The sequence below is a fragment of the Staurois parvus genome, unplaced genomic scaffold (genome assembly GCF_062004578.1).
Source record: "Staurois parvus isolate SC_StPar_1 unplaced genomic scaffold, SC_StPar_1.0 ptg000453l, whole genome shotgun sequence".
Taxonomy (NCBI): domain Eukaryota; kingdom Metazoa; phylum Chordata; class Amphibia; order Anura; family Ranidae; genus Staurois; species Staurois parvus.
In genome coordinates, this window is record NW_028318249.1 from 1,341,901 (window position 1) to 1,413,376 (window position 71,476).

At 46.9% G+C, this 71,476-nt stretch overlaps 2 protein-coding genes across 6 annotated transcripts; both read left to right on the forward strand.

Annotated features, from left to right (window-relative positions):
* Positions 1-2,157: 2,157 nt before the first annotated feature.
* Positions 2,158-4,917, forward strand: LOC149453064 (3-galactosyl-N-acetylglucosaminide 4-alpha-L-fucosyltransferase FUT3-like). 2 transcript variants are annotated; one of them, XM_089688730.1, is made up of 2 exons: positions 2,158-2,193; positions 3,009-4,917. In XM_089688730.1, the coding sequence occupies exons 1-2, from the start codon at positions 2,167-2,169 to the stop codon at positions 3,888-3,890; spliced, it is 909 nt and encodes a 302-aa protein (XP_089544856.1). In that variant the 5' UTR covers positions 2,158-2,166; the 3' UTR covers positions 3,891-4,917. The 2 variants fall into 2 exon arrangements, with proteins under 2 accessions (XP_089544856.1, XP_089544855.1); XM_089688729.1 differs by lacking the exon at positions 2,158-2,193 and having other exon boundaries at positions 2,766-4,917.
* Positions 4,918-16,111: 11,194 nt separating this feature from the next.
* EIF2B4 (eukaryotic translation initiation factor 2B subunit delta) lies at positions 16,112-45,866 on the forward strand. 4 transcript variants are annotated; one of them, XM_089688747.1, is made up of 14 exons: positions 16,112-16,228; positions 17,394-17,434; positions 19,680-19,815; positions 21,179-21,403; positions 23,441-23,520; positions 28,148-28,189; positions 31,913-32,004; positions 33,265-33,379; positions 34,025-34,101; positions 36,067-36,169; positions 37,222-37,349; positions 39,313-39,490; positions 41,796-41,976; positions 45,609-45,866. In XM_089688747.1, the coding sequence occupies exons 1-14, from the start codon at positions 16,207-16,209 to the stop codon at positions 45,806-45,808; spliced, it is 1,620 nt and encodes a 539-aa protein (XP_089544873.1). In that variant the 5' UTR covers positions 16,112-16,206; the 3' UTR covers positions 45,809-45,866. The 4 variants fall into 4 exon arrangements, with proteins under 4 accessions (XP_089544873.1, XP_089544874.1, XP_089544876.1 ...); XM_089688748.1 differs by having other exon boundaries at positions 28,151-28,189; XM_089688749.1 differs by lacking the exon at positions 16,112-16,228 and adding an exon at positions 16,350-16,501.
* Positions 45,867-71,476: the final 25,610 nt, after the last annotated feature.

The following is a 71,476-nucleotide window of genomic DNA, read 5'->3' on the forward strand; positions in this document are numbered from 1 at the left end:
ACAGTGTTCTGCACTAATATTAAGTCTCTCTGAAGCCTAGAAACACCCTTTTTTAAGTTAAATTCACAGCGTATCGACTCGAATCGAATATTGTCCACGAATTCGCCGAATCAGTCGAATCGAATTTTTCATTTCTTCGCTCATCTCTAATAGTCATCATTCATCAATAAGAATGGGTGCAAAATATCTTTCAAAACTTTCTTATTTTGTTTTGGGTAGGGATGGGAAAGGTTTAGAGCAGTGATGGTCAACTCACTTGATATAAAGGGTCTTTTATCACTTAATATTCAGTTATTATAATGTTACAAAAAGCTGTCAAAGACATAAGATATGCAATAAGAGATGGTCAGAGCCTAACAGCAGGCCATAATAGATGGCCAAAGACTGCTGATACGCTACAGATGGTCAGAGCCTAAAAGCATGCCATAATAATTGGTCAAAGACTGCTTACATGCAGTGGGAGATAGACAGAGATTAAGAGTATTCTATAAGAGATGGTAAAAGACTGCTTACATGCAGTGGGAGATAGAAAGAGATTAAGAGTATTCTATAAGAGATGGTCAAAGACTGCTGACATGCAGCAGGAGATGCTCAATAGGGTTGAGATGAAAAGGTGTTTAGTAGGGTTGAGGCCCAAAGGTGTTCAGTAGAGTTGAGGCCCAAAGGTGTTCAGTAGAGTTGAGGTCGAAAGGTGTTTAGTAGGGCTGAGGTCCAAAGGTGTTCAGTAGGGTTGAGATCCAAAGGTGTTGTCAGGAATGGACTCAGCACTGGTGGTGGGACTCACCTGCCGTGTGGGCTGCAGTACCAGGGCTGACCAGCGGGTGCTTTCAGCAGCCAGACGCTCACTCCTGTAGTCAGCCAACACCTGGGCTGATTACAGGAGGTGTATTTAAGGAATGACCAGGCCTGTGACCCTGCTTTGATCCTGATCTCTGCTGATCGTCTCCTGTTGAACCCCTGGCTTGCCTGACCATCCTTCTGCCTGATCCTCGGTACCGCACTGCCCGCTACCTGCTGAATGGCTTGTGACCCCGACCATTCTCTGCTTGCTCCTCCTGTACCACACTGCCCGCATGATACCGACCCGGCCTGTCTGACTACGCTTACTTCACCTGACAATCCATCTATCCCGCACGGATCACCTCTAGTAAGTCTGCCTGCCTCTTCCCATCAGACTCCGTTCCTGCACTCCCCTGCCAGTACTCTCTACCACAGCCGGACGCACTCAGGGGTCGCTACCTGGTTCCAGTCTGCACCAAGTCCATCCCCACCATCAGGGGCCCTGGTGAATAGCAGGCTGGGACTTAGACCCCGCGCCCTGAGGAAATCCGTGCTGTGGGCTCAGTCTGCCTGACCGATCCACCTCTCCAGCCCTGACTGCACTGGTACCTATTAGTTTAAGGTTTATCGCACCTGGCTGTACATATTTATGTAGTGTTGAGTTTTATTGTTTGCACTGCGTTTATGTTTGTGTTGTCTTTAATAAATTATATCGTGTTACACGCTATACCTGAAGTCTGTGTTTCCCTGTGTCGGTCCACACACCTCTGGTCATACCTGGAGCCCTGACAGGTGTTCAGTAGGGTTGAAGGTCAAAGGTGTTCAGTAGGGTTGAGATCTAACAGCGTTCAGTATTGTTGAGGTCCAACAGCGTTCAGTAGGGTTGAGGTCCAAAGAAGTACAGTTGGTTTGAGATTCAAAGGGTTTCAGTAGGGTTGAGGTCCATAGGTGTTCAATAGGGTTGAGTTCAGCACTGTGTGCAGTACACTCAAGTTCCTCCACACCAAACTGGACTTGACTCTCTTCATTCAGAAAAGGAAGGGGATGGTAAATGAAATATTTATAGGCCCCTTCCCCGCTCTCCATCCTGACACATCTCCTGCAGCAGCCAGCGGGAGAGGAGAGGAGGGAAGCCGGTAGAGATGGGGGGGATGAGGCAGGTAGTGGTCAGGAGAGCACACAGCTGGCTGGGCAGCAGGGGAAATCCCATGGGCAGCCAGGGGTGATTGGTGTGGTGGTGGGAGCCATGGGAGGGAAAGGAGGAGATGCAGCTTTCAGCTGCTTCATGGAAAGCCATCTAGAGTGATTTGTGCTTGTGACTGCACCCCCTCCTCACCGATCAACCCTGTCAGATTGCCCCTCTGCAGGAGGCACCAGGAGCCTCTCATGGAGCCCTCTGAAAGATATAGATTACAAAGATGAAAGCTCCATGTTGGAGCATGAATGAAGACTGAGGCTGCAAAAAGAAGAGAAAATGCTGCTTCTGGGGGGTAGATGTCGTCTGCTGCCATTATACAGTAAATTTATACAATCTACTGTATCTGGGAATACGATGGAATCATAAAAGACATGACCTTGCCACTGTCCATGCCCAATGTGATATGTTCGTGAAAACAACTTATCTGCATATACTGTAGTCCCTACGTGAGCATGTGGGGGTTGAATGGAACATGCAGTATACTGTAGCTTTAGGTTTCTCTTTAGGAACCTCTCTTTCTGGATGCTCCCTGTTAAAAAAAAAAGCTGTTTATGAAGATCAGTAGCTGAAATGTATTTTTTTGTTTGTTGTTAAACAAAAACTTCAGTTGTTGATGACACTCACACACAGTCCTCAAAATGCCTGTTGGATCAATGCACTATGAAGAATTTCAAGATGTTGCCATAAATATATTTTACGTGTCACCACATGTTTCTCTTGTTTTCCAGGTATGGGAATACCGTGCTCTCTTTCATCTATCAGATAAAATTATCTGCATCACTTCCATATGGATTTCCTAAAGCAATCCTCAAAATGGACTTTGGTCTTCTTCAGCATGATATTACTGGGAACCATTTCCTACATTTCATTTGCCTATTTTAACATAGAAAGACAATTTAGCAAAGTAAATGTTGAAATAAAACACAGGCCAAAGGTGGCATCAGACTCTGTGAAATCAAACCGATTGACTATGACAAAGCCACCAACAGCAGCGGAGACAGTGGCGACCTTCAATAGGTCTCTGCTGACCATCTTACTTTGGACATGGCCATTAGGATACAAGTTTCCTTTAAATAGTTGTCCAAGAAATGAAATATCTAGTTGTTTCTACACTGTGGACCGCAATGCATACCCCATAGCAAATGCTGTTGTTATTAGTCATAGAGATGTATATAAGTCAGAAGAGCTTTTACCTCCAGTGCCAAGACCATCCGACCAATACTGGATCTGGTTTAGCATGGAGTCTCCAACCAACTGCCCAAATTTAAAGCTCATGGACAACAAAATTAACCTCACAATGTCCTATCGACTTGATTCAGATATATATATTCCATATGGACGGCTAGAAAAAGTTGATGGAAGTGAAGATTTTACAATTCCCCAAAAGTCAAAGTTGGTGGCCTGGGTAGTGAGCAACTGGAATACAAGGCACAGACGAACCAAATATTACGAGGAGTTAAAGGAATATATTACAACTGATGTCTATGGAAAATATGGTTTGTCTCTTCCATGGAACCAGACTTTGCAAACCCTGACCAGGTATAAATTCTACCTTGCCTTTGAGAATTCCATACATGAGGATTACATCACGGAAAAGTTCTGGAAAAATTCACTAATGGCAGGAACTGTGCCCGTTGTCATGGGTCCTTCACGTAAAAATTATGAGCGTTTCGTTCCACCCGATGCTTTTATTCATGTTGACGACTTTTCCACTCCCCAAGAACTGGCCAAATTTCTTCTGGGTTTGGATGAAGATGAGAATAGATATCAACAATATTTTAATTGGAAGTTCAGCTATCGACCAACGCTATCCGAAACTTTTTTTCCATCAGCATACTGCAAAATATGTAGAGCATTGAAAGAAGCCCCTGCTTATAGGACAATGCCAAGTATTGCTGAATGGTTCAAGTGAACTTATTGCACCCGTATATGCAAAATCAAGTGTTGTGGCTAACAGATAACCAAATGCACTAAATTGTCAGTTTATCATGAGCTGATGTTGTATCGATATTGTGTGCAATAGGGACATGGAACCTGTACGTGACAGCCATTTTTGTTTTTCATGAGCATTAATCTTCCTCCCCTCCTCCTGAAAACTGGAATTTGTAGCTGTAAGTTGTAACAAACTTCAAAAGAGCCTCTTAATTAAAACACAAATAGACGCCAGTGTCCAGGGCTGTAAACATCTAATTAGTCTAGGCAGGTTGTCTGTTTTCCAGGAACCATGAAAACACTTTCCTCTGCCCTATCATAAAACAATAACTCAGTCAAACAGTCACACATGACCTGTAAGGCCATTAGAGCTCTAGAAATGCAGAGCGTGCCATAAAACGTCTATTCCACATGTAACAAGTCCACATGTGATTCAACAGGAACAGGGTAGGCACATTAATATTAGGTATATAGTTGAATAGGGAATATCATACCAAACAAATCAAGATCATACGTGACTATGTTAGCACATAGGAAAAGGGAGAAAGCATTCTCCTCCCTCCTGGGTGACAAAGGTACGATGTGTTTGGTATCCCTGGGTTTGAAATACAATTCTAAATATTAATCTGCCAGTTACTAGAATACCAGCTTCATGTATTGGAGATTATTAATATTACTGTAAAACTGTAGTTGGGGCTTGGTCATACATTTAGTGATCTGCCAACACCCATCCCTTAAACTGGATTATTGGTCAGTCTCTGTCCACACCCCCTTGATATCATAGAAAAGGACTGACAGGACTTGTGAAGTGGGAGCTCTCGTTTAACATCAACCAAGGAACATCCTAATGGACTTGAGAGCCAAGGCAATGTTTTTGCTCGGATAATTGGACTCTGCTAAAACCAGGACTTTGCAAGTATTCTGCCTTCTGGACTCCTTTCTTTTATTTCTGTTGCATTATTGTTCTCTTTATGTCTTTGTAACATCCCTTTCTGTAAATATTTAAATTGCACCATTTTGACCTTTTTTAGTAATAAACCCTATTTTGAAAAGTGTTGAAACTATCTCTAAAGCTTTTAATACAAACAAAAGAATCCCTGTCTCTGTATATAATAATCCTCTGAATATATCTGTCTGTGGTGACAGTGTGTTAAGACATTTATTTCTCACATTCGTTCTTGCTAACATTGTGAAGGGTTGATAGGCCCAAAGCTATCTGGTGGCAGTTTGGAGTTTCGAGGGTTAATTGCATAATTAACCTAACCCAGTGACAATCGCTCGCAGGCTGCTGGCACATAGATAGTGGTCCCGCGAGCTGGAAAATCTTTGTGCAGGGTGCAGCTGAGAGTGGCATTGTTACGCAAGTGACAGAGCAGAGTGAGATTGGCTGGTCCTTTGCCACGAGTTGGTGAGAAGGACAGGGGTTGGGCACCGCGTTGTGTCACAGATGTTTCACTTAAAGTGTGTCTAGAGTATTTTTTTGAATAGAGTGCTGTGGGATTAGCCAGGTGAGGTAGCACTGGACTTGATTGGAGGTAGGTAGTTTGTGGAGGCCCAACCCTTGGAAAGTCCTCAGGATGTTTTTGGTCAGGTCCAGCCTACAGCAGCAAATCTGTGACCAAATGCTCCACACTACCCAAAGAGAGAATTGTAGGGGAGGGAATTTGTAATCCGAGTGATGTAAGTTTTATTCAAGATAAATGAAGGTATTAGACTTATGACTGAAATACACAGCGGACAAAAACCTAAACAAATTTGATACCTACATAGTAAACACCAAAATGAAAAGAGAGGGAGAGAGAGAGAGAGAGCCATTACCTGAGTGCAGTATTTATTAAAACGCAATAAAAATGAAAAAGTATTTTTTTGCACTCATCTGTCAAGTCTCTATTGGTGGCAATATACCAGGTGGTCAGTAGGTGATCATTTGCCCTCATGCACACTGGATGTTTTGATAATGCTGGTAATGTTAGCTGTGTAAAGTCGTGAGGTTTTTCAGCTTTTTTTTTGTTTTTGCATTAGCGTTTAGCCTCATTTAGCGGCGTTTTCCTGCGTTTGCGGTTTTTAGTGTTTTTTTTTACAGCTAAAAAACTCCTCTAGAAACCCACTAGTCCTGGGGTTTTTTTCCAGCCAAGAAATATCCCAGCCATAAAACGTTGATTACAGTCTATGTGTGCATGGACACATAGGATAACATGCTGGGGGTTTACTAGCTGGAGAAAAAAATGTCAAAAGCCAAAAACAGCCGCTGTAAAAACGTCAAGTGTGCATGAGGACTTAGGTGGTCAGTATCCACTTGAAGACCAGGCTTTTTCTGACACTTTATGCTTACATGTAAAAACAGTATTTTTTTTCTAGAAAATACTTAAAACCCCAAACATTATACATACATACACATTATTATTATACAGTATTTATAAAGCGCCAATAGTTCGCTCAGCGCTGTACATTACAAAGGGGGACAGAACATGTGACAGAACAATACCAATACAATGCAAAACATGAGGGGATTGAGGGCCCTGCTCTTTCGAGCTTACAATCTAGGAGGGAGGGGATGGTGGCACAGGAGGAGATAGCTGTGGGGGATGGGGTGGTAGGATGAGTGGAGGAGTTTGAGTTTGATGGTGGCGTTGTTGAATGTGATGGAGAAGTCAATGGGGGGTGGTGTCCGGGCTGGGGGGAAGACAAGAAACTCGGTTTTGGAGAAGTTCAGTTTAAGGAAGTGGAGTGACATCCAGTCTGATATGTCGCTCAGTAGGTGTGTGATTCGAGCGGAGACCGAGGGTGCACATATATATATATATATTTTTTTTTTTTAAACAGTGGCCCTAGAAAATAAATTGTTAACTTTTTTTTAAATAATTTATTTTCTTTTTCTATACTGTCCCTTTTATCACTTTCATTGTTATCCCAGGGAATATAAATATCCTCTGTAATAGCAATAGGCAGTGACCAAGATCGGTATGATCAGATGCTTTTTTCACACCACTAAGAATTTGTTTAAAACTGCGAAACCGGAAGTGATGAAATGCTCATCAATTCCAGTTTCTTAGACCATAGAGATGATCACAGCTGTTCCAGTCCCCAATCAGCTCTATGGTCAGCACGTGGAGACGCCGACTGCACTCTCGGGTTCCCCGGTGGGACGGAAGAGACCTAGAGAGCTGTGGAAGGAAATCCCATCTTGCTGCTTGTAAAAGCAATTTGGTGGCTAATTAGCTGCTAGAATTGCTTTTAAGAGAAAGCCGACCGCAGGCTGAAGAAACAGTACTAGGATGATGCTTGCAGCTGAAGACATCATTCCGGTACATACAATCAAAGTCCAGAGATATAAGGATATGCTGGTCCACAAGTGGATATTGTAGTCAACACACTTCAATGTAAGTGATGTTCGTCCATTGTGTTTGAAGAAGACCTTGACATCTAACAGGTGGGCTGTCCATGGTGTGTCTGTAGGTGTCTGGTAAGGCCTATATGGGTACAAAATGCTCTGCCACATGTCGGGCAGACACATGTGGGCACCACTGTTGCATCATTTGCAGCTCTGGCTTTGCGGAGTGCTCGCTTCTCTTGTGCTGTGGTTGTTCTTTTCTCCTCAAATGTCTGCCACCCTTGGTGGATCAACGTGCGCCATGTCGATCGATCTTGTGCCATGGTTTCCCCAGGTGATGTTAATATCCAGGGACTTGGAGGCTTTCAAAGTGTCTTTGTATCGCTTCCTTTGTCCCCCGTGCGATCGTTTTCCTTGAGACAGCTCACCATAGAGCAGCTGTTTAGGGATACGGTGGTCTTGCATCCTTGCAACATAGCCTGCCAGAGTCTGGGCTTTCATCAGCAGGGTGTGAACTGATGGCAGGCCTGCTCTGGAGAGGACTTCTCTGTCTGGCACCTGGTCCTGCCAACAGATCCTCAGAAGTATGCGGAGGCAGGTCATGTGGAACTTGTTCAGTTGCCTAGTATGCCTTCTGTATAAAGTCCAAGTCTCACTGGCATACATCAGGGTAGTTAGCACTACTAGATAAACAATAATGAAGTGAGTGCTCTAAAAGATGTATATAGCAGCTGTAACACTCAAGGTAACCAAAGTAAACCTCCAAAGGATAAAAGTATATAAAGTGCAGCGCTAATAAATATTTTCAAATATGTAAACGGACAATTGTCATTAAATAATGTGCGTCAATGTTGTGTTAAAATCAATAGTTCATCCAAATATCATGAAGTAATAAAGTTCAAACAAATAATAGCAGAACAGATAGATAATCTTCACAGCAGTAGATTGTTAAATGACACGGCTTGTGACAGGAACGAATGGTAAAAGTGCGCACTCACCGCAAGCGCATTGGTAATGCACATGTAAATATATAACCGCCAGGGATCTCAGGGATGGGTAGATGGTGAGCTCCCTTCTACTGTATGGTCATCAAACATAGGGCAGTAAGGTAATCTGCTGGGTCCAGAGGTCCCCTTAAGGATGGACAGGTGCTCAGCTTGGGTACAGGGCTCCCTTCTCTGGATACTGGATGTAGTGGGGGTGATCTGCAGGCTTAATAGCTCTAGATAGGAGCCAAAAAACAAATGCCCATAGTGTAGTATGTCCACTTAAAACAAGAGATTGCAGAGTATGCAGCACTAACCCCTTTTTAAAGATGGCCGCAGAGCCTCCTCGTGGCTCCGGCGGCGGTGACGTCACGCTCCTTAGGAGGAGCTAACAGAGCGTGACGTCACCGCCGTCTTGGTCACAGGTCAAGTGCACTACTTTAGCCAATCACAGCACAGCGGGGTTTTTTTTTCCTTTTTTTGGGTAGCAACGGCGGCAGGCATCATGACTGACCTTGAATCTGCTTCAAGAGACTTTTTAGAACTTTTATTTTTAATAAAGGACTTGTCAGAGTGTCTCGTTTTTTTTTTTTACACTACACTTTTTTTTGTGAATGGGTAGCAGTACCATGTACCACATACTCATTCACATGGGGGGGCGGAATCTGTAGAATCTTTCAGATTCTGATTAGCCCCCCGCCCACAGACCCCCACAGCCCAGGGTTGTGGGGAAGAGGCCCCCCCATGTTGAGGGCATGTGGCTTGGTATTTTTCAGGAGGGGGAGCTCACTTGTCCCCCCCCTTTCCTGACTTGCCGGGCTGCATGCTCGGATAACAGTCTGGTATTGATTTTGAGGGGGGCCCCCACATTTTTTTTTTTCTTGGCATGTGGGTTCCCCTCAAAATCCATACCAGATTCGAAGGGCTTGGTAAGGATGGGAAGGAGGACCTCACACAGTTTTAAAAATTTTTTTTTAATTGTCGGACAATGCCGACAATTCTTTTTACATTCATCAATCAGCAGGGAACCCCCACTGACAGCTGAAACAATAATGTTTTACTACTAAAATACTATTAACTCATGCGGTAACTGAGTGGTATCTTACCACATACTTAGATGCAGTAAAGTACCGCTCAGTAAATTGTGCTCGAAGTTCGCGGTCGAACATTTGGTAGGTTTGAATGTTCGACCGTGAACCAAAAGGGTGTGTTCGGCTTATCACTAGTTTTAATTATATTATGCATTTTTACCTAATAGTTGCTTTTAACTACAATGCACAGATCCATTGTGAGCAGGTTTTGATCATTTAAATTGTATTTGGATGCTGGTAATGACCTGCCTGCTTCAGTAATATATGGCATGTTTAGAGTTCCACCCAAAAGGGGAAGTTCCGCTTTAATGCTTTATCTCCCGCTCCCCATTAAGGATTGGCACCTTTGGATGGGAGCGGGTACCGGAACTTGACAGGTACCCACTCCCACTGCGATCACCTAGGCGATTGGAGGCAGAAGTTGTCCTCCCCTCCCCCCTCCCCGTAGTCTTCTGGGAAATGTGACAGGTCCCAGAAGACTACGGGGCAATTCACAAAGCGAAGCTTCTCGCGCATGCGCAGTGGGCACCCAGCTGTGAAGCCGCAAGCTGTCACAGCCAGATGCCCGCACTAAAGATGCCGGCGTCAGGGAGAGAAGATGGCCGGTGAAACCAGCAGTGGTGAGGACACCGCTGGACTGAGAGACAGGTAAGTGGCTGTAATTTAAAAGTCAGCAGCTACAGTTTTTGTAGCTGCTGACTTTTTTTTTTCAGCTGGAACTCCGCTTTAAAGAGATGGTCCCAGTCGTCCTGCTTCCTGAAGATGCCGGGATGTGATGAAACACGTAGAGTCAGGCCTTCCAGTTTGTGATGTCATTTCCGTTTGGTCGAATGCACACAGTATCCAGGATTGAGCAGAGCTGCGGCACCTTCCTGAACTGTCTATCAAGTCTGCTGGTAGGTCCAGGTGCTGTAGGGATGCCTTTATATTGTGGGTGCATTCCTCTTTATGTCTGGGTAATTTTCTAGTAAAGTAGTAAATGATGAATTCTCCCCTGGTCTGTGTCTCCCATACTTCATTACATACGAGGATGGTCTGAGGCCGGGGATGCTCAATCCTGTTACTCTTTTGGACAAGAAGGTGCAGAGAACATTAAGAGCTGGCCCTTCCAGAGATGGCATAAGTGCTGGGGATTGTATCACAAGCTGGGCATTGTATCACATTTACACCTTATTTTAATAAGGGGTCAATTTAATCTGATAAGTGAGCACACTAAAGGGGTTATCAGAGGTGGTTAAGAGTTGATGCTCTCCAGTTATCAGAGGTGGTGAAGAGTTGAACTCTCTGATCAGAGGTGGTGAAGAGTTGACGCTCTCCGGTTATCAGAGTTGGTGAAGAGCTGACGCCCCAGCTATCAGAAGTGGTGACCAGTTGACACTCTGCAGTTATCAGAGGTGGCGAAGAGTTGAACTCTCTGATTATCAGAGGTGGTGAATAGTTGATGCTCTCTGTTTATCAGAGGTGGTGAAGAGTTTATGCTCTACGGTTATCAGAGGTGGTGAAGAGTTGAACTCTCTGATTATCAAAGATGGTGAAGAGTTGAACTCTCCGATTATCAGAGGTGGTGAAGAGTTGACACGTCCCAGCTATCAGAAGTGGTGACCAGTTGACACTCTGCAGTTATCAGAGGTGGCGAAGAGTTGATGCTCTCTGGTTATCAGAGGGGGTAAAGAGTTGACACTCTCCAGTTACCAGAGCTGGTGAAGAGTTGACATTAGTTATCAGAGGTGGTGAAGAGTTGACACTCTTCGATTATCAAAGGTGGTGAAGAGTTGACGCTCTCCGGTTATCAGAGGTGGTGAAGAGCTGATGCTCCCCAGTTATCAGAGGCAGTGAAGATCTGATGCTTGCCAGTTATCAGAGGTCGAGAAGAACTGACGCTCTTTGGTTATCAGAGGCGGTGAAGAGTTGACACTCTTCAATTGTCAAGGGTGGAGAAGAGTTGACACTCTTCAACTGTCAAAGGTGGTGAAAAGTTGACACTCTTCGGATATCAAAGGTTGGGAAGAGTTGACACTCTCCAGTTATCAGAGGTGGTGAAGAGTTAACACTCTTGGGTTATCAGAGGTGGTGAAGAGTTGATGCTCTCCAGTTATCAGAGGTTGTGAAGAGTTGACATCAGTTATCAGAGGTAGTGAAGAGTTGACAGTCTTCGGTTATCAAGGGTGGTGAAGAGATGATGCTCTTTGGTTATCAGAGGTGGTGAAAAGCTGACCCTATCCAGTTATTAGAGTTAGTGACGAGTGGACACTCTTCGGTTATCAAAGGTGGTAATGCTCTCCAGTTACCAGAGCTGGTAAAGAGCTGAATTCTCCGGTTATCAAAAGGTGGTGAAGAGATGACACTCTTTGGTTATTGTTATACAGTATCTATATATTGCCAACAGTTTGCTCAGCACTTTACATTATAAAGGGATACAATACAGCAATGGTACAGTGCAATACAAGAGGGTTAGGGGGGCCCTGCTCCTTGGAGCTTACAATCTAAGAGGGAAGGGCTGGTGGTACAAGAGGTAATAACTGTGGGGGATGAATTGGTAAGAGGAATAGAAGATTCCATTAGTAGCTGAATGCAGGATAGGCTTCCCTGAAGAGATAGGTTTTCAGAGATCGCCTAAAAGAGGGCAGAGTAGGTGATAGTCTGATAGATTGGGGTAGAGAGTTCCAGAGGATGGGAGAGGCTCTGGAGAAGTCCAGTAGACGAGCATGGGAGGAGACAAGGGAGCTAGAGAACAGGAGGTCGTGGGAGGATGGTTTGGGTGATATTTGGAGACCAGATTGGTGATATAATTTGGGGCAGAGTTACAAATGGCTTTATATGTTATTGTTAATGTTTTGAATTTTATTCGTTGGGCAATGGGAAGGCAGTGGAGGGATTGGCAGAGAGGGGTGGCGGACACTGAGTAGAGGCCAGTGGAGGGATTGGCAGAGAGGGGTGGAGGACACTGAGTGGAGGCCAGTGGAGGGATTGGCAGAGAGGGGTGGAGGACACTGAGTGGAGGCCAGTGGAGGGATTGGCAGAGAGGGGTGGAGGACACCGAGTGGAGGCCAGTGGAGGGATTGGCAGAGAGGGATGGCAGATATGGAACAGTTAGTAAGGTGGATGAGTCTGGTAGCAGCATTCATGATAGACTGAAGAGGGGATAGCCTGCGATCAGGTAGGCCAATGAGGAGGGAGTTACAATAATCAAGGCGAGAGATAACAAGGGACTGAATAAGTTGCTTAGTAGTTTAAGTGGTTAAGAATGGGCGTATCTTGGAGAAGGGTTGTGGAGGTGAAGTCTACATGATTTGGACAGCGATTGGATTTGGGGCTGAAAGGACAGATGGGAGTCTAGGATTACAAATAGTACCCTTGCATGAGGGGAGGGACTGATGGTTGCATTATTGATCTTGATGGAGAAGTCAAGGGAGGGGGCATGGGCTGGGGGGAATACTAAGAGCTCAGTTTTGGAAAGATTGAGTTTGAGGAAGTGGAGTGACATCCATGCCGATATGTCGCTTAGTAGGTTAGTAATGCGAGAGGAGACTGAAGGGGTGAGGTGAGGAGTAGAAAGATAGATTTGTGTGTCATCAGCATAAAGATGGTACTTAAAGCCATGGGAGTTTATCAAGTGACCAAGGGAAGAGGTGTAGATGGAGAAGACATGGGGTCAAAGGAGAGACCTTGAGAGACCCCTACAGAAAGAGGAAGTGGAGAGGAGGAGACAGAGTTATAGGTAATGCTGAAGGAGAGCTACGATAGGTAGGAGGAGAACCAGAGCAGAGTCTCAGAGGCCAAGAGAGCTGAATTTTTTGAGGAGGAGGGGATGGTCAACAGTATCAAAAGCCGCAGAGAGGTCAAGCAGTAAGAGTAAGGAGTAATGGCCATTGGTTTTAGCAGTTAGTAGACAATTAGTGAGTTTTAGTAGGGAAGTTTCAGTGGAGTGTAGTGAGCCAAAGCCAGACTGTAAAGGGTCAAGAAGTTTGTTGTCAGTGAGGTAGGAGCTCAAGTGATTGTAGACTAAGCGTTCTAGGAGTTTGGAGGTAAATGGCAGCAGGGAGATGGGTCTTAAGTTGTTCAGGTTGGTTATCAGAGGCGATGAAGGGTTGACACTCTCCAGTTATCAGAGGCGGTGAAGGGTTGGCGCTCTCCGGTTGTCGGAGGCGGTGAAGGGTTGGCGCTCTCCGGTTGTCGGAGGAGGTGAAGGGTTGGCGCTCTCCGGTTGTCGGAGGCGGTGAAGGGTTGGCGCTCTCTGGTTGTCGGAGGCGGTGAAGGGTTGGCGCTCTCCGGTTGTCGGAGGCGGTGAAGGGTTGGCGCTCTCCCGTTGGAAGCGGTGAAGGGTTGGCGCTCTCCAGTTGTCGGAGGCGGTGAAGGGTTGGCGCTCTCCGGTTGTCGGTGAAGGGTTGACGCTCTCCGGTTGTCGGAGGCGGTGAAGGTTGACTCTCTCCGGTTGTCGGAGGCAGTGAAGGGATGACGCTCTCCGGTTGTCGGAGGCGGTGAAGGTTGACTCTCTCCGGTTGTCGGAGGCGGTGAAGGTTGACTCTCTCCGGTTGTCGGAGGCGGTGAAGGGATGACGCTCTCCGGTTGTCGGAGGCGGTGAAGGGTTGACGCTCTCCGGTTGTCGGAGGCGGTGAAGGGATGGCGCTCTCCGGTTGTCGGAAGCGGTGAAGGGTTGACGCTCTCCGGTTGTCGGAGGCGGTGAAGGGTTGACGCTCTCCGGTTGTCGGAGGCGGTGAAGGGTTGACGCTCTCCGGTTGTCGGTGGCGGTGAAGGGTTGACGCTCTCCGGTTGTCGGAGGCGGTGAAGGGATGACGCTCTCCGGTTGTCGGAGGCGGTGAAGGGTTGACGCTCTCCGGTTGTCGGTGGCGGTGAAGGGTTGGCGCTCTCCGGTTGTCGGAGGCGGTGAAGGGATGACGCTCTCCGGTTGTCGGAGGCGGTGAAGGGATGACGCTCTCCGGTTGTCGGAGGCGGTGAAGGGTTGACGCTCTCCGGTTGTCGGAGGCGGTGAAGGGATGGCGCTCTCCGGTTGCCGGAGGCGGTGAAGGGTTGACGCTCTCCGGTTGTCGGAGGCGGTGAAGGGTTGACGCTCTCCGGTTGTCGGTGGCGGTGAAGGGTTGACGCTCTCCGGTTGTCGGAGGCGGTGAAGGGATGACGCTCTCCGGTTGTCGGAGGCGGTGAAGGGATGACGCTCTCCGGTTGTCGGAGGCGGTGAAGAGTTGACGCTCTCCGGTTGTCGGTGAAGGGATGGCGCTCTCCGGTTGTCGGTGAAGGGATGGCGCTCTCCGGTTGTCGGAGGCGGTGAAGGGTTGACGCTCTCCGGTTGTCGGAGGCGGTGAAGGGTTGACGCTCTCCGGTTGTCGGAGGCGGTGAAGGGTTGACGCTCTCCGGTTGTCGGAGGCGGTGAAGGGTTGACGCTCTCCGGTTGTCGGAGGCGGTGAAGGGTTGACGCTCTCCGGTTGTCGGAGGCGGTGAAGGGTTGACGCTCTCCGGTTGTCGGTGGTGGTGAAGGGTTGACGCTCTCCGGTTGTCGGAGGCGGTGAAGGGTCGACGCTCTCCGGTTGTCGGTGGCGGTGAAGGGTCGACGCTCTCCGGTTGTCGGTGGCGGTGAAGAGTCGACTCTCTCCGGTTGTCGGAGGCGGTGAAGGGTCGACTCTCTCCGGTTGTCGGAGGCGGCGAAGGGTCGACACTCTCCGGTTGTCGATTGGCGGCGAAGGGATGACGCTCTCCGGTTGTCGGAGGCGGTGAAGGGATGACGCTCTCCGGTTGTCGGAGGCGGTGAAGGGTTGACGCTCTCCGGTTGTCGGAGGCGGTGAAGGGATGGCGCTCTCCGGTTGTCGGAGGCGGTGAAGGGTTGACGCTCTCCGGTTGTCGGAGGCGGTGAAGGGTTGACGCTCTCCGGTTGTCGGAGGCGGTGAAGGGTTGACGCTCTCCGGTTGTCGGTGGTGGTGAAGGGTTGACGCTCTCCGGTTGTCGGAGGCGGTGAAGGTTGTGGTGAAGGGTCGACGCTCTCCGGTTGTCGGTGGCGGTGAAGGGTCGACGCTCTCCGGTTGTTGGTGGCGGTGAAGGGTCGACGCCCTCCGGTTGTTGGTGGCGGTGAAGGGTCGACGCTCTCCGGTTGTCGATTGGCGGCGAAGGCTCGACTCTCTCCGGTTGTCGGTGAAGGGTTGACGCTCCCCCTTTGTCGGAGATGGTGAAGGCTTGTTGCTCTCCGGTTGTCGGAGGCGGTGAAGGGTCGACGCTCTCCGGTTGTCGGTGGTGGTGAAGGGTTGACGCTCTCCGGTTGTCGGAGGCGGTGAAGGGTCGACGCTCTCCGGTTGTCGGAGGTGGTGAAGGGTCGACGCTCTCCGGTTGTCGGAGGCGGTGAAGGGTTGACGCTCTCCGGTTGTCGGAGGCGGTGAAGGGTCGACGCTCTCCGGTTGTCGGAGGCGGTGAAGGGTTGACGCTCTCCGGTTGTTGGAGGTGGTAAATGGTTGTCGATCTCCAGTTGTCAAAGGTGGTAAATGGTTGTTGCTCTCCAGTTATCAGTACCAGTTCAGCCTGACAGCTCAGCCCCGCCCACTCTGATACAGACCGCCACCTCCGCCCACCCTGATCTCATATCCTCTATAGCTGATTGATCGGGTCTGGAATTCTACTGAACACAATGCAATCATGTCCCCGCCTCCTTCTCTGAAGTTACATGTGTCTCTCTCTTTCTCTCTCCCAGTCTTCTCCTTTCCCAAATTGGCTTCCTGTCGCATCTTGGTGACGTGTGTCATCACTCGGCCATGTGATCCGCCACATGACGCTGGAGAGATCCTCCCCTTCGCAATGCCCCACTTCCGCCCTCTCCTCGTGGTCGCATAGTGATAGACCGGCGGGAGGAGGAGGAGTCTGAGAGGAGTAAGAGGCGGAGCGAGCAGAGAGATGGAGGGATCCGATCCCCCGGGTGAGAGATCTTTGCCGGTCTGTGTGTGCGGAGATCACCGGGTGACGTCATGTGGAGGGGGAGGGCGTGTCCTAGTCCTGTAGACTGGACGGTGCGATCTCTGTATTCTGTTATCCCTTCTTCACCATATATACACGGGGAGTCACATGGCCTACCTCTGACGTCATACTTCACAGGAGGACTGAAATATGAACTGTCTGTATGGCCCCCTGATCCACCCAACCTGCGTGTTACGATTTACAGTGGAGTCCTGGCATTACATGACATATTAGGGTGGAGTCATGTCTGCCCTGTCATTACATGTTATATTAGAGTGGAGTCATGTCTGTCCTTTCATTACATGATATATTAGAGTGGAGTCATGTCTGTCCTTTCATTACATGATATATTAGAGTGGAGTCATGTCTGTCCTGTCATTACATGTCATATTAGGGTGGAGTCATGTCTGTCCTGTCGTTACATGTCATATTAGAGTGGAGTCATGTCTGTAGTGTCATTACATGTCATATTAGAGTGGAGTCATGTCTGTAGTGTCATTACATGTCATATTAGGGGGGAGTCCTGTCTGTGCTGTCATTACATGTCATATTAGGGGGGAGTCCTGTCTGTGCTGTCATTACATGTCATATTAGAGTGGAGTCATGTCTGTGCTGTCATTACATGTCATATTAGAGTGGAGTCATGTCTGTAGTGTCATTACATGTCATATTAGAGTGGCTTCATGTCTGTAGTGTCATTACATGTCATATTAGAGTGGCTTCATGTCTGTAGTGTCATTACATGTCATATTAGGGTGGAGTCATGTCTGTAGTGTCATTACATGTCATATTAGGGTGGAGTCATGTCTGTAGTGTCATTACATGTCATATTAGGGGGGAGTCCTGTCTGTAGTGTCATTACATGTCATATTAGGGTGGAGTCATGTCTGTCCTGTCATTACATGTCATATTAGGGTGGAGTCATGTCTGTCCTGTCATTACATGTCATATTAGGGTGGAGTCCTGTCTGTAGTGTCATTACATGTCATATTAGGGTGGAGTCATGTCTGTGCTGTCATTACATGTCATATTAGAGTGGAGTCATGTCTGTGCTGTCATTACATGTCATATTAGGGTGGAGTCATGTCTGTGATGAGCTATTAATGTTCTCCTCTCTCTTCTCTCAGGTGAGGGGAAGAACAAGATGGCTGACTCTAACCTGGCCAAGGTACAGTCCTGTGTCACCCCTCCCTTCCCCCTACCCTCTGGGGCCCTCCCACATCTGTACATAATGGCAGGGAGAGGGGTCCTTACTACACAGACACAGCCAGGAGCATGGGAGGGGGGTACATCTCATGGAGGAAGGCAGGGTACACCTTGGAAGGGTAGGGTACACCTGATGGAAGAAGGAAGGTACATGTGGGGGATGGGGGTACACCTGATGGAAGAAGGAAGGACATGTGGGGGATGGGGGTACACCTGATGGAAGAAGGAAGGACATGTGGGGGATGGGGGTACACCTGATGGAAGAAGGAAGGACATGTGGGGGATGGGGGTACACCTGATGGAAGAAGGAAGGTAATGTGGGGGATGGGGGTACACCTGATGGAAGAAGGAAGGTACATGTGGGGGATGGGGGTGTACCTGATGGGGGGAGGAAGGGTACATGTGGGGGATGGGGGTACACCTGATGGGGGGAGGAAGGGTACATGTGGGGGTACACCTGATGGAAGAAGGAAGGGTACAGGTGGGGGATGGGGGTACACCTGATGGGGGAAGGAAGGGTACAGGTGGGGGTACACCTGATGGGGGAAGGAAGGGTACAGGTGGGGGTACACCTGATGGGGGAAGGAAGGGTACATATGGGGGTACACCTGATGGGGGAAGGAAGGTACATGTGGGGGATGGGGGTACACCTGATGGAAGAAGGAAGGTACATGTGGGGGATGGGGGTACACCTGATGGAAGAAGGAAGGTACATGTGGGGGATGGGGGTGCACCTGATGGGGGGAGGAAGGGTACAGGTGGGGGATGGGGGTACACCTGATGGGGGAAGGAAGGGTACAGGTGGGGGTACACCTGATGGGGGAAGGAAGGGTACAGGTGGGGGTACACCTGATGGGGGAAGGAAGGGTACAGGTGGGGGTACACCTGATGGGGGAAGGAAGGGTACATATGGGGGTACACCTGATGGGGGAAGGAAGGGTACATATGGGGGTACACCTAATGGGGGAAGGAAGGGTACATGTGGGGGATGGGGGTACACCTGATGGGGGAAGGAAGGGTACATGTGGGGGATGGGGATACACCTGATGGGGGAAGGAAGGGCACATGTGGGGGATGGGGGTACACCTGATGGGGGAAGGAAGGGTACATGTGGGGGATGGGGATACACCTGATGGGGGAAGGAAGGGTACATGTGGGGGATGGGGGTACACCTGATGGGGGAAGGAAGGGTACATGTGGGGGATGGGGGTACACCTGATGGGGGAAGGAAGGGTACATGTGGGGGATGGGGGTACACCTGATGGGGGAAGGAAGGTTACACCTTGGGGTGGAATGGTACACCTGGGGGAGGAGGGTACATCTAATGGAAGAATGAAGGGTACACCTGGGGGAGTTGGGTACACCTTGGGGTGGAATGGTACACCTGGGGGAGGGGGGTACATGTGGGGGATGGGGGTACACCTGATGGGGGAAGGAAGGTTACACCTTGGGGTGGAATGGTACACCTGGGGGAGGGGGGTACATCTAATGGAAGAAAGAAGGAAGGGTACACCTGATGGAGGGGGAATACACTTTGGAAGGGAAGGGTACACCTGATGGAGGGAGAATACACTTTGGGAGGGAAGGGTACACCTGATGGAGGGGGAATACACTTTGGGAGGGAAGGGTACACCTGATGGAGGGGAAATACACTTTGGGAGGGAAGGGTACACCTGATGGAGGGGGAATACACTTTGGGGAGGGAAGGGTACACCTGATGGAGGGGGAATACACTTTGGAAGGGAAGGGTACACCTGATGGAGGAGGAATACACTTTGGGAGGGAAGGGTGCACCTGATGGAGGGGGAATACACTTTGGGAGGGAAGGGTACACCTGATGGAGGGGGAATACACTTTGGGAGGGAAGGGTACACCTGATGGAGGGGGAATACACTTTGGGAGGGAAGGGTACACCCGATGGAGGGGGAATACACTTTGGGAGGGAAGGGTACACCCGATGGAGGGGGAATACACTTTGGGAGGGAAGGGTACACCCGATGGAGGGGGAATACACTTTGGGAGGGAAGGGTACACCCGATGGAGGGGGAATACACTTTGGGAGGGAAGGGTACACCTGATGGTGGAAGAGTACACCTTGATGGAGGAAGGAAGGGTACACACACAGAGGGGTGTCAGATATGCCATGAATGCGGGTGTCTTTAGTGGTGTTTAGTGTTGGTGACTCCAATGATGTCTCTTATGTCCAGATGAAAGGTCAGGAACTATCCAAGGAGGAGAAGCTGCGCTTGCGAAAGGAGAAGAAGCATCAGAAGAAGAACAAGGAGAGGGCGGCGGTGGCAGCGGAGGCCAGGGACGTTGTGCAGGATGCCGCTGTACAGAAAAGTATTTAACATTGATTGGTATTGAACTTGAATCACATTGTAACCCAAAGTAAAAATGAGATTTATTGATCTCCCTCCACCTCCCTTGTTTCTGCCATCTTCACTTTGCTGCCCGGGGCTTATATGTGTATTTTGGGTTTATAATAAAAAACCATCAAACAGCGCAAATCAATACTCAAAAAAAAAAAATATAATTAATAATAAAAATAATACAAAAAACTTATAATAAATATAAATAAATATCAATTGAATAGTCCCACTCCAACAAAATAATTATTGAGATGAATATGATGAATAGAGTGAAATTGAAAATCCTTATTCAAAAGACCCTTGACCCATGTTCACACCCGTTAGTGCTCAGATCGCATACCGCACTCACCAGATATTGGTGAAAAAAATGCCTTAATTATGGGTTTTGGAATCCTAGACCCATTCAATTCTGCCTCCAATCACCGGATTTAGGTGAAGCTTCCCCAATGCAGGTATAGATATATGCCTCAGACCTCCAAACAGTGGTAAAAACCAGCCTCCAACCTCCAGAATCACCAGAGATCACTCACCATAAAGAGATGATTGGTACAAAGAAAAAAATGTATATAATGTAATACTGCAAGGCTCAGACAGGATGAATGCAAATACCAAACCACTCACATCTTGAAAGAATATGATCAGCATTTATTGTTTATATGGAGCCATAATGCCACATCACCAGGGTAAAGATCTCCCAGTCAGCAATACATGACAGCATGTAAGAATCCACCCTCAAGCAAGATGGCCCCTGAGAGCGCCACACGCCGGCGTGTGCTCCACTCACCGGAAGTGATGTAGTACGTTGGACGGCGAAGCCGGAAATGTCGACTTGTTTTGCCTCTCCAGGCCCTCTTTTTACCACTATTTGGAGGTCTGAGGCATATATCTATACCTGCATTGGGGACGTTTCACCTAAACCTGGTGATTGGAGGCTGAATTGAATGGGTCTAGGATTCCAGAACCCATAATTAGGGTTTTTTTTCTTGTTTTCACCAATATCTGGTGAGTGCGGTATGCGATCTGGCACTAACTGGTATGAACACGGGTCAAGGGTCTTTTGAATAAGGACTTTTCAATTTCACTCTACTCACCATGTTCATTTCAATAATTATTTTGTTAGAGTGGGACTATTCAATTGATGTTATATTTATTATGTTTTTTTTTTTGTATTTTTATTATATTTTTTTTTGAGTATTGATGTGCACTGATTGTTTTTTATTGTTATTTATTTAGGAATTATCTCACTATTTTTGTCACTACTTTTGGCGTTGGTGATTTTTTTGTATATATTTTGGGTTTGTGTGTTTACCTGACCTGGTCGTTTGGTCTTCCAGCTGAGGTACAGCCACCCATCACAGCACCGGCCCCTCCAGTACCAACAACTGCTGCCAGCCCAATGCCTGAGGTACCACCTGCAGGAAGAAGTAAGGCTGAGATGAGGGCGGAGAGGAGAGCCAAGCAAGAGGCCGAACGGGCACAGAAACAGAGTAAGAAGACGGAGCCGGGTGTGGGGCCTGCCCCAAGCAAACCCAAGAGCCAGCCTACAGACATCCAGACAGGTGAGACACGGAGGAGTGTAGACAAATGGGAGAGAAGAAAAAGTGGGGACATGGAGGGGGGAAAGAAGGAAAAGTGGGGACAGGCAGGGAAACGGGAGGGGGAGGAAGAGTGGGGAAGCTGAGGGGAATGAAAGAGTGGGGGTAGACTGTGGTGAGAAAAAAGTGGGGTAGAGATGAGAGTTTGAGCAGATGGGGTGAGAGGAGGAAGAGTGTTGGCAGATTCTGGGAGAGGAGGAAGAGCAGGGGTATACAGGGAAGAAGAGTAAGAGTGATATCAGGCAGAAGAGAGAAGAAAGGGGGGGGAAGCAGGGGCAGACGGGGGGAGCAAGATTGTGGGCAGATGTGAGCAGAGGAGGAAGAGCATGGTTAGAGTGGGGAGAAGAGTAAGAGAAAAAGAAGACAGAGGAGAGAATGAAGAGCAAGGGCAGACGAGGGGAAGAAGAGTAACAGTGAGGGCAGACAGGAGAGAAGTAAAAGTAGAGGGAGAGGGATAAACGAGGGAGATGAGGAAGAACAGGGGCAGGCAATGTATGGGAGGAATAGTGAGGGCAGACTTGGAGAGAGAAGGAAGAGCGGAGGCACACTGGGGAGAAAAGGAAGAGCGGGCTCAGAGTGCGGCGAAAAGGAAGGGCGGGCTCAGAGTGCGGAGAAAAGGAAGGGCGGGCTCAGAGTGCGGAGAAAAGGAAGGGCGGGCTCAGAGTGCGGAGAAAAGGAAGGGCGGGCTCAGAGTGCGGAGAAAAGGAAGGGCGGGCTCAGCCTGGGGCGAAAAGGAAGGGCGGGCTCAGCCTGGGGCGAAAAGGAAGGGCGGGCTCAGCCTGGGGCGAAAAGGAAGGGCGGGCTCAGCCTGGGGCGAAAAGGAAGGGCGGGCTCAGCCTGGGGCGAAAAGGAAGGGCGGGCTCAGCCTGGGGCGAAAAGGAAGGGCGGGCTCAGCCTGGGGCGAGAAGGAAGGGCGGGCTCAGCCTGGGGCGAGAAGGAAGGGCGGGCTCAGCCTGGGGCGAGAAGGAAGGGCGGGCTCAGCCTGGGGCGAGAAGGAAGGGCGGGCTCAGCCTGGGGCGAGAAGGAAGGGCGGGCTCAGCCTGGGGCGAGAAGGAAGGGCGGGCTCAGCCTGGGGCGAGAAGGAAGAGCGGGCTCAGCCTGGGGCGAGAAGGAAGAGCGGGCGTCAGATTTGGGGCGAGAAGGAAGAGCGGGAGCAGACTTGGGGAGAGAAGGAAGAGCCGGAACAGAGCGGTGGTGAGAGCTGGGGTAGACGGGAGAGGATAAAGGGTGGGGACATCTTGGGAAGAGTATGACGAGTGGGGGCACACAGGGGGAGAAGGGGAGCAGCGGGACCAAAAGGGAAAGGATACAAAGCAGGGGCAGGCAGGGAGGAGGAGGTGAAGGGGGAGAGAATGAAGAGTGGTGGTTATTGGGGGGAGAGGAGGGGGAGCAGAGGCAGGGAGGAGGAGGTGAAGGGGGAGAGAATGAAGAGTGGTGGTTATTGGGGGGAGAGGAGGGGGAGCAGGGGCAGGCAGGGAGGAGGAGGTGAAGGGGGAGAGAATGAAGAGTGGTGGTTATTGGGGGGAGAGGAGGGGGAGCAGGGGCAGGCAGGAAGAAGGATAGAAGAGCTGGGGTAGATGGGGGGGGGGGGAGAGAATGCAGAGCAAGGAACACATGAGAAGTGAAGGAAGCTTGTGGGATGATGGGGAGGAGGAGGAAGAGCAGGGGCAAAAGGTGGGGGAGATGGAGGTGCGTGGGCCAGTGGGGAAGAGAAGGAAAACGGTGCAGTTTTGTCTGAATTAAACTTTTGACTTCCTTCTAACATGCGCCAAGACACTGCGGACCTTTGCTGCCATTTATGGGGAGTGTAAACGTCTGCCATGCCTTCCAGGAACAATGCTACGTAGACTAAGGTTTCAGTACTATTCCAGTAGTAGCCTTGTCCCTGATGGTTGTGATGGATCACTCTGCTCCATAGAAGAAGCGTGCTAGCTCCATTGTCTCCCATGTTCTGTATGGAAAGGGTCATTCAGCAGTGATCACATTTAATTTTTTCTGCAGTAAAACGCCTCCCAGATCACGTCCAGGTCGATGATCCAGCAGCCCAGAAGAAGCTGGCAAAGAAGTTGGAGAGACAGCAAGTGAGTGTGAGAAGGTGCTTTATTCCTAAAATGAGACGTGTTCATACACATAGGCAGACGCAGGGTGATGATTTCGCTGCTACAGAAGAAACATGTTCTATACAGTTATGCTCAAAAAGGTTGCAGACTCATGGAGAATTGGGAATATACAATAGATACCATTTCAAAAAAACATGAGTGATCCGGCAAAACACATTTCTTTTATTTCTTATGGGATTCATATTCTGTAACTGTAGGTCATAAGACACAATCATAAAACAGAACATGGCAACAAGTAAACAAAGGAATGTCCCCTGTTCAAAGGTCTACATCCCCTTAGTTCTTAACTTCTTGCCGACCAGCCACTGTAGAAATACGGTGGCAGGTCGGCACGGCTGGGCAAAAGCACGTTTTAAAACGTGCGTTTGCAAAACAGGTAGGAGGCGCGTGCCCGCCCTACCTGTCCCGCCGATCGCAGCTGCGGATGTCAGTCGCTGGGTCACAGCCGGTCATTTCCTACCGTGTCCCAGCGATTAGCGGCAATCACTGACGGAGAGCACGGCTGCAGTAGCTCTGCTTTCTGTCAGGCCCCTGTCAGCTCCTGACATGTTGATCGAGAGAGAAGAGTTTATCTCTCCAGATCAGCGTGTTCCCCTGCAGTACACACCCCCGCCCCCTAGTAAAACACTCCCCTCACACAGTTAACCCTTTCAGTAAATAAAAAAATTAACTCCTTCCTCCCCAGTGCCATTAGTACGGTGTCAGTGGTTTTATTTTGCACTGATCACTGTAGTGGTGTCACTGGGGATGTCAGTGACCCCAAATCAGTTCCCCCCCCAGTGTCAGAATGTCCGCCGCAGTCTCGCCATAAATCACTGATCGCCGCCATTAGTATATAAAAAATTAAAAATCCCAGTATCTTTCCCGCCATTTGTAAACGCTATAACTTTCACGTAAACCAATTAACTTACACGTATTGGGTTTTTTTTTTTTAGCAAAGACATGGAGCAGAATACATTTTGGCAGAAATTTATGACTAAATTTGATTTTTACATTTTTTTTTTACTGGACATGTTTTATAGCAAAAAGTCCAAAATATTGTTTTTTTTTTTCCTCAAAATTGTCAGACTTTTTTTTTTTTATAGCGCAAAAAATAAAAACCGCACAGGCGATCAAATACCACCGAAAGAAAGCTCAATTTGTGGGAAAAAAGGACGTAAATTTAATTTATGTACTGTATTGCATGACCGCGCAATTGTCCGTTAAAGTAGCGCAGCGCTGTATAGCAAAAAAATGGCTTAAATTGCAGTATCTATACCATAGTTTGTAGACGCTATAACTATATACACTTATTGGGATTTTTTTTTACCAAAAACATGGAGCAGAATACATTTTGGCCTAAATTTATAACCAACTTTGAGTTTACTATATATTTTTTATAGCCGAAAGTAAAAAAATATTGTTTTTCTTCAAAATTTTTGGTCTTTTTTTGTTTATAGCGTGAAAAATAAAAAGCGCACAGGTGATCAAATACCACCGAAAGAAAGCTCTATTTGTGTGAAAAAAAGGACGTAAATTTCATTTGGGTGCAGCATTGCATGACCGCGCAATTATCAGTTGAATTAGTGCAGCGGCGAGTAGCAAAAAGAGGCCTGGTCATTAAGGGGGGGGGGGGGGGGTAAATCCTCAGGAGGGCAAGTGGTTAATACTGTGTATTCCCCCCATTCGCATCAATGACGAGGTGCAGTCTTTTGTAATAGTTGTCTATGAGGCCCCGAATTCTTGCAGATGGTATAGCTGCCCATTCGTCTGCAAAATGCCTCCAGGTCTTTTGTCGTCTTGCATGAACCGCACATTTGAGATCCCTCCCATAGTGGCTCAATGATATTAAGGTCAGGAGACTGTGATGGCCACTCCAGAACCTTCACCTTTTTCTGCTGTAACCACTGAAGGGTCAGCTTGGCCTTGTGCTTAGGGTCATTGTTGTGCTGGAAAGTCTAAGCGCGTCCCATGCGCAGCTTTCGTGTAGAAGAATGCAAATTGCCAATATTTTCTGATAGCATGCTATGTTCGTCTTGCCTTCTTTTTTCGCAGGATTCCTTGTGCCTTTAGAGTTCACAGCCCCCAAAAACATCAGTGAGGCACCACCATGCTTCACAGTGGGGATGGTATTCTTGTTGCCATAGGCCTTGTTGACCCCTCGCCAAACATAGTGCTTATGGTTGTGACCATAAACCTCTATATTGGTCTCGTCACTCCAGATTTCAGTGTGTTAGAAGATGTTTGGCATGTCAAGGTGTTGTCAGGCATATTGTAACCGGGCTTTTTTGTGGCATTGGTGCAGTAAAGGCTTCTTTCTGGCAATTCAACCGTACAGCTCCATTTTGTTCAATTATCGTCATATTGTGCTCCTTCAAAACAACCAGACCAAATTTTGACAGAGCCTGTATTTCTCCCAAGGTTAACTGTGGGTTTTTCTTTGTATCCCGAACAATTCTTCTGGCATTTATGGCTGCAATCTTTCTTGGTCTACCTGACCTTGGCTTGGTATTAAGAGATACCCACATTTTCCACTTCCTAAACAGTACTGACTGGCATATTTGAGGCTTTGGTTATCTTTTTATATCCTTTTCCATCTTTATAAGTTCCATTACCTTGTGCCTTTTGACAGTTCTTTTCTGCTCCCCATGGCTCAGTATCTAGCCTCATTCCATCCACATGAGAGCTAACAAACAAATTGGCTATTTATACACTGACACTAATTAAAATTTAAAAAGACACAAATGTGGGAAATTAACCTTTACTTGCCATTTTAACCCTGTGTGTGTTACCTTGTGTGTCTGTACCAAGGCCAAACATTGCAGGGGTTGGAAACTTTTGATCATGGCCATTTGGGTGGTTTCTGTTACTTAGAAAGTAGCCAAACAACAACAATGTGATTAATAAATGGCTTTATATGATCATCATCCTTAAACAAAAGACAATTTTTCTGTCATGATCAGTCATATTTTCAATATCAATGACAACATTTCACTTTTTCTGCCCGGGGATGCAAACTTTTTAGCACAACTGTACATGTGCTGACCCTTGTTTGTCCTTGCAGCCTGTGTCACCTCCAGAACTTCAGGAACACACAAGGAATTGCCTGTGCCCACCACAGCCTTAGAACTTGGGGAAACATTGGTTGCAACGTTGAAACGCAATGTAACTAAGAATTATGAAGATAGCAACATTGGGGTCATCATAACAACCTTCATGGAGCATTTCTGAGCGGATGTATATTACATCTTACATGGCAACATAAGGAACTTAGTCATTATTTACGTTAATTTTGATTTTCTATCATTTCTAGAAGACTCATGGGAGTCCTGGGTTTGGTATTATAACAAAATATCTGAATAGTATTCTTAGCTTAGTTGAACCTTGACCTGTTGTCTTTTATCTTTTGTGGACCAAAGCTGGTCTCCACCGAACCAGCCAATTTTGATCTATGTACGGCCAGCTTAAAATGACCAGTCTACAGAGGCACAAGTTCAGTTCCTCAAAGCTGGTTGCATTCACTGGGCTTTAATGATCAACATCGACCAGGGGCGGACTGACAACTCATGGGGCCCCCAGGCAATTGGGGATCATTGGGCCCCTGTGTCCTTGCCCACACTCAAAGCACACCCAAAAAAGCCTATAAAAATTACCTGGGGCATTTCATGGGGCCCCCTACTGACCCCGGGCCCTCGGGCAGTGCTCGAATGGTCAGTGCGCCCCTGACGTCGACTAGTCCAAAGTGAGAGCCATTGGGAACTGAAGAGAAGTCGCATGGAACATAAGAGTTTTAGGTTGGCTCATTAAGACAGATATATAAAATGAAAGCTACAGAGTACAGTCTGGACTTTTCAACACAAAGGAACCCTTGAAATAACTTTGTGGTCTCAGGGAACCCCTGCTAAAAATGACTATACCTACAACTCCTGATACATTAGTGTGATGGTCAGTGGCAAGAATGCTCCTTACACTCATGGTCACTGGGAAGAATTTTCCCCCCTTCCAGATCACTGGTGTCAGTGGGAACTTATCTGAGAGGCAGAAATTTCTCATCGTTTAAGGAATATCTAGCGACCTCTGGAGAAACCCTGGTCTGGAGTTTAGCAGTGGTCAGTTTACAACAAATTGACAACTGATGTGCTGATAAAGAATAGTATGCTGTAGACCTCAGATCACCCCAAAATCAGAAATGCAGGGGTTTTACATTCATACCTACTACAGGTTGTGGTTCCACCAGTAGGGAGGAGAAGTGTCAGTGGACCTCGTCATGTGATATCTGCAGGAGTAGCTGGGCCTACACTGGTAATGGAAGGGGGCTTGGCATCTGAACACTAGTGACAGAAGACAGGCCTTGGAAACATTGGAAAGGTGGGTGGGCTGCAGGCACAGAAGGGCAGGCTAGGCTTTGTAATTGACACCTAGTGAGCTGACAATTATAGCCTGTAGGGGATATAGAGGAGCTTCCGGTGGGCCAGTCTGAGCCTACATGCATCTTCTAGGTGCCACTGAAAATGACTTTGGGGGCCTGGCCTGGCAAGCATGCTTTAGGGTGGTCTTAGTTTCTTCTTGTACAGCTGCTAACAATCATTTATTCCCCATTTTTCTCCAGAAGACAAGTGTTGGGAGAGCCACAGCCCACCGTGGGCTGGAGGTTTGTGCAACGTGGTTTGTGATTAGAGTTGCTTCTATGTCTGTTGTGTGTGACTTACAAGAAGGGCGGGTGGCTGATCTATCACCATCAAATATTAAAAAAAAACTGCGCTTGGTGCAAAAAATATTAAACAACAACCGTGGGAAAATAAATGCACAGCAGCACTCAAAAACACATAGAACCATGTAATGCATCCAAAAGCAAACATTGTTGCGTTATACTTTGAAGTTAATAAAACATACATAACACCGCTAAGTGCAAAAAAATATGTATTGATGTCCAACGTATCCAATATACCGTATTTTTCGCTCCATAAGACGCACCTAGGTTTTAGAGGCAGAAAACAGGAAAAAAAAATTCTGAACTAATGGACTGCAGACGTAGTACAGGAGATGACCAGAGACTGCGGACACAGTACAGGAGATGACCAGAGACTGCGGACATAGTACAGGGGATGACCAGAGACTGCGGACACAGTACAGGAGATGACCAGAGACTGCGGACATAGTACAGGAGATGACCAGAGACTGCGGACATAGTACAGGAGATGACCAGAGACTGCGGACATAGTACAGGAGATGACCAGAGACTGCGGACCGTACAGGGGATGACCAGAGACTGCGGACCGTACAGGGGATGACCAGAGACTGCGGACCGTACAGGGGATGACCAGAGGCTGCGGACCGTACAGGGGATGACCAGAGACTGCGTACAGTACAGGGGATGACCAGAGACTGCGGACAGTACAGGGGATGACCAGAGACTGCGGACAGTACAGGGGATGACCAGAGACTGCGGACAGTACAGGGGATGACCAGAGACTGCGGACAGTACAGGGGATGACCAGAGACTGCGGACAGTACAGGGGATGACCAGAGACTGCGGACAGTACAGGGGATGACCAGAGACTGCGGACAGTACAGGGGATGACCAGAGACTGCGGACAGTACAGGGGATGACCAGAGACTGCGGACAGTACAGAGGATGACCAGAGACTGCGGACAGTACAGGGGATGACCAGAGACTGCGGACCGTACAGGGGATGACCAGAGACTGCGGACCGTACAGGGGATGACCAGAGACTGCGGACCGTACAGGGGATGACCAGAGACTGCGGACAGTACAGGGGATGACCAGAGACTGCGGACAGTACAGGGGATGACCAGAGACTGCGGACAGTACAGGGGATGACCAGAGACTGCGGACAGTACAGGGGATGACCAGAGACTGCGGACAGTACAGGGGATGACCAGAGACTGCGGACAGTACAGGGGATGACCAGAGACTGCGGACAGTACAGGGGATGACCAGAGACTGCGGACAGTACAGGGGATGACCAGAGACTGTGGACAGTACAGGGGATGACCAGAGACTGCGGACAGTACAGGGGATGACCAGAGACTGCGGACAGTACAGGGGATGACCAGAGACTGCAGACACAGTACAGGGGATGACCAGAGACTGCGGACAGTACAGGGGATGACCAGAGATAGCGGACAGTACAGGGGATGACCAGAGACAGCGGACAGTACAGGGGATGACCAGAGACAGCGGACAGTACAGGGGATGACCAGAGACTGCGGACACAGTACAGGGGATGACCAGAGACTGCGGACACAGTACAGGGGATGACCAGAGACTGCGGACACAGTACAGGGGATGACCAGAGACTGCGGACAGTACAGGGGATGACCAGAGACTGCGGACGTAGTACAGGGGATGACCAGAGACTGCAGACACAGTACAGGGGATGACCAGACACTGCGGACATAGTACAGGAGATGACCAGAGACTGCGGACACAGTACAGGGGATGACCAGAGACTGCGGACGTAGTACAGGGGGTGACCAGAGACTGTGGACAGTACAGGAGATAACCAGAGACTGCGGACAGTACAGGAGATGACTGCTGACCTTTGGGGAGGGGGGGGAGCGGGTACCTGAATTTGACAGGTACCCGCTCTTCTGCGGAGTTGTTCTTTGATCTTACCTGTTCCTCTATCCAGCGGCGCGTTGTCTACCCGGCTTCTGTAGTGTGGGCACTCGGCGGACAGCCGGATGCTCAGTGCGCATGAGTGAGAAGCGCTGCGCTTTGTGATTGGTCCGGCGGCTTCTGGGATCTGTTATGTGTCCCAGGTACCGCCTTACCATTCACAAAGAGCACCGCTTCTTGCGCATGCGCACTTGGCACCCGGCTGTCACACACACACTACAGAAGCCGGGAAGACAGCGCGCCGCTGGATAGAGGAACAGGTAAGGTCCCACTGCAGAGCTGAGCGGCCGGCCCGGTATTCTGACACGGCGGCGGTGGAAATACCGGACCAGCCTCTCCATATTCGCTCCATAAGACGCACTGACATTTTCCCCCCTTTTTTTGGGGGGGAAAAGTGCGTCTTATGGAGCGAAAAATACGGTAATTGTGTTCCAGTGATATGAAAGCTTCTTCAATATCCCAACATATAAAATGACAACGTTTACCAGATGAACAAACCTCAAAGCTTCATAGGACAGTTCACAATTCAATGTGACTTGGGATGATTGGGAACCACACCGCACACCAGCAGAGATCAAAGGAATGCAGCTGTAGCCAGAACCTCCACTCAGCATGTCATGATTGCACCAAAGAATACAAATAATAAACTCTGTAGTATAAAACCATTTTAACAGTTTACTAGCAACTTAGAGAGGTACTCACATGAAGCAACAGAGTATAGGAGCAAAACAACCAACCAAGTCACTGCTCAATCCAGCAGCATGATGATGTCAGCACAGGCTCCACCCCAACATGTTTCGTCCCAAGGGGCTGGCTGACTTCCAAACAAGTTACAGTACTTTATATAATTTTACTGGATATCTTGGACTTGTATACACATTTTTTTGCACTAGAGGGTGTTATATATATTTTATTAATTTAAAGGTATAGCTCAGCAATTTTTGTTTTTGATGTATCACCATGAATTGTAAGCGCGGAGAGTTTTGCTTTGGAAGGGCATTTGGGGGATCTTCATAGAAAGATATATGTAGAGAATGGAGCCAAACCCACTGACAGGTACAAGCCCTGCCAACTGATGGGCCATCCCGGTACTTGGGATTCGAACTCCATAACTCCTAAACCAATAAATCCTCAGCCCCACCAGCCAGAAAAGTGGACCTTATTATAATCTGTTTGGATCCTCTGTGGGTGTAGGAATGTATATTTGCAGGTTTGATACTTGTGTGTGTCTTTTCTTTTTTTTTTTTTTTGTTGGTTGAACTAGATGGACTTCTTTCAGCCAGACTAACTATGTAACTATGCTTCTAACAATAAAAGCAGAAGTCTCAGCTGCAGATATGAGTAAGCTTGCTCAGCAGACCAGAGGTCCCCTGTGCAGTGTGGTCCTGTATAATATATGGTAGTTCCAATACTGACTCCTATAAAGAATTGAACAGACCCCAAGCAGTTTGGTAGGATATTACCCCCATCCCTCTGTACAGGTACAGACAGGCACAGGGCAAAAGAATTGACTGCTGCTTTTTGGTATTTCATACCCAATCCTATCTCATGGAACCATGGAGTATGCCTCCACCCAGAGCTCAGTTATCAGACTCTCCGGAGACTAAAGCAGCGTGCTAAGACTTTGCAGTGACTTACAGTCTTTATTATACGCTGATTGCTGTGTGTGTACGGCAGATAGAGGTTGTCCTGTTCCCCTCCATGTCTTCTGATCTATAACTCTTGTTCCAGGTTCCTCTGCGACAAGATTATGGGACAAAAGTCAGCTTGTTCTCTCATCTCCATCAGTACAGTCGGAAATTGCCTCTCACCCAGCAGCTAAGGTGAGTGTGAGTAGATGATGGGGCCCCTCCAACTGAACTAAAGACCTCCCGTTGTGTCTGTCCTACATCCGTCGACCTCCTGTTGTGTGTCCCTACATCTGCAGACCTCACGTTGTGTGTCCCTACGTTTGCAGACCTCTCGTGTGTCCCTACGTTTGCAGACCTCTCGTGTGTCCCTACGTTTGCAGACCTCTCGTGTGTCCCTACGTTTGCAGACCTCTCGTGTGTCCCTACGTTTGCAGACCTCTCGTGTGTCCCTACGTTTGCAGACCTCTCGTGTGTCCCTACGTTTGCAGACCTCTCGTGTGTCCCTACGTTTGCAGACCTCCCCTTATGTGTCCCTACGTTTGCAGACCTCCCCTTATGTGTCCCTACGTTTGCAGACCTCCCCTTATGTGTCCCTACGTTTGCAGACCTCCCCTTATGTGTCCCTACGTTTGCAGACCTCCTGTTTGTGTGTCCATACGTCCGCGGGCCTCCCGTTGTGTGTCCCTACGTCCGCGGGCCTCCCGTTGTGTGTCCCTACGTCCGCGGGCCTCCCGTTGTGTGTCCCTACGTCCGCGGGCCTCCCGTTGTGTGTCCGTACGTTTGCAGACCTCTCGTGTGTCTCTACGTTTGCAGACCTTTCGTGTGTCCCTACGTTTGCAGACCTTTCGTGTGTCCCTACGTTTGCAGACCTCTCGTTGTGTGTCCCTACGTTTGCAGACCTCTTGCTGTGTGTCCCTACGTTTGCAGACCTCCCCTTATGTGTCCCTACGTTTGCAGACCTCCCCTTATGTGTCCCTATGTTTGCAGACCTCCCCTTATGTGTCCCTACGTTTGCAGACCTCCCCTTATGTGTCCCTACGTTTGCAGACCTCCCCTTATGTGTCCCTACGTTTGCAGACCTCCCCTTATGTGTCCCTACGTTTGCAGACCTCCCGTTTGTGTGTCCGTACGTCCGCGGGCCTCCCGTTTGTGTGTCCGTACGTCCGCGGGCCTCCGTTGTGTGTCCCTACGGCCGCGGGCCTCCCGTTGTGTGTCCCTACGGCCGCGGGCCTCCCGTTGTGTGTCCCTAAGTCCGCGGGCCTCCCGTTGTGTGTCCCTACGGCCGCGGGCCTCCTGTCGTGGGTTTCGACACCCGGAGACCTCCCATCTTGTTGATTGGTCAGATGTTTCGAAAAATTGGCCACATAGTACAATGTTTCTGACATTTTCCTTTCTTCAGTGGAGTTCTATAAAGTGTTTTCATTGCTGTGATCTTGATCTCCTCTCCTCCAGCATCCCGTCCTCAGTGATACACCCGGCTGTGGTGAGGCTCGGCCTTCAGTACTCACAGGGTATTATCAGTGGCTCCAACGCCAGATGTATCGCATTACTGCACTGCTTCAAACAGGTATGGCCTCCTCAGTGTTCACCTGATACTAACCCCTCCCTATATACCTGCAAACCCCGCCCCAGATACCTGCCAGTCACCTTCCAACCCCACCCAGGTTTGAATACCCAACACTCAATCTGGGGATAGTACTTCTAGTTTTTTTTGTATACACATTGAGATATTGGTAGTGCAGAGAATGATCTAGTTATTAATTTGACCCAACCCTCACTTACCAAACCCACTTCATTCCTAGATAGAATCCTACCCATTCCCAGAGATCCATCCCCTACCTGCCACCCCATGTCTCAGATACCTTCTCCTCACCTGACAACCCTTCACAGTCCCAAATATGTACCTCAAGCTAGTCCTAGATACCTCCCCCTCAGCTGCTAATCCCTGCCAGTTCCAAATACTTGCCCCCTACTCAGACCCAGATACCCACCATCCCCTTGCCAAGCCTTACATAGTCCCATATGCCCACTTTTCATCTTCCAACTCCTTTTTAGTCCCAGTTACCTACTACTCACCTGCCAACCACTTTCAGTTCCAGATACTTGACCCTCTTATGCCAACCCTTTCCCACTCCTAGATACCCATCAGTCACCAGTCCCAGATAGCCCCTGGCTGGATACAGATTGTCACACTGCTCTCTATGTTGAATAGGTGATCCGAGACTACAGCACTCCACCCAATGAGGAGCTCTCACGTGACCTGGTCAACAAACTGAAGCCTTACATTAGGTAGGGGGTTTGTGCTTTATTAGGTGTGTAGGGGCATTACTAGAAGTGGGTATTGTTGAGGGTGGTTTATCCTTCTGGTGGTGTCTCTTTTGGGCTGGTTTCTAGGGCAGTCTATTTTTGGGATGTCTGTCTGATGGTGTTTCTGGAATTGGAAGGGGTTCCTCTCCACCCCTGGGGGGTTTTCTTTCCCTTGGGACAGCAGTCTTTTTCTCTGTCCCTGAGGGGGGCTATTTTTCTGTCCTTCCCTGGGAAGGAGCAGCCTCTGTCTGTCCCTGTAGGGGGGAGTGGCCTCTGTCCCGGGGGGGGAGCGGCCTTTGTCTGTCGCTGTGGGGGATAGCGGCCTTTGTCTGTCCCTGTGGGGGGGGTAGCGGCCTTTGTCTGTCCCTGTGGGGGGGGGGGGGAGCGGCCTTTGTCTGTCCCTGTGGCGGTGGAGCGGCCTCTGTTTTTCCTGTGGGGGGGAGTGGTCTCTGTCTGTCCCTGTGGGGGGGAGCGGCCTTTGTCTGTCCCTGTAGGGGGGGAGCGGCCTCTGTCTGTCCCTGTAGGGGGGGAGCGGCCTCTGTCTGTCCCTGTAGGGGAGGAGCGGCCTCTGTCTGTCCCTGTGGGAGGGAGCGGCCTCTGTCTGTCCCTGTGGGGGGAGCGGCCTCTGTCTGTTTCTGTGGGGGGGGGGAGTCGCAAGGCCTCTGTCTGTCCCTGGGGGCGGCCTCTGTCTGTCCCTGGGGGCGGCCTCTGTCTGTCCCTGGGGGCGGCCTCTGTCTGTCCCTGGGGGCGGCCTCTGTCTGTCCCTGGGGGCGGCCTCTGTCTGTCCCTGGGGGCGGCCTCTGTCTGTCCCTGGGGGGAGGGGAGCGGCCTCTGTCTTTCCCTGGGGGGAGGGGAGCGGCCTCTGTCTTTCCCTGGGGAGGGGGAGAGCGGCCTCTGTCTGTCCCTGGGGAAGGGGAGAGCGGCCTCTGTCTGTCCCTGGGGAAGGGGAGAGCGGCCTCTGTCTGTCCCTGGGGAAGGGGAGAGCGGCCTCTGTCTGTCCCTGGGGAAGGGGAGAGCGGCCTCTGTCTGTCCCTGGGGAAGGGGAGAGCGGCCTCTGTCTGTCCCTGGGGAAGGGGAGAGCGGCCTCTGTCTGTCCCTGGGGAAGGGGAGAGCGGCCTCTGTCTGTCCCTGGGGAAGGGGAGAGCGGCCTCTGTCTGTCCCTGGGGAAGGGGAGAGCGGCCTCTGTCTGTCCCTGGGGAAGGGGAGAGCGGCCTCTGTCTGTCCCTGGGGAAGGGGAGAGCGGCCTCTGTCTGTCCCTGGGGAAGGGGAGAGCGGCCTCTGTCTGTCCCTGGGGAAGGGGAGAGCGGCCTCTGTCTGTCCCTGGGGAAGGGGAGAGCGGCCTCTGTCTGTCCCTGGGGTGGGGGGGGGGGGGGAGCGGCCTCTGTCTGTCTCTTGGGGGGGGCGGCCTTTGTCTTTCCCTGGGGGGGGTAAACGACCTCTGACTGTCCCTGGGGGGGGAGTGACCTCTGTCTATTTCTGGAATGGGCAGGGTTCCCTCTCCACCCCTGGGGGGCTTTCTTCCCCTTGGAAGTGCAGTCTATCTCTCTGTCCCTGGGGGGAGCTATATTTCTGTCCATGGGAAGGAGCACCCTCTGTCTTTCCCTAGGGGGGGGGCAGCCTCTGTCTGTCCCTGGGAGGGGAAGGGGGGGGCAGCGGTCCCTGTCTGTCCCTGGGAGGGGTAACGGCCTCTGTTTGTCCCTGGGAGGGAAAGCGTCCTTGGTCTCTCCTCGTCTTTGTCCCTTTAGGGGGGGGCATCTTTCTTCATCCCTGGGGGGGGTTGAAGGGAAGGGTAGATCTCTCTTTTGGGGGTTATATTCATTTGTGATGGTAAGTGGATGGTCTTGGTCTGTCTCCATCCCTGCCTGTGTGGAGGGGGGTTTGTCTTCAATCTCTCCTCATCTTTAGGGGCATTTTATTTTCCTGATGGGTTTTCTTTTTCACTTGCAGTTTCCTGACTCAGTGTCGCCCCCTGTCAGCCAGTATGGGAAATGCCATAAAATACATCAAGAAAGAGATCTCAAATATGGGTCGGCAGATGGGAGAGGAGGAGGTGAGTGTAAATCCCACATTTTTCTCCCTACAGATTTTTATTGGGTTTTTTTTTTTTTTTTGCAATAAGGTATGACAAAACACTTCCCATGGTATATTTAACTGACCAAAACAGAGTAATTATTTACAGAGACTTTAAATGTTTATATTCCCATTCATTAAGATCTCACTAATAAGTCAGCATCTTCAGAGACCTGATAGACCCTCTGGTACTTGGTGCTCTGCAGCCTTGGTCTTATATCGTGGCATTGTAGACCCTCTGGTACTTGGTGCTGTGCAGCCTTGGTCTTATATCATGGCATTGTAGACCCTCTGGTACTTGGTGCTCTGCAGCCTTGGTCTTGTATCGTGGCGTTGTAGACCCTCTGGTACTTGGTGCTCTGCAGCCTTGGTCTTATATCATGGCATTGTAGACCCTCTGGTACTTGGTGCTCTGCAGCCTTGGTCTTGTATCGTGGCGTTGTAGACCCTCTGGTACTTGGTGCTCTGCAGCCTTGGTCTTGTATCGTGGCATTGTAGACCCTCTGGTACTTGGTGCTCTGCAGCCTTGGTCTTATATCATGGCGTTGTAGACCCTCTGGTACTTGGTACTCTGCAGCCTTGGTCTTATATCATGGCGTTGTAGACTTTTTGGTACTTGGTGCACTGCAGCCTTGGTCTTATATCATGCCATTGTAGACTTTCTGGTACTTGGTGCTCTGCATCCCTCGTCATATATCCTGGCGTTATAGACTATCTGGTACTTTGCACTTTACAACCCTCTTAATGGAGTTGTAGATTTTGTGGCACTTGGCGCCGTACAGTCCTCATCCTATATCATGGAGTTGCAGACTCTCTGGTACCTGGCACTCTGCAGCCCTCGCATAGGTGGCGGAGTCATGAATTGATGCTCTGGAGCCCTCTTGATGGTGGAGTTGTAGACTGTCTGATAGCTGGTGCTCTGCCGCCCTTGTCAGAGATGGTGGAATCATAAGTTCTCTGGTACTTGGCGCTTTGCAGCCAAGTTGTGTCCCCAGGGCCCCTTTTATACCATGTGCTCTCTTTGTGCTGCAGGCAAAGGAAGAGTTGTATCAGTGCATAGACAATTACATCCATGAGAAAATCCGGCTGGCAGCCCAGGCCATTTCCAAATCTGCGGCAGAGAAGATCAGCCAGGGTGACGTCATCCTGGTGTATGGCTGGTGAGTGTGATGGGAGAAATGCAAGCTAAAGCAACAAGTTCACTTTAAGGCTTGTCCCCGCAACCTGCTATACTCTTTTTCATGTTCCTCATGGACCATGGCCAGAGTCTTCATCATGAATAAAGACACTGCTGACATGGACCATGGCCAGAGTCTTCATCATGAATAAAGGCTGTGCTGGCATGGACCGTGGCCAGAGTCTTCATCGTGAATAAAGGCTGTGCTGACATGGACCATGGCCAGGGTCTTCATCATAAACAAAGGCTGTGCTGACATGGACCATGGCCAGGGTCTTCATCATAAATAAAGGCTGTGCTGGCATGGACCGTTGCCAGAGTCTTCATCATGAATAAAGGTTTTGATGATATGGACCATGGCCAGAGTCTTCATCATGACTAAAGACTCTGCTGAGTACACCTCCGAATCAGTCTTCTTCAGAGCTTACAAAGGGCTGAGGACTCTCTTCCCTCTCCTTTGTTACAGTGCGGCTAGCAATATATCTTAATTTTGCATAATCAGTTCCTGCACTTCCTGAAACTTCCTGAGAGGAGTTTTAGATTCTTTCCTTGGAGGTGTTCCTGCTCCTTCAATACATAAAATAAATAAAAATACAACAAGGATGGCACAAACCCCTCCTAATGGGCACAGCAGGTATGCAGATGTGGGATCTCAGCACAGAGAAGGTGGGAACCCCTCATAATGGGCACAGCAGATATACAGACTCGGGAACTTGGTGCAGGGATAGTGAGAAGCCCTCGTAATGGGGACAGCAGGTGTAGAGACCCGGGAACTCAACACAAGGATGGTGAGAAGCCCTCATAATGGGGACAGCAAATATGCAGCCCTGGGATCTCAGCACAGGGATGGTGGGAACCCCTCATAATGGGCACAGCAGATATACAGACCCAGGAACTCAAAACAAGGATGGTGAGAACCCCTCATAATGGGCATAGCAGGTGTACAGACCCAGGAACTCAGCACAGGGATAGTGAGAAGCCCTCACAATGGGGACTGCAGGTGTACAGACCCAGGAACTCAGTACAGAGATGGTGAGAAACCCTCATAATGGGCACAGCAGGTGCACAGACCTGGGAACTCAGCACAGGGATGGTGACAACCCCTCATAATGGGTACAGCATTTACGCACACCTTGGATCTCAGCAAAGGGATGGTGGGATTTCCTAATAATGAGCACAGCAGTTGTGCATGGGAACTCAGTTCAGAGATGGTGGGAACCTTTCCTAATGGACAAAGCAGAGATCTCAGCACACAGATGGTGGGAACCCCTCATAAGGAGCACAGCAAGCATACAGACCTTGGAACTCCATGCAGGGATGTCACAAAGAGAGGCCTAAACTCTCCAGTCAATAAAGCAGTTCTGGGTGGAGAGACCCTTAAAGCGGAGTTCCACTCACCCAGTCAAAAAATAAAAGTCAGCAGCTACAAAAACTGCAGCTGCTGACTTTTAAAAAAAACAGCCAATTACCTGTCCCTCGGTCCCGTGGCGTGTCCCCCCGCAGCCCATTTCACCGGCCGTCCTGTATTCCAGGAGTCGGCATCTTCAGTGTGGGCACCTGGCTGTGATATCTTGCGGCTTCACAGCCAGGTACCCACTGCACATGCGTGAAAAGCACTGTGCTTCATGAATGGTCCTGTAGTCTTCTGGGACCTGTCTCGTGTCCCAAAATACTACAGGGAGGGAGGACACTTTCCATTTCCGATCGCCTAGGTGATCGAACCGGAAATGGGAGCGGGTACCTATCAAATTTGGGTACCCGCTCCCCCCACCGCCCCCCAAAGGTGCCAGTCCTTAATGGGGAGTGGGGGAGCAGTCCTTATAGCGGAACTTCCCCTTTTGGGTGGAGCTCCACTTTAAATACAGATAAGGTTCTCATTGCTGGTATCAGTTGTTGGATGAATTTTACAGATCATTATAAATGAAATATGCGGTCCTTTCTTTCAGCTCATCACTGGTGACCTTCACGCTCTGTGAGGCCCACAACAGCGGGAAGAGGTTCCGGGTCGTTGTGGCAGATAGCCGGCCACGGCTGGAGGGGAGAGAGACGCTGAGACGATTGGTGAACTGTGGCATCCATTGTACATACATCATGATCACTGCCATCTCTTACATCCTACCAGAGGTGAGTGAGAATGCGCATATACACCCGTCTGTCCACTGAGCTCCTGTCTCAGATGTCGGGTAAAGGAAATCTCTGGGATCCATCTGTGTTCTGTCTTCACTCACCATGTCCAGATACAGTGGTTATAGGAAAGAATCACCCCCCCTTTAAAATAATCACATTTTGTTGCTTTGCAGCCTGAAATGAAGACAGACACTGTTTTTGTTTTATCCAGCTGTATCTACTCAGTGCAACTTATAACATCCAACTGAAAGATACAACACCAGGATAAAATTCAAAAACATAATCACTGAGTTGGAAAAAGAATCACTTGAGTTCCTAAAAATTACTTGTAAACTCAATCAGGTGTAGCTAATAATCATCTTAATGGCGCACAAAGTCATGTGACAGTCAACTGTGATCAGCTGTGGTTATTTTCATTAGTTCAGCATGAAAAGAGCTTTCCTGGAGCATTTCAGTCCCTGGTAGTGCAACTGAAGCAAACAATCAGCTGTGGGCGGCAGGGCACTGTCAAAAGATCACCGGGATAAAGTTGTGGACAGGCACAAGTCAGATGGATACAAAAAAATGTCAAAGGCTTTATCAATGCCTAGAAGCACAGTGAAATCTATTGTTAAGAAGTGGAAGGTATTTGGTACAACATAGACCCTCCCTGGATGAGAACGTCACTGCAAACTGGATGAAAGAGCCAAGAAGAAACTGGTCAGAGAGGCCTACGGAATTCTGAATCTGTGTCAGGAATTTATGACAAGGAGTGGTCATTGTGTGCATGCGACACCAAGATCACAAATCCTCCACAAATGTGGCTTGTATGGGAGCGGTGCAAGAAAAAAAAATTGCTCCTTAAGAATGGCCACATGCAGTCACCACTGAGCTTTGCCAAAACGCACCTTGAAGATTCTGAGGCCACATGGAAAAAGGTGTTCTGGTCAGATGAGACTAAAATGGAATTATTTGGTCTCAACACAAACCATATGTCTGGAGGAAATCCAATCCAGCTCACCATCCAATTACCACCATTCCTACAGTAAAGCATGGAGGGGGGAATATCATGTTATGGGGGGTTTCTCTGCAGCAGGGGCTGGAGCACTTGTCAGGATAGAAGATAAAATGGATGGGGCAAAATACTGTCAAATTCTTGATGAAAATCTGCTGCCCTCTGCCAGAAAGTTGTCAATGGGAAGGTTTACCTTCCAACATGGCAATGACCCAAATCACACAGCAAAAATGACCACTCAGTGGTCGGAGCAGAAAAAGGTGAATGTCCTTGCATAGCCTACTGAAAAATCTGTGGAATGGCTTGAAGACTGCAGCCCACAAATGGTCACCATCAGATTTATCTGAACTTGAGGAGTTCTGCAAAGAAGAGCAAATATTGCAGAGTCTAGATGTGCAAAGTTAGTAGAGAAACATCCCAACAGACTGAAGGCTGGAATCATAGCAAAAGGGGGTTCTACAAAATACTGACACAAGGGGGTGATCATTTTTCTGTTTTTGATTTTTTTTTTTTTTTTTTTTACTTTTTTCTGACATGTTGGTGTTATATCTTTCACTTGGATGGTATAAGTTGCACTGAGTAAATACAGCTGGATAAAAGAAAAACTGTTTCTGTCTTCATTTCAGGCTACAAAGCAACAAACTGTGATTATTTTACAGGGAGGTAATTCTTTTCTATACTCACTGCAAGTCATTCTCTATCAGGCAGATTCCCATCCTCCTGATGTATAGCCCTTTTCTCACTTCCAGGACTCCTATAGCCCAACTGAAATAGATATGAGGTCAGACACATTATACTAACATCCACAGTTTTCAGTTGTCCAGGGAGTCTAAATGTGACTGCAGTTGGCTTCAGAGCACTCTGTAATCATAGGGAGGGGAGCACCCCTCCCTTTGTGGTCGGACTAGTGCCCCCTCCCTTCCTTTGTGATACAAATCTGTGTGTGGACACATATGCTGTGGGGTCTGGCTGTGATGAGGGGGAGTGGCTGGTACTCAGCTATACCTGCACAGAGCACTGGAGGGGGAAGGCAGAAAGCAGCGTTTTCACTGAGGTTTACAAGTCATAGCCTGCAGTAGTGGAATGTGATAGTATGAGGCTTCACTTTAAAATGTATCTCTAGCCAAAAACAAAATCGAAGGTTTTGGCTGGAGTTGCACTTTAACATTCAGATGTGTCCGACATGAAATGAGCGGATGTGTGCAGTGTTGTGGCAGATTGGGATATGTGAACTACCAGACCCTCTGTATGTGGACATTTTACACTCCAATATGGTAGCTGTTACAACACATGGCATTGTCTTTTCAGGTGTCCAAGGTGTTTCTGGGGGCACATGCTCTGCTGGCCAATGGCTACGTCATGTCACGGGTCGGGACCTCTCAGATCGCATTGATTGCCAAAGCCTACAATGTGCCGGTGCTGGTATGCTGCGAGACCTACAAATTCTGCGAGAAAGTGCAGACGGACTCCTTCGTCTCCAATGAACTGGGTGAGAACCAATCATAGCTGGTGGTGACCACACTTTCCTATATGTAGATGTCTTATTGGCTGGTTACTGCTTATAATTTCAGAATTCATCTTGTAGCTGTTTGACCAATGGCATCCTATCCTCCTCCTTACTCACATGAGCTACACCTTGTGTACAGAAAACATCTCCTATATACGCTGCATGATGCATACCTGGTAGACGCCCAATCTGCTGAATGGTTACATTCCTAGTATACATCCTATCTGCTAAATGATACTTATCTAGTATATATCCTATGTTCTGGGAGACACTTAGCTAGTATACATCCTATGTGCTGGGTGTTCAATGTGCTGGACAGTACATACCTGAAATACGTCCTATTTGCTGGATGATGCATAACCAGTATACAGTATGTTCAATGTGCTGGACAGTACATACCTGGAATACGTCCTTTTTGCTGGATGATGCATACCCAGTATACAGTATGTTCAATGTGCTGGACAGTACATACCTGGAATACATTGTTTTTTGTGGATGATGCATACCCAGTATAACAGTATGTTCAATGTGTGTGTATCTACTATATGTATCTACAATATGTGTTAGATGATGCATGCCAAAGACTAGAGTAATGCTGCTGCAATCCAAGTTTGATCCAATTTTTTGTGCGATTGTGTAGTGCTACTTTGAATGTGCATTGCATATTCTATAGGGCCAAAACCGCACTGGAATCATACCAAAGTAGTACAGGGACCTTTTCCAAAATTGCTCTATGCTGAGTTGCATCGATGTGAATGGACACCATTGAAAAGAATGTGATTTTCATTGTCATGCACTCCTATGCAACTCTTGTCACATCTGAAATCGCAGTAGTGTGAATTCCGCCTAAAACGCATCACATGTGCTTGAGTGATACATACCGAGTAAAGGTCCAATGTGCTAGATGAGGCATGCCTAATACACATCCCATGTGCTGGCTGATACATGCCTAGTATACATCCTATGTGCTGGGTGATACATGCCTAGTATACATCCTATGTGCTGGGTGATACATGCCTAGTATACATCCTATGTCCTGGGTGATACATACAGTCCGGTCCATAAATATTGGGACATGGACACAATTCTAACATATTTGGCTCTATACACCACCACAATGGATTTGAAATGAAACGAACAAGGTGTGCTTTAACTGCAAACTGTCAGCTTTAATTTGAGGGTATTTACATCCAAATCAGGTGAACGGTGTAGGAATTACAACAGTTTGAATATGTGCCTCCCACTTGTTAAGGGACCAAAAGTAATGGGACAGAATAATAATCATAAATCAAACTTTCACTTTTTAATACTTGGTTGCAAATCCTTTGCAGTCAATTACAGCCTGAAGTCTGGAACGCATAGACATCACCAGATGCTGGGTTTCATCCCTGGTGATGCTCTGCCAGGCCTCTACTGCAACTGTCTTCAGTTCCTGCTTGTTCTTGGGGCATTTTCCCTTCAGTTTTGTCTTCAGCAAGTGAAATGCATGCTCAATCGGATTCAGGTCAGGTGACTGACTTGGCCATTGCATAACATTCCACTTCTTTCCCTTAAAAAACTCTTTGGTTGCTTTTGCAGTCTGCTTTGGGTCATTGTCCATCTGCACTGTGAAGCGGCGTCCAATGAGTTCTGAAGCATTTGGCTGAATATGAGCAGATAATATTGCCCGAAACACTTCAGAATTCATCCTGCTGCTTTTGTCAGCAGTCACATCATCAATAAATACAAGAGAACCAGTTCCATTGGCAGCCATACATGCCCACGCCATGACACTACCACCATCATGCTTCACTGATGAGGTGGTATGCTTAGGATCATGAGCAGTTCCTTTCCTTCTCCATACTCTTCTCTTCCCATCACTTTGGTACAAATTGATCTTGGTCTCATCTGTCCATAGGATGTTGTTCCAGAACTGTGAAGGCTTTTTTAGATGTCGTTTGGCAAACTCTAATCTGGCCTTCCTGTTTTTGAGGCTCACCAATGGTTTACATCTTGTGGTGAACCCTCTGTATTCACTCTGGTGAAGTCTTCTCTTGATTGTTGACTTTGACACACATGCACCTACCTCCTGGAGAGTGTTCTTGACCTGGCCAACTGTTGTGAAGGGTGTTTTCTTCACCAGTGAAAGAATTCTTCGGTCATCCACCACAGTTGTTTTCCGTGGTCTTCCGGGTCTTTTGGTGTTGCTGAGCTCAACAGTGCGTTCCTTCTTTTTAAGAATATTCCAAACAGTTGTTTTGGCCACGCCTAATGTTTTTGCTATCTCTCTGATGGGTTTGTTTTGTTTTTTCAGCCCAATGATGGCTTGCTTCACTGATAGTGACAGCTCTTTGGATCTCATCTTGAGAGTTGACAGCAACAGATTCCAAATGCAAATAGCACACTTGAAATTAACTCTGGACCTTTTATCTGCTCATTGTAATTGGGATAATGAGGGAATAACACACACTTGGCCATGGAACAGCTGAGAAGCCAATTGTCCCATTACGTTTGGTCCCTTAATAAGTGGGAGGCACATATGCAAACTGTTGTAATTCCTACACCGTTCACCTGATTTGGATGTAAATACCCTCAAATTAAAGCTGATTGTCTGCAGTTAAAGCACATCTTGTTCATTTCATTTCAAATCCATTGTGGTGGTGTATAGAGACAAAAATGTTAGAATTGTGTAGATGTCCCAATATTTATGGACCTGACTGTACCTAGTACCATTACCATGCGCTGGATGATGCATATCTTGTACACATCCCATGTGCTGGCTGATACATGCCTAGTATACATCCTATGTGCTGGGTGATACATGCCTAGTACCATTCCCATGCGCTGGATGATACATACCTTCTACACATCCTATGTGCTGGGTGATACATGCCTAGCGTACATCCTATGTGCTGGGTGATATATACCTAGTACCATTACCATGTGCTGGATGATACATACCTTGTACACATCCTATGTGCGGGATGATACGTCCCTAATACCATTCCCATGCGCTGGATGATACATACCTTGTACACATCCTATGAGTTGGATGATATGCCCCTAGTACCATTCCCATGTGCTGGATTATACATACCTTGTAAACATCCTATATGCTGGATGATACATCCCTAGTACCATTCCCAAGTGCTGGATGATACATCCCTAGTACCATTCCCATGTGCTGTATGATACATCCCAAGTACCATTCCCATGTGCTGGATGATACATCCCTAGTACCATTCCCATGTGCTGGATGATACATCCCTAGTACCATTCCCATGTGCTGGATGATACATCCCTAGTACCATTCCCATGCGCTGGATGATGTGTACCTAGTACACATCCTATATGTTGAATGATATGTACATTGTACAGATCCTCTGTGCTGGATGATACATACCTAGTACTCTTTCCTATGTGCTTACTATATAAGCAGTATGATATCTTCTCAATTTTTGAACCAATGTTCCATAGTATGAATATACCCCTAGCATGTTATAATTCTATATGTGTGTCCTTCTTTAGTTTTCTGGCCTGGTCCAATCATTGTTCCCTGTCTCGGGGTAGAGAGGGGGTTCTGGGTGCCTCCTTCCTGACAGAAGTGCTTCCATTTTGTCTGCTTGTTCATCCAGATGACCCAGATGACCTGGTGGTGACGCGCAAGGGGCAGACTCCATTGAAGGAGTGGGACAAGAACTCCTCACTGCGGCTGCTGAACTTGGTGTACGACGTGACACCTCCTGACCTTGTGGACCTGGTGATTACAGATCTAGGAATGATCCCCTGCACATCGGTTCCTGTGGTCCTGAGAGTGAAGAGTGGAGAGCAGTGATGGCCGGAGTTTGTGTTATTTATCGCTTTGTTATTAAAGAAATTCTGCTTACACCCTGCCGATGTGTGATAGTATAGTGGTGTAGGCCAGTGTGGGCGCTGCTACGTATGTGGCAGGATTTGGTGGTCACTGTCCCACCTGTTGGTCATGTTGGTATTTGCATTACACAACCTCCATATCACAGATATGGACAAGTCAAAACTAGAGGAGTGGTAGCTATAATAAAATGCCTAAAGGATAGGTGTGTGTGCAGAACACAAAAACAGTTTTTATATATCCATTTACATTTCCCTTATTCTTCATGTTCCTCAGGGTTGTTATCAAGGTCCAGAACACACATTATACTTCATAGGTTGAAGAAGTCCCACAGATAGCTTCTGCCTATACCGTCACTGAACTGTTTTCCATAAACTTCTGTTTGCCAACACGTTTCAAGGGCATTACCCCACTTCCTTGGCATATAACTTTTTTGGACATAATTTTCACAAATCAAGACCAGTGTAACCAAAGTCACTCCTGGGAGTTGCATTAACTTTCCTTTACTAATCTGATTATGCATCTCTGTATTTTTTCTTTGTTTCCATTGGAGAGAATTGAGAGGATATCTTACTCTGCTGAAAGTCTGTGTCCAGGGGCGGACTGACCATTCGGGCATTGTCAGAGGGCCCGGGATCAGTAGGGGGCCCTGTGAGAGGCTCAGTGTCCAGTGACAGTGTGGAGAGCGGAGGAGGAGGCAGTCTCAGATCTATGAAGTAACTCACCTTTCACTTCACGTAGTGGTAGAGTGAGTCGTGGTCCCGGGCAGTGGTAGTGCCTTCTACACACTGCTGGTGATGGAGCCGGTGGGCAGCGGGAAGGTGAGAGGCAGTGGTGTATCATCCATGGGTGCAGGGTGTTCACTGCACACACCCTACATCCATGGATGACATGTATCAGGAGCAAAGTTGGGGATGATTGGTGCAGCAGAGGGACAGTTACAAGCACCGATTTCCCTGTATGGCTTTCAATGAAGCAGCTGAAAGCTGCAGGAGGGAGAGGAGGAGAAGCAGCTTCAGCTTCTTCACTGAAAGCCATACAGGGAGATCGGTGCTTGTAACTGTTCCTCCGCTGCACCGATCATCCCTGACTGTGCACCAGATTTCCTTTCTGGGCCCCCCTGTGTTCTCAGCCCCCCTGCAGGTCTCTGATGCCTTGTCTTCCCAGACCCAGACCCCCCCCCCCATCATCCACAACAATGGCAGAACAGAGGAAAGAGCCTGGATCTGCTCTGCCTCCCCCTGTCCCTGACCACACAGTCCATACAGCTTCTGAGAAGAGGAAGTGTAGGGAAATTGTGTCCAGATCAGCTGGCAGCTCTGTGATGCTTCTGAATGTGCCAGTAGGCCGGGAACCATCCATGTGAGTCTTCTCCTTTCCCTTTCCTTCCTCCATCCATTTCCTCCCTCCCTTTTCTTCCATCCCCTTCATTCTTTCCTCCCTCCCTTCTTTTCTTCCCTCCCCTTCTTTCCCTCTCTCCCCTTCCTTCCCTTCCTTCCTCCCTTTCCTTCCCTTCCTTCCTTCCTCCATTCAAACCCCTCCCTTTTCTTCCTTCCCTTCCCTCATTCCTTCCTCCCTCCCCTTCCCTCATTCATTCCTTTTCCTTTCCTGTCCACTGCCCACACAAAATCATTGGGAAAAAAAAATAAATTGTAAAAAAATAAAAAAATTCTGACACCTATGCAATTGTTCTACTGACACCATCCACTGGCCATTCAAAAGCATTTTGAAAAAATTATAAAAATAATAAAACATTAAATTGCAAACATAAAATTGTAAAAAACAAAATCATAATAAAAATAAAGAAGTACTGATACCATCTACTGCCTTACTGACACCATTCTGCACATTCTACCCACTGCCATACACTTCGCACTCCTGTCCCTGTACATACTACCCACTGCCATACACTTCGCACTCCTGTCCCTGTACATACTACCCACCACCATACATTCCACACTGTACATTCCCTATTTAACATTACCACATTCTGCACTATGTAAGTCATCTCAGACAATAATCACACCCCTTTTAAGTCACACACAATTTGTAGCCATTTAAAACACCTCTCTCTCTCTCCCACTCTCTCTCTCTCTCTCCCACATGGCAGTCATCTTTAAACCTAGAAGTTCCCAGTGACTTCTACGGAAAGAAGCCGGGAACATTCATGCAGTCTTTGCTGCAGTAAATATTTAAATGCCCCTTCTATGCAGCTGAGCTGCAATATGTAGGTGGGGTGTTGTGTGGGCGTGACTTGAGTGTAGATGGGGACACAGGTGGCCCCTTTATCTCTTATTGCCTGGGGGCCTTATGAGATGTCAGTCCGCCCCTGTCAGTGTATATCCTGGGATGTTGGAGCAAGTAGACCCTCTCATCTACATCAGGGAACACTGTTGTGAAAGGATCGGGGAGGCTGCCATTGAATTACTCTCCTGTGGGAATGCTAGTTCCCTGGCTGTTGATGCTTTGGCTTCATTGTTGCATGAATAGCTGACCTAGAACAGATATAGTAATACTGTGGTCTGACAGTGTTCCCTAAGGGAACATTGCCCGGATCCTTAGAGTTAGCATATTTCCCGAGAGGGTGGCTGATGTAAACATGTAATCCTTGAAAAAGGGTCCTTTTCTAATGGAGTACACTCCCTGAATCCTCAGTGTATAAACTGTGAGATTGGAGGCTGTAGACCCCTAATCTGTTGAAGAGGTTCTCTTTCTGGGGACTGCTTAAATCCTTAGTGAAAATGTATATCCCAGGAGATTGAAGGGTGTAGACCTCTAATCTTTTTAAGATGTCCTGTTCCCTAGATACACACACCTCAAATGCTCAGTCTCTGGACATGCTAGGAGGTTGGAGTGTAGATCTCTAATCTGCTGAAAACGTTTCCCCTAAGGGTACAATCACGAATCCTCATTGTTGGTGTAAATCACAGGAGATTGGAGGGTGTAGATCTCTAATCTTTGGAAGATGTCCTGGTCCCTGGGGACACACACCTCAAATCCTCAGTCTCAGCACATGCCTGGAGGTTGGGGAGGGGTGTTTTAGATAGATGTAGATCTCTAATCTGCTGAAAAGGTTTTCCCTAGGGGTACACTCTTGAATCACTCAGCTAATTTGACCCCAGTGAATCCTCATTGGTGAATTAAGGGTGTAGACTTCTAATCTGTTGAAGATGTTCTGCTCTCTGGGGACACACACCTCGAATCCTCAGTCTCCACGCATATCCAAGAAGGTTGGAGGTTGTAGATCCCTAATCTGCAGAAAATGTTTTTCTCCCTGGCAGTACGCTCCACAAATCCTCATTATCAAACTATATCCCAGGCGATTAGTGGGTGTAGACCCCAAATCTCCTGAAAAGCTTCTTCTCCTTAGGGGTACACTCCCCAAATCCTCATTTTCAGAGTATATTCTAGGAAACTGTTAAAGATGTTCTGCTTCCTGGGGGTAGAAACCTTGAATCATCAGTTCCCCACATATTCTAGGATGTTGAAAGCTGTAGACCCACAACCTGCTGAAAAGATTCTTCTCCCTAGGGGCACACACCCAAATCTGCATGGTTGGTTTATATCCCAGGAGCTTGGAAGGTGTAGATCAGCCTTTTTCGACCAGGGTGCCTTGGCAAAATGTCTAAAAATTGCCTAAAATTTGTTTGCAAGCCAGCTGGTGGAACAAGCCTGCCTTTTAGATACACAAAGTTAGGGCTTTTCATTATGCAACATTATGACCTACTAGCTTAACAACCAATTACATCATAAGTTGATAAGGAGGACGTTGGTTGCCTGCATAGTGTTCTTGCTTGCCCCTTTCCTGCCCCTTTCCGTCAGCACTGAGGTCACATTAGCTGAGTGATGGAGAAAAACTGAAGGAGAAGAGGAACATTGGAATACTAGTCAGTACCAGTGTGCAAAAGTGTATGTTTTGGAAGAATAAATCAACTTGAACATTCAGTGTCCTACGTGTGTGGATGTTGCTGCGTTATATAAAACTATTAGAATACTTTTTTAAGCTCTCAGACTTGGGGAGGGGCCTGAACATGGAGCCGTAAGCAGCGTGAGCTCCGGCGCCCGCTAGCAATGTGTGCAGCCCTGTCTTGATCCGCCCTGCTGTCTGCCCGGAGCCCTGTCTTACCCGAGCCTGGATGAGGAGCGGAGCCTGGGCATCCTGGTGGTGGTGACCGGAAGAGGTGTTGGAGCCCGGACCTGAGTCCCTGGGGAGAGGGCGGGTCGGTGAGGCTCGGCAGATCTCTGGGAGCAGGAGGCATCGGAGGAGAAGGGGAAGGTGAGAGCGTGCCTGTGACCATGCATGTGACTTCCCAGGTGACAGCCCATGTAATGGCTGGCGGCAAATTTGAAAGTGACAAGCTGTCCCAAAGTCCAGGAATGCAGTGTGGCTTCATGGCTGAAGAGCAGGCTGTATATTAAAGGTGATTTATGCTGGACAGCAACCTTGGGAAAACCTGAGATGCCCTAGAAGTTTAATATACACTAACTCATCTGATCTCAATTGGAGGCAATGGCTGGGACTGAGTGTGCTCTGGTATGGAGAGATCCTGATTTGCTGGCACAAAAGGTGGTGGTGAGTTGCTGTAAGGGCAAGATATTTTATATTTTGATACATCTGATGTTATTGCTGCAGTTTAAACGCATTCCAGAGAATTAGAGGGGATGGAGGACTATACTTGCGGGGGTTCTCAGTGGTTGGCGGAACTGGCTAGATCACTCCTGCTCCCAAGATAACAAATAGGAGAAATTAAAGTCATCAGAGGGAAATGTTTTTCCTGGGGTTGGATAATACAGCAGCGGCGCATCAATAGCAAAGTTAGCGGTAAAGTTTAAAGAGATGAAGAACAGATCAGCTAAAGGGGGGGGGGGACCCCTCAAGTAAGTGCAAATACTAGCACAATAAGGAAATATCTACCTTTGCAGGAAAAAAGACCAGAGCATTTAACACTTGACAAACAACAGGAGAGAACTAGTAAAGGGGTGGGAGATCCCTCAAGAATGTCACTTGGGACACAAGATGTGAACCAGACCAATGATCTGATAGGTGTGGATAATATAACAGACCAAAGTGTTTTGGAACAATAGGGCGTTATGTTACAAATACTACAAAAGCTGATATGGCGGAAATGTTGCAACATTGGAGATGTCTAAAAAAAATGAAATGGTGGCAATACGCAATGATCTGGGTCGAATGCTGACACGTTTGGAAGAAGTAGAGGGAGAAATGGAAACACAGGCGCTTTTGATCACTAACCTAGAAACAGGTTGAAGAGATGAAAAGAGAACATAAAAAGCTTGCATTTAAATTAGAAGATCAGGAGAACAGAGAAAGAAGAAATAATTTAAGGATTCCCAGTTTGCCAGAAGAGTCCCATGGGGAAGATTTAGGAGATAAAATAAAGAAAGTGCTTAACCCATTGATGGGTAGATCCACAATAAGTACACAGGACAAGGAGACCTCAAGGAGTGCCAACAGACTTGCCTAGAGATGTGATTGTTCGGTTCCATTACTGTGAGGACAGAGAAAAAATATGGAAAAAGCTCAGAGAGATCCCTGAAATAAAGTATGGAGAGATAAAGTTGCAAATATTTTCTGACATTGCATCTGAGACGCTAGCTAGGAGAAGGTCCCTGAAACCGTTGCTGGAACAGATGAGGGAGAAAAAAATTCGATATAACTGGGGCTTCCCAGCCTGTGTGATTGGGTGAAAAGATGGGAAAATGGCAAGATTGAGATTCTCAGAAGAATTAAGTGACTTATGTAGAAAATCAGATTAACAGGAAAAGGACATTGTGGGGTGGTCAGGGGGGTTTACTGAACATTCAGGGCCAGGAAAGGAAACGTGGCAGACAGTAAATAAAAGGAGAAGGTAAACCAGTGTGGGGTGAGGGATGAGAGGGGCTGACCCTCCTGTTTTGTTTTTTTTTCTCTCACCCCCTCCTCCCCCAGCTCTCTATCCCCACGCTGGGGTTGTATGTCTCGTGTATGGAGAAACCAGGAGGGTTAGATGGGCAGCAGGAATCAGGCAGATGATAGGAAGGTGAGGACGGGCCGTCCTGGGGCTGAATGCGCTGCCAAACTCTAGATCTCCTATGTTGCAAGATGGGGAGCGGAGTGGGCGTGCGTGTATAGAGCCCCACCCCAATACAGGAATCGCCAGTGGGAAGGTCCCATGACAGATTCAAGAACAAAACTTAAGCCCAAGGGTTCAGGGGAGGGGGGGATTTCTAAGAGGGGTGGGGAGGGGGATAGATCTGCTAGCAATTACTCCCTTGCTACAAATAGGGGTAGGGAGGGAAAATTATACAGAAGATCACTCCTTGCCCCTTTCAAAAGTCGATGGTACCCTGGGTTGGAGGACGAAAGAGTGTAAGAAAAGAAAAAAAAAATATATACAGCAGAGAGAAATTTTATGACTTATAATGTTAAGGGACTGAATATACCAGGAAAAAGACATAAGATTCTTAGAGAATTATAACAACGATCTATTGGAGTAGCATTTTTACAAGAAACACATTTATTACAGGAAACAAATGTATTATATTCTAGACATTACCCAACCTGGTATTATGCTGATTCACCTACCAAGCGGGCTAAAGGAGTGGCAATTGGTATTGCTAAGAATTTAAGATTTAAGATATAGTAGAGGTTGGAGGATCCTGAGGGGCAGTTTTTGTTTCTGAAGGAAAGATTACAAGAGATTGAGTGCACATTGGCAAATATTTACTACCCCAACAGAAATCCGGAGGCCTACCTTAAGAATATACTGGGAAGACTGTTGGATTTCAAAATGGGCAAATTGATCGTGGCAGGGGATTTTAACTTCTGCATAGATCCGCAGGTTGACGCAACGTCGCGTGTGCAGAGAGAGGAAGGCAATACGAAGAATGCTATATCAGTGTCAATTAGTAGATATCTAGAGGATTAAACATCATAGAGATAGAGGCTATACTTTCTACTCTCCGGCCCATGCGGCGTATTCAAGATTAGATTATATTTTGTTGGAACATAGATTACTGGAGTCATTGGTTAAGGTCAATATAGAAGTTACAACAATATTGGATCATGCACTAGTTACAACAATATTATTATGGGGAAGGGAGCAGGACAGGATAAATATGTGGAGGTTAAATGAGACACACCTTCAGGATCATGACACACATGAGAATGAAAAAAAAGAAATAGAGCAGTTCTGTCATGGAAATTTTGTATTGTTGGTCGAACTTTAAATGTGTCATATATTCGTGTTATTCATATGTCTCTCGTGTGGCTTAATTAAAGCTCTGAAGGCTGCAATTGGGCCATGCGCATGTACAATGTATGTATTACAGTACTCAGCTTGGTAATGGATGAGATGGCAGATCTGCGCTTATAGACCGGCGTGTATACCACCACGGCATTCGATGCGAATGCCGCTGGCAGTAGACCGTGGGCCTGTATCCACATATCAGCAGCATAGTACCACATGGGCTTCATAACGCAAGGCGCCAAGCGGTACGAACTCCGCGTGTAGGCTTATGCATATCTTACAACCCATTACCAATCTGAACTGTATCCGGATGGATGTGTTTTAATAAAGATCGTACCGGGCCCATCCAGGTACAGACTGATATTTTTAGGGAGTGCTTGTGCAGAGAATGGACATACCAATAGAAGCTAGTAGGACAGGAAATATGACCTCAGATGGCTCATGGGGGGGAAGGGGAGGAAGTCTGCTGACCTCAGAAGACTCATGGGGGAGGACCAGTGATAGATAATAGGAAAGGCTATGCTCCAATTGGAATATACATCCTGTGTATAGGCACTCCCCATTGCATTGTTTGGTGGGAGGGGATTGACTTTATTCATGTGGGGGGCATGTGTGTATTTTTAATAAAACAGAGAGCTGGGTCTAAAACCAGCCCTTATGTGAATTGCAACCATCATCCTGAGAGTGTCGTTTGATCATTCTAGGGTAACAGAGCTCTAATTCCCCCACATTTCAACAGAGCCAAAGTATTTGGATGGGCAGGAATCGTGTAGTTTAGCTGCAGTCGTGGTAAGCAAGATTCGCACAGCTTTATGGGGGATTTCTGCGCATCCAACTGCGAGTACTCACGGTAAGGAGAAATTCGTTAAAGCGAATTTCCAAGACAGTTTGGCGAGCCTGGTGGATACTAACGCGTATTCTTGCATAGCTAACCAAGAACGGGGGGGGAAATAGCCATCATGAACTAGCAAAAAGTATGCCGGCACATTTCAGGTCTCTCTGCCATTAAGAGGATCGCTTTTTGCGTGTTCGTGTGGCTGATTTCGCTCTCTGTTAGCTAACAAGAATTACTGCTTGGCAAGGACCTATTTTTTTGTCCTAAACTCTTGATTTGTGGGTGAAAGACAAGGGTTTGTCTCTGCGGAGAGCAGCAGAGGGGTGGGTTTGGTTGGCTGGATTTGGTCAAGTTTAAAAATCTTCCAACCAAAAATTAAACGGGTATATGTTTTAGTGGGTAAAAGTTGTTGCATAGTGTTAGGTAAGTATTTGCGGGTTGTAGGTACTGTGGTAATTGCTCTACCCTCCTCCACGTGAGGTCATTATTACAGTGCTGAAAGGTTTAGGTTAATTGTTAACTGCTGTAAGATCTCTGTGTGTATGTAGTCTGTGCAATGTTTTGTGGTACTACTGCTCCCAGCAAGCATGCAGCAGGGGGTCCTTTCTGTTACATGTGCATGTTAGTGTGATATGTTGGTGTTTTATGTCCGTTCTGTGATTGTGCCAAATTGTGTTGTATGTGTGCTGTATATTGTTGTGTAATTGTCCAGTGTATGTTCTGTCCAAAAGTCTGTTTTATGTAAGAGGTTAGAGGCAATTTTGAGGCTAGAGTCTGCCGTGTGCTCCTCTGTGGGGGGCCATTCTAGTGTTACCATGTGCTTCCCTGTGGGGGGTCACTCTAGTATCTGCCATGTGCTCCTCTGTGGGGGGTCATCTTCTTGACTAACCACATGGACTCCTTTTGTTTGGTGGCCATTTTGTTGGCTACCATGTGCTTTCCCTGTTGGTGGCCATTTTGTTGACTACCATATGTGCAGTAATCTCTATGCAATGTGCATGAAGTTTCCTATATGCATTTGAGCCATATTGTGTTTTTAATCCAAATTTTTTACAGTTTCATTTGTTTGCTTTTAGCTTTAAATTTGCGTATTGCCAGCCAATTTAAAGTGTGTTAAGCGAGTTTTACCTTCACGTGTTCCACATTTAGTGAGCGCGGTGAAGTCTGGGTTTTTGCACATAGATTTCTTGTATAGTGATTATGTTTTTCTTGTGTTTTTCCTGTTAAAAGTAGTTCCTTATTATAAAGCGGGTTTGTTTTAAGCTGCTGTGTCACGTGTTTCGCGTCCAGCAGACTTTTTGTGTAAACGGTTTTAGGTGGTTGCAGTGAAGATTGCGTGTGTAACGTGGATCGTTTAGCGGTGCTGATAGGAGTGATTTTTGCGTCAGCAACAAGGTTACTTTTGGCGCAGTTTTTCGGTTTACCTCTGTGTAATTGTTTTACTGTGAAATGTCCCGTGTTTTTCATAAGGATCCACTTTGTCCTTTTTAACAGTTTTTCAGGTTGAAAAAGGGTTTTTCTGTGTGTATTAGGAAAGTTTTTTTCTTTACACAAATTTCCTAAAGGTCAGTTAGCAGGTTTCTGGCCAACCAGTGACCCCTAAGTAACATCCAAGAACCCCTCTTTTTGTTTTTTTTTTTTTAAATTTAAATATTTATTAAATTTTTCATATTAATACAAAAACCCAAAAAGGGAAAAAAATTCTCAAACAAATAAACATTTATAACATTTCTATCTTTCCCTTACTAAAATCTCTTTTCATTCCCATCCCACTACCCCCCCTTCCCACCCCTCATCCCCCCTCCTCCCCCTCTGCAGACTCCAGCCCATTCTACTTTCTTGAGGCTTATTAATTTTTTGCTAACATCCTAGTTCATATTTTCCTATATTTCTCTTTCAATCCTGCTTTTTCCCATTTTTCCCATCTCCTGAAATAAACTCTCATCTTATCTTCCTGTATATGGTATGATCTTTCCATTCTACCTATCTGGTTTACTCTATTAATCCAGTCTTCCTCCTTCGGTACCTCAGCCTTCCGCCAAAACTTAGGTATCAACCCTTTCGCCGCATTCAAGAAATACCAAATACCTGAGTCTTTATATTTATTTACTGATGTCTCCACATTGTGTAGGAGGCACGTCGTTGGGTCTAACCCTATGTCAATTTCAGTTATTTCTTTGATCAATTTGACTATTATCTTCCAAAAAGCCTGGATTTTCGGACATTCCCACCATATGTGAAACACCGTGCCCATCCCTCCACACCCTCTCCAACACTTATTTGAGTTCTCCCCATTCATCTTGTGCTCTACACTCGGTGTAATGTGCCATCGTGTTACACACTTATAATTAACCTCAACCTCTCTCATACTCACATTATCGTGTATCAATCTAAACATCTTTCTCTGTCTATCTTCATCAAACCCCACTCCCATATCTCTTTCCCATTTTGTGATAAAAATTGGCTTTGTGTTTGTGTCCAATTCTGTGAGTATTCTATACACTTTTGAAATACCGTGCTTCCCATCCCTTCGTGTCTCTAACAACCTTTCAAACATATTCCACTCCTGTTTTACTCTCAGGGGTTTCGGTAGATTTCCAATAAAACATTTCAATTGATGATATTTCCATTCATCTATTCTAATAAAAATATCTCCCTTATTCTCTATCAAATCTTTAAGTGGTCTCAATTCCCCCTCCACCAAAACTTCTCTCAGTTGGGTATCCTCTTTTCTAAACCATCTCCCTGATATCTTATTTTTTCCCGGAGGAAAGTAATCAGTATTTATGAGAGGCATTAATATAGAATTAAATTCCCATTTCATATTTTTGTGTAAATTGTCCCATATCCTAAGAACATTTAGAGTGTAAATACTTGTGCTTTCTTTGATTCCCCTAAACTGTGGTGGAACCCATATCATCTGGTTCAATCTAATGCCACTTAGATCATTTTCAATTGTTACCCAACTTTTCCCCTTATGGTTAAATGTCCAGTCATATATTCTTGCTAAAACCACTGCTTTATAGTATCTCTTGACATCTGGTAGACCCAATCCCCCTTTCTCTTTAGTCCTACTCAATGTTTCATATGCTATTCTGGGTTTTTTATTCTTCCATATGTATCTTGTTAGCGTTTTTTTCATTATCTTAAAGAAGGCTTCTGGGATTTTAATTGGTACCATTTGAAATCTATACAGTATTTTAGGCATAATTACCATTTTGACTAAGTTTATACGTCCTATCCAGGATGGATTTCCTCCTTCCAATCTTTTTAAATCTTCCCTGATCTCATTTATCAAAGAGATATAGTTTAATCTATACAGATGCTTGGATGAGGCAGTGAGTTTTATTCCTAGGTATTTTATCTCTTTTTCTCTCCATATAAAGGGGAATTCTTTTTGTAGTTTTTCTTTTTCGTTCTTTGATATATTAATATTCAGGATCTCTGTTTTCGTTGGATTAATTTTTAAATTTGATAGTTCACCGTACTCCTTCAGAATCTTCATTATATTTGGGAGAGTTATTCGGGGGTTCCCCACATAGAACAATAAGTCGTCCGCAAAGGCCGCTACTCTATGCTCTATGGATTCTATCTGAATTCCCTTTACCGATCCACTATTTCTTATTATTGACAACAAGGGTTCGAGTGACAATACATATAGCAGGGGGGATAGTGGGCAACCTTGTCTTGTACCATTAGACATTCCAATGGGTTCTGATCTCTCCCCATTTACCGTGATGATTGCAGTAGGCTCCCTATATAATTTACTTATCCACTCTCGCATTCTATCGCCTATCCCCAGGACTTTTAAGTTGTCCATCATAAAGCCCCAGTCCACTCTATCGAATGCCTTCTCTGCGTCAATCGACAAGAGCACCACCGGGGCTTTCCCTTTTCTACTTTTCTGGATAAGCATGAGGGTTCTCAAGCCGTTATCTCTACCTTCTCTCCCCGGTACAAAGCCCACCTGATCTCCATGTATCCATTCAGGCATCAAGTCCCTCAACCTGTTTGCTAACACCTTTGCATATAGTTTAGTGTCAGTGTTCAATAATGAGATAGGTCTATAGCTGGAGCACTGAGATGGATCTTTTCCCTCCTTGTGAATAAGCACTACATGGGCCTGTAGGGATTCTCTCCTCACTTCCATCCCACCTCCCAGAGCATTCATATATTTCTCCAGCTTGGGTAACAGTACTTCACTAAATTTCTTATAGTACTTAACTGTATAACCATCCGGGCCTGGGCTTTTTCCCCCCCCTGTGCTTTTTAATGCTGTTTTAATTTCTTCCTGGGAAATTTCTGCGTCTAAGGAATTCAACTTTGCTTCACTTAGTTTTGGTAATCCCGCATTTTTTAAGTATGTCATCTTTTTTTTCTTAATTCCCTCTTGAGTTTCTTTTAGAGGGTCTTGGGGACTAATATTATATAATTTTTTATAATACTCCGTAAACACTTTAATAATCTCTTTATTTGAGTGGACCAACTCCCCCTTTGAGCTTTTTATCTTTTCTATATAGTTCCTATTTTTCTTTTTATTCAAAGCTCTCATTAGATATCTTCCTGGTCTGTCCCCCCATCTATATCTCTCGTTCATAACCCTGTTGTATACTCTTCTCTTCTCCTCATCCATCAACCTCTCTAGTTCATCTTTTTTATCCAATAACTTCTGTCTCGTATCATTTGTTATTTTCTTTTTATGTATCTGCTCTAAATCCAATATTTCTTTTAATAGCCCACTGACCCTCTCTCTTCTTTCCTTTTTTTTCCTTGCTCCTGCCGCAATCAAGATTCCTCTTATGAATACCTTATGGCTTTCCCAGACTGTGGCTATCGATACTTCCTCTGTTTCGTTCTCCTTAAAGTATACCTTAATCTCTTCCTCGATTTTCTGAACTACCTCCTCATCTAGAAGAAGAACCTCATTTAACCTCCACCCTAATCCTCCAGTCCACCTTCTTCCCCATCCCATTTTCATTACGACCGGAGCATGGTCCGAGAACGTCCTTGTCTCTATGTCAATTTTAACCAGGTGATCTATAAGTTGATGGTCTATTAAGATGTAATCTAATCTCGAGTATATCTCATGTGCATTAGAGAAGAAGGTATAGTCTCTGTCTTTCATATGCGTTATTCTCCAGGTATCCACTAGTTGACATTCATACATCGCTTTCTTCAAAGCTCTCAGGGACCTGCTCCCCTCTCTCTGCACAGAAGAGGTATTATCCCTTTGTGGATCCATACAGAAATTTAGGTCTCCAGCTACTATCAAGCGCCCTTTTTTGAATTCCATTAATTTTTTCAACAGGCCCTTCATATATATCTCCGGGTTTTTATTAGGGCAGTATATATTGGCTAAAGTACACTCTATCCCCTGAAGTCTACCTTTTAAGAATAAAAACCTCCCCTCCGGGTCGGTTCTTCTATCCTCCAGCTCAAATCTCATATTCTTTGCCAAACCTATTGCAACCCCTTTTGCTCTTTTAATTGGAGAATCTGCATAGTACCATATTGGGTAGTGTTTAGATTTCAATTTCACATTTGCCTCTATCTCAAAATGCGTCTCCTGTAAAAATACCACTGACGTCGCCCTATGATGTAACTCATTAAACAACCTAAACCTCTTCCCTGGACAACTCAGCCCATTCACATTATAAGTTATAAACTGTATTTCTTCCATCTTTCCCACTTAACTCCATCTCTCTTCCAGATGCCTCTTCCTCTTTGTCCCTTCTGTCCTGCAGAGTATTAACCCAATACCTCCTCCCCACCCTCCCTCCCAACTCCCGTCCCTCCCAACTCCCATCCCCTCCCCCCTCCCACCCATTTTCCCATCCCACCCCCCTTCCTCCCCCTCCCCTCTTTTTAGGCCTATTGATTGCCTACCGATCATTTGTGGTAATACTATCCACTTTTGATTTAATCTATAGGGGCAAAAACTCCAGCCCTGGACAGCTTTCCACCCTTCCCCCCCTCCCCTTTAACCCCTAAGTCCTACCAAAATATCTCAATAACAGTGGTTTGAGGGCGGCAGGGACAAGGCGGAGGGAGACAGGAGGGCAAGAGAGAGAGACAAAAAAAAAAAAAAAAAAAAAAAAAAAAAAAAACACTATTTCTCTCTCTCTCTCCCTCCCCCCCCCCGCCCCCCCCCATCAACCAATTGCCAGTCCTCTTTTCTTTTCGTTCTAATTTCCCAGTGTTCTTCTTCCCAGCCAGGAATCTCCATTCTTTGTAGATTGAGTCTGTCGCAAAAATTTTTCAAATCTTCTGGGAACCTAAGATATGCTGTATTTCCACTTCTCCATCCTATTAGGCACTCAGGAGTCCCCCATCTATATTGCACCTTTTGTTCTTTCAATCTTTCCAATAGAGGTCTAAGGGTTCTCCTTCTCCATAAAGTCTCTGGTGACAAGTCCGCATATATCTGTAAGTCCTTTCCTTCGTACATAATTACTGCTTTTCCCTTTATCCTCTTCCAAATTTTATCTTTATCTAGGAATTCACAAAATTTGACAAGTATATCTCGTGGCCTGTCCTTTCCCGAAATTCCTTGGAATTTTCCTTGTCTAGAGATTCCTTCTATTTTAGTTTTTTCCATACTAGTGCTGTCCATTATGGAATTTAATATTTTACAGACCATCTCTTGCAAATTTTCTCCTTTAGAATTCTCTGGGACTCCACGTATCCTAATATTTCTCCTCCTGTTCCTATTTTCTTGTATCTCAGCCTTATAAAGCAGTTTTTCTTGGGCTTTCCCCATGTTAATTATTTCTTTTTCCAATTCGGCAATAATTTGGGACTGATTTTTGACTTTTTCCTCCGTTTCTTCCACTCTCATCAAAAGGTGTCCCAAATCATTTCGAATATTTACAATTTCTTGTTTTATTGTTTTCTCTAGATCTTTGAACATTTCTGCCATTTCTTTTTTGTTTGGTATTTGTAGCTCTGTCTCCATCTCTGTATTAGCCGATATTTGTTGGCTGCTAATATCAAGGCCTAGTGATAGTCTAGGGCTGCTTTCCAGGCTTAGATCTACTTCACCTTTTCCACTTTTGCCCTGAGTCCTTTCTGGGGTTATATTTCCCTGGGAAGTGTATTTTTTAATAGTACCAGTCTGAGTCCCTTTTAGCCCACTTCCTTTTGCGCTTTTATTTTTCATTCTTCTATTGCTCTTTTTCTTCTTTATAAGCTCAGGGGTTAAGGAGAGATAACTAATAATATATACAGCACAACTTATCCATTCATTTGGTTTTCAAGCTTATCATTCGTCTTTCCTCTTCTCCTTTTTACTGCTTTATAATTCCCACTCAAGGGGATCCCCTCTCTTCTCTCACACACTGCCTCTCCCAACAGCCCACAAGAAGCATGTACTTTTATTGAGACTCGGTCAGAGTCACTCACCCTGCTCGTATCTCTCTTCTTCTCGGGGCCCGACCAGCATTTCTCTCCGTCCTTCGGCTGGGCAGTGTGTCCGTTTCAGGGGTTCCTCCAGCATAATCCTCCTCCTTTCTCTCTCCAATCCCCCGTGTCTCTCCTCCTTCAGAAGCAGGACTCAGAGCAATGGGCCAACCAACAGGGCCCCAAACAACGGACCGACCAGCACGACCCCCAGCAGTCCTGCAACAATTAAGGTCTCAGCCAGCAAGTCGGCAGTCAGAGCTCCGGGCAGATACCGGCTGACAGGGTTCTGAGCACTGGGCTAGAATGCAGAGCTCCGCGCAGTGAGCCTACCAGCAGAGCACCAGACTATCGGTGCTAAAACAAGGGACCAGGTATTAGGTCGGCAGCCGTGCTCCCAGGGGAAAATTCACAAGCCGATCAGCTCCTCTCTCTCTGCATCAAACACCGGCCGGCTTCCTGGATTCCCAGTGGTGCTTAGCGGCCGGCCACGTGACTGCACCGCTCCACCTTATCTGCCCGACACACCTTCACCCCGAGCACCGGAGCCGAATCCCTTCTCAGAGATCAGCTCTCCCACAGGGTTCCTCCATCGATCCAAGGGGGACCACCACACCGCAGCTCCACATCACAGGTAGGGGTTTGGGGAGGTTGGTGAAGAAGCTTATCCGAGAGCTCCTACATCGGGCTCTCGTCAACCGCCATGATTAGGCTCCACCCCCCTGACCCCTCTTTTTGTTTTGACTTGTGTTAGCTACTGTGTGCAGGGAGAGAAAAGCCACTTTCATCATTGTGCGGTGTGGCCTGCCAAACACAGTGGGTGATGAGAACCACATAAATTACGCTGTGCGAGTGGGCGGTCCAGGGAAGTGTAACGCTTAGCCTGGTTACCACAAACACTTTGGGTGGTAAGGATCACATAAATTGCGCTGTGGGAGTGGGAGGTGTGCTCTCAGTCTGACCGCCACTTGATGCGCTTCGGGTGATCGATAAGTATCACATAAATTACGCTGTGCTGGGAAAGTGGTGGAATCAGGCCTCTCGGTAGGATCCCACCGAGTGCTCCAGGGGGTAAACAGGTACCCGGACGCGGGATATATACCAGTGACTAGTCACGATGGGCAGTAGTCAGTCCATGAAGAGAGAGGGGGAACCAGCCCTCTTCAGGGTAAGGACAGCTGCACAACTGATGAAGGAGAGTTTGGGGGGGAAGTCTACAGAACCCCTCAAAAGGTGGAATAAATGGTCGAAGGGTACCAGATGGGAAATTCCCCGGGAAGGTACATTTGACGCATGGAGGTGGGAAAAATTCATCTCTGAATTTGAACCACGGATGCAGGCGTCAGAACTAGAGATCGCACAGCTATGGCTTCACAGGTCAATCCGATTAGGGAAGCAGGGCATACATAAACTGGTGTCTGTCCGGAAGAACCAGGTGATGTATACCTGGCCTCCAGAGGGAATAAAACAGGAGGATCCAGTGTCAGAGGTGGAGGAAGCTCTTTCAGGGCTGACTCTACTAAGGCAGGCAGGATCAGGGTCTGCTGGGGTTCCCCAACAACCAACAGTGGCTGAGATAAGTATAACTGCACCTGTCTCTTCTGTTAGTGACATCACTCTTGACGTACCTTCCGTGTCTTCTGTCTCTATGCCTCAGCCTCCACCTCTACCTCTCCCTTCTTCCTGCTTCACCCCAGCTCCTTCTGTTTCCAACTATGAAGCCTACTCAACAACCGATTTGCAGACTATCTGTGAATCAAGGGGAATAGACACCCGGTTAAGAAACAGGGCGGATTGCATCAAAGCGCTACGAACCACTGATCAGACCCCTGCCCCCCAGCTATACCCTGATCTGAGGGACCTCAAACCTGAAGGTGCAGTAAGCGAGGTGGTTAATCTAAGCCCACCGATGAAGCTGGGTCAGCCCTTGCACTCTTCCCGGACCGAGGCCTATCCAGTCAGAGTGCAGCAATTTGAAGGTCCTCCCAATGCACAGGGGGAACGGACTTTAGGGGAATGGGTAGTTTGGCATGTCCCCTTCACCCCGGCAGAGATCCGCACTATTCTGGCTGAGCTCCCGGACTATCGAGTCAATCCGAGAGGATTTGCTCGAATGTTTGGACAAAACCAGTTCAGCTATGGTATGAGCGGGTCAGATTGTGCGCAGATCCTGCGGGCTAAGGTGGGCATGGAAGTAGCCAGTACAGTGATTGCAGGGTGCTCTATAACCACGCATGAGGAGATGACTTCAGGGGGCAAAGAGTTCTGTACACAGCTAAAGGCAAAGCTTCCAGAAATGTATGGTGCTACCTCTACTACGGACATGATGAAGCTCACCCAGGGTCCTAATGAGGAAAGCGCCTGCTTCTGGCGCCGTCTCAAGCAGACGGCACTGGATGCGGATCTGGAAGTTGGACCTGATGCTCCAACTGAAGGGGTAAAGGTGACCGCGACGCACATTCTGTTGCGGGCCAAATTTTTGGAAGGCATCAATATTAAAATTCGGGAAAGGCTGGTTCTGGCCCGACCCGAATATAATGAGATGTCTATCCCTGCTATCCTTTCCACTCTTGCGGCAATAGAGAGGGAAATGGATAGAAGAAAACAAGACAAGGCCAAAGTTCTTATGTCCCAGACCCCACACGAAAAACCAAGGGATCTGGGTCACAGGAAGGATAGGCCCCCACCCAGGTGCTTCCAGTGCCACCAAACGGGGCACATGAGGAGGAGCTGTCCCCAATTACCTAAAGGTCGATGGCAGTTCATTCCTGATGAGTCCTCCGCCCCTATGACCACCATGGTAAGTAACTCCTATGAATTCTCATAGGAAGTTGACAAATCAGTGTCAGCCCAGATCCATCTTTTTCTAGAGGAATTAAAATATCCCCTCCCTTGCCTCACCGACACCAGTGCAGCAAGAACGGTCCTGCGAAAACAGGACATCCAAGGCAAGGTACCCCTCTCAGGGGAAAGCCCTCCTAACCCCTACTAACCTCACTATCAAACGATGCACTATTCTTAACCCAGCTTCTCTTCTTCCTGTGTCGGAAGATGAGAAGGGGGGGGAGGGCAGCAATGACAGTGCTGAATTTTGCAACACGACTAACAATACTAACACCTCTTATGCTAACATGTCTTCTTTGTCCACTACTAATCTCTCTTCCAAAGGACACGACTGCATTTCTTTGGTGGAACTGGAGTCAGCGGCGACACACCCCATATCACCCCGAGAGTAGCGGTAAGGTTGAACGTCTTCCGATACCCAAAAACCTTGGCCTGAGTGTCTCCCCATTGCCCCCTATTCCATCCGGAATGCCCCTCGGCAACCACATGGGCTGTCACCCTACGAGGTGTTGTTTGGGGGACCTCCCAAAACAGGGTTGTACTTTCCTCAACAGTTGTCGTCTTTGCATTCACAGCTTACAGGTTATGTGCAATCTCTGCAACGGGAGCTGCAGAAGATACACCATCGGGTTCGCGAATCGCTCCCCGATCCAAATGCAATAACTGGTGTTCTTTCTATTGAGCCAGGTGATTGGGTCATCCTAAAGAAACATCAAAGAACCGGACTCGAGCCACGGTTCACCGGACCATACCAAGTCCAGCTGACGACACCTACCTCACTCAAACTCGAGGGACGAGACAACTGGGTGCACGCAAGCCACTGCAAGAAGCTTTTCAGCTACACCAGAGAATGAGGGGTGTCATTTTCCTTTTTCTTTTTGTTTGTATGTCATACATGTGTGTGAACGGAGGAAAAGACGGCAGATACCCCAACCTTTTATTTAAAATGCACCTGCGTTTAGCCAGAACCGCCAACAAAACCAACTGTTGGGTATGCTCTAAGCCCCCACCCAGTCATCACATGTCCGCAATGGCCGCTGTTCATGCCCTATATGACATCCGCGTCGGCATGAAAAAGCAAGGGACACCTGGTCAGCCCCCACGTAGACATTTGTCGGTAGAACTTAATGACACATTTTTAGCAGGTAACATCAGTTTTAGCACCAATATTAGCTCTAGCTCCTGTAGGACCCTCGTCAGTCCATTATGGGTAATTGGGCAGCTAGGCAGCCCTCAGGTGTGCTTTAACATCAGCTTTGGCACAGGTAACAAGTTTGTTGGGACTACCACCTGCGAGGGAGGTATAACTGTCAATCTGACTAACCAGACTTCCCTTCTGAGTAACCACACTGACCGACCAGACCACGTGTGTTGGAAGGACGGATGTGATGTGCAGACTGAGGGAGCAATCCCCCAGTCTGTGCAACTGTTGCTCAGTGCCAGAGGCCGAACGAGGAACTCTTCCTGCTCTGCTCTGACAGGTCCATACTATTTTCTGTGTGGTTCGGCAGCCTATAGAACATTTCCCCAGAACGCGAAAGGTTCGTGTGCCCTCATAAAGCTAGTCCCCGCATCCTATGTAGTGATGGATCATGAAGAGTTGATGGTCCACAAGAAGGTAAGGATGGCAGGGAGAGTTCGCAGGGAGCTGTTCTCTGAGGGCGACCAAGCATGGGCTTGGTTCCCCTCATGGACAGGATGGGGAATAGAACTTATGAAGCGCCTGAACAATTTTTCTGTCATCGTGGATAGTATGTTTAACGAGACCGTAGAGGCTGTCAGAGAAATTGCCCAAGAACAACGGCAGATGGGAATTTTAATGCTTCAGGAGAAGATGGCCCTTGATTATCTTTTAGCCGCCAAAGGGGGGTTCTGTGAGTTCATTGGAGAGGATTGTTGTACTTGGATAGAAGACACCGATGACAAGGTCCAGGCCCATATGGACAAAGTTAGTGAACTACAGGGAAAAGCTAGAGCTATAGCTAGTGAGGGTTGGAATCCGTTCAAGGGTTTGGGAGGATTGGGAGATTTCCTGTTCTCCATCGGATCTTGGTTGAAGGAAGTGGGAGTGTATGTCCTGATGCTTCTCTTTTTCATCTGCCTTTTATATGCCGCGGTGAGATGTTCCTGTTGCCTCATCGACCGTGTAAGCCAAGCTCGGGCAGACGACCACATCTCCATGCCCGCTCCTGGGATCCCACTCCAACCACTGATCGGAGGAAGACCTCACCAACCATCCACCTTCTCTACAGATTACGTCCTGGCTTCCCTCTAATTTATCTCTCTGAAGACCACATTCTCCAAGACCTTCAAGCAAGCTTCAAGCCTCATCATGGTTTGTGTCTGCAATTTGGAAAACCGTCTGGGTCGAGACCAGCCTTGTGTGGCCCCGTCTGCAGGGGCAATTTGAGAATCTATTGCTGGATCTCCCCAGACCACCGTGGGATCACAAGCCTTATTCATACCACAAGTCTGTTTGTGGTTTTTGCAAGAGCCTTCCTGTAGTGAAGGTTCCAACGCTCTTGAGGATCATTGCTTCAATCAAGCCTGTTTGCGTCGAGTCTGCGTCGGGTCTTGTTGTTTCAGGTACCCCGTGGAGCTTTATTCTCAGGGACAACTACAGGAACTCTTTGAAGTTTGAGACTACACCCATCAAGCTGAAGAAGATCAAGAAGGGACACGAGGAGAATATGATAAAACAGGAGGGAATGTCATGGAAATTTTGTATTGTTGGTCGAACTTTAAATGTGTCATATATTCGTGTTATTCATATGTCTCTCGTGTGGCTTAATTAAAGCTCTGAAGGCTGCAATTGGGCCATGCGCATGTACAATGTATGTATTACAGTACTCAGCTTGGTAATGGATGAGATGGCAGATCTGCGCTTATAGACCGGCGTGTATACCACCACGGCATTCGATGCGAATGTCGCTGGCAGTAGACCGTGGGCCTGTATCCACATATCAGCAGCATAGTACCACATGGGCTTCATAACGCAAGGCGCCAAGCGGTACGAACTCCGCGTGTAGGCTTATGCATATCTTACAACCCATTACCAATCTGAACTGTATCCGGATGGATGTGTTTTAATAAAGATCGTACCGGGCCCATCCAGGTACAGACTGATATTTTTAGGGAGTGCTTGTGCAGAGAATGGACATACCAATAGAAGCTAGTAGGACAGGAAATATGACCTCAGATGGCTCATGGGGGGGAAGGGGAGGAAGTCTGCTGACCTCAGAAGACTCATGGGGGAGGACCAGTGATAGATAATAGGAAAGGCTATGCTCCAATTGGAATATACATCCTGTGTATAGGCACTCCCCATTGCATTGTTTGGTGGGAGGGGATTGACTTTATTCATGTGGGGGGCATGTGTGTATTTTTAATAAAACAGAGAGCTGGGTCTAAAACCAGCCCTTATGTGAATTGCAACCATCATCCTGAGAGTGTCGTTTGATCATTCTAGGGTAACAGAGCTCTAATTCCCCCACATTTCAACAGAGCCAAAGTATTTGGATGGGCAGGAATCGTGTAGTTTAGCTGCAGTCGTGGTAAGCAAGATTCGCACAGCTTTATGGGGGATTTCTGCGCATCCAACTGCGAGTACTCACGGTAAGGAGAAATTCGTTAAAGCGAATTTCCAAGACAGTTCTATGAAAGAAATGAGACTGAAGGAGTGTCAGTGGCCACAGTCTGGGAAGCCCATAAGGCATATATCAGGGGAATATTGATAGCGATTGGGGTAAAAAAAAGGGAATGGCAAAAGAAAATCAATCCGTTAGTAAGGGAATTATATGAGTTGGAACAGTATCATAAAAAGAGAATAGCAGTAGACATACAGCAGCAATAATAAAAAAGGGAGAGAAATTAGATAATTTAATGGAGGAAGAAGTGAGAAAAACTTTCAATATGATGGCAAGAGAATATCAGTGGGGGAATAAACCGAGTAAATATCTAATGAGAGTACAAAGAAAGAAGAAATCCAGAAATTACATTAAGAACAATGGAGAACTGGCGTATTCGACCACTGATATCGCTAAGATATTAAAAAAATACTATAGCAAATTATATAACATAAATCGGAAACAGTTAAGAGGGGGAGAGGAGGAGCGAACAAGACAAAGGCAAAGGTATTTAAAGGAGGTGAATTTACTGATTTTAGGAGAAGATCGATTAAAACAGCTAGAAAACCCAATAACGCAGGTGGAAATGCAAAGGGCATTGAAGGAGACAATTGCTAGGAAAATCCCGGGGTCAGATGGGTATACAGTGAGATATTACATAAAATTTCAAGAACAACTGAATGCATTAGGAGAAGGGATGAAGATGAGGGAGGAGTCATTACAAGCATATATTACACTCATATTAAAAGAGGGGAAAGATGGGACCCAATGTGCTAGTTATTTCACTGTTAAATACAGATACTAAACTGTTTGCAAAGGTAGTAGCAACCAGATTGAAAGATCTAATGCCTGAGTGGATTTATCTGGACCAAGTGGGATTTGTTCCCAGGAGGGAGGGAAGAGACAATGGGTTAAGGTCATTACTCCTTATACAGAAAAGTAAGAGAGAAAATCCCCCTGTACTGGTTTTGCTAGTTGATGCAGAGAAGGCTTTTGATAGGGTAGATTTCAGCTTTATGTTAGACACGTTGGAGATCCTGGGTATTGGGCCCAAGATGAGAGAATGGATAGGAAAGCTTTATAGTCAACCTTCTGCTGCAGTAAAGATCAATGGGTCGTTATCAGAGTTCTTTAGGATGTATCACAGGACAAGACAAGGGTGTCCGCTTTTGCCTCTGTTGTTTGTTCTTTCCCTAGAACCCCTCTTGGCAACAGTAAGAAACAGTATAGATATAAAAGGGATCCCGATAGAGTAGATAGAACACAAAGTGGCAGCGTATGCAGATGATATGCTGTTCTATGTGGCTAATCCTAGGCTGACATTACCTAATTTAATGAAAATAATGAAATGCTATGGAGAGATGTCAAACTTAAAAATTAACCCGGTAAAGTCAGAAATATTAACTTCCCGATAATGGGAAAAAAAACCTTGCAAAGAGAATGTAACTTTTCATGGAGGGAAAGAATTAAAATACCTGGGGATTAAATTGACCTCATCCTTAAAGAATTTATATATAATAAACTATATCCCATTAATAAATGAGATACAGGAGGAACTGAGAAGACTATCGGTAGGACAATGTTCTTGGATATGACGAATAAATTTGATAAAAATGATAATCGTCCCAAAAATCCTATATAAATTCCACATGTTGCCTATACAACTCCCAGGAGTCTATTTTAAAACAATTAGAAAAATTATATTGAGATATATTTGGGGAAATAAAATACCAATAATAAGTTATGAAGTGTTATGTAGAGACAAGGATAAGGGGGGCCTAAGTGTGCCTGATGTTAAGAGATATCATTATGCAGTTTTACTTTCACGCATTTTTGATTGGACAAATAATGCACTAAGTAAAAGTTGGGTGAATATAGAAAACACATTTAGCCTTTGTTCACATATATGCGGTGCGGTATATCGAATGCGATGGCATCACCCCTACGGTAGACGTGTATTGACACGAAACGCGTCTAGGAGCAGCCTTCGCACGCCTTGACGTTACGCCGCCGGGTCAGGAGGTCCGGCGGCCCACCTTTGGTATTCACTGGTCAGTGTATAGAATCTTTTTTTTCAAGCTGCTTATACTGGCTACAGGCTGCAGGCATGCGTTTTGTAACTTTTATGGCTTACGTTATTGGATTTAATAAATAATTTTAAAACATACTACACTATGAGTATTTTTACTCCTTACATCTGGCACTGAGTTCCCATACCTCAGCCCCAGCATTTTCAGGTTCTCTGCGTGGATCCAAGGAGCAGTGTGATCCGACCAGGCCAGCATCGTCTTACCACCGACGGACCATCTGGGTACTATAAAGCAGCGCCTACATGGGACCCCGGCTACATATAACCTGTACATGCGTATTAATATTGCGCTTCTGGTAAGCAGGCAATTTATCTATTCCTGGGATTGGATTGCACCTATACTCCCTGAGAGTCCCCCATCACTGAACTGTTTATCATCTTCAATATTCCTATATTTGATGACCGCATATATAATTGTCACTTGGATATTATTTTTGTAGCGCTGCACTTTATTGTTTCTATTCTGGTTGGAAGGGCTTGTAGTTCCTTTTGTGCATTTGCCGCTCACTGAAGTGCGCTCACTTTTCTTTATTTTATACAGTTTTACTTTCACGCATTTTTGATTGGACAAATAATGCACTAAGTAAAAGTTGGGTGAATATAGAAAACACATTTAGCCCTTGTTCACATATATGCGGTGCGGTATATCGAATGCGATTCGCACATGAACCTCACCGCATTCCTGTGCAAATCACATGTGATTTGCGTGCGGTGCGATTGGAGCCATACATTTTGTATGGCTCTAATCGCACCCGCACCAAAAACGTGCAGGATCCTTTGTTTGGTCCGCACTAGAATCGGATCGCATGGGTATTCACACCTATGAGTTCTGATTCTGCACATTGCACTGCATTTTTGGACCACTTTCTGGCTGTTGTTAACATAAACACCTGCAGCAGTTTCCATGAATGGGGTGCGATTCTGATGCGGTGCAGAATTCACACAGATAACGCTGCAAATTCCGGACCGCATCAGTGTGAAGTAGGGCTAAGTGTGACACAATTGGATAAGATGGTATGGATTCCACATCAATATCGTATATTTGCAGAAAGTATAAGCACTTACACACGAAATGCAATTAGGGTATGGGATATGATTTATAAACAAATGGGGTGGGAGTTCAATTCTATGTTTATACCATTGGTAAACACAGATTTCTTCCCTCCAGGGAGGGAAGACATTTCAGGTAAATGGATAAAAAAAAGGGAATGCACAGTTAAAGGATATAATGGACGGGGGGAAAATGCACCCCTTTCAGGAGTTAAAAAAAAAGGAGGAGTTGTTTTCCTTGTTAAACGAGTGGAGATATCTTAAGTTGGTTCACTCCCTAAGCCCTTAAGACCAATGACAGAAACAGGGTACATCCTGGATTTATAAAACCCTTACTGAAATGGTGGGGGTTGCCCCTCCTGGGTACATGGAGAAATGGGAAAAGGATTTAGGAATAACATTTGACGGGCAACAAAAAAGAAAATGTTTAGATTAGCACATGGAGCAGTAGATATGAGGGTGGTGGAAATGAATTACAAGTGTTCGGCTAGGTGGTACATCACACCAAGTGTGGCACATAAACAACAAATAGATAAATCA

What these genes read in the sequence shown, in the direction of transcription:
- LOC149453064 (XM_089688729.1), top strand. Translation starts at nt 2,766, where the DNA reads ATGGATTTCCTAAAGCAATCCTCAAAATGGACTTTGGTCTTCTTCAGC.
- EIF2B4 (XM_089688747.1), top strand. Translation starts at nt 16,207, where the DNA reads ATGGAGGGATCCGATCCCCCGG. An exon ending in AGAAGTTGGAGAGACAGCAA is followed by an intron (nt 23,521 to 28,147) that starts GTGAGTGTGAGA and finishes ATTTTTCTCCAG; the next exon opens with AAGACAAGTGTTGGGAGAGC. An exon ending in CTTCGTCTCCAATGAACTGG is followed by an intron (nt 41,977 to 45,608) that starts GTGAGAACCAAT and finishes TTGTTCATCCAG; the next exon opens with ATGACCCAGATGACCTGGTG.